A 72,089-nucleotide genomic window follows, 5' to 3' on the forward strand; every position below is an offset into this window, starting at 1 on the left:
AAACCATATTACTTACACAAGCTAATTCAAAAACATCAGTTACCACACATAAGACTCTACATTACATTATGAGGAATATCCTTCTTACAACACGAGTTCAACATAGCATTTATCAATCAATTATGCCAAAGTTCAACTTATTAACAGGCCACATATAATTTCATAAAGACTAACCATATCAAAATGCACAACATAACTCAAAGCAAGCCAAAGAGCAAAATTGACAAGTTTTCAAGTTAATTAGTCATGTTTTATAGTAAATTCACTCTAACAATATCAAAAATGCACATTTTGCAACACTTCACATAAAATCAAGAAACTTCAATTTTTAGTCATTATTTTCATTTTAGGAGGAAAAAATAACCTTATTTATCAAATATATGAGGGTAATAGGACTTCATGGCCGCCTTAGTCTCCCATGTTTCACCCTCAACTAAGAGATTTTTCCATAACACCTTTATGAAAGCTACCTTTTTATTCCTCAATTTCATTACTTGTATATCAAGGATTGGAATGAGAACTTCATTATAAGAGAAGTTATTCTTCACACCAAGACCCTCAATAGGAAGAATAGACCGGGATCATCGATACACTTGTTAAGCATGGAAACATGGAAAACCGAATGAACTAAAGCCAATTCACTAGGCAACCTTACTAACCCTTTGCAACATTTCGTAGGGACCCACATAACGAGGACTCAACTTCCCTTTCTTGCAAAATCTAACCATCCCTTTCATGGGCAAAATTCTTACATACACCTTATCACCCTCTTCAAATTCTAAATCCCTTCTCCTATGTCGGCATAAGACTTTCCCGACTATAGGCTGTTTCCAATCGGTTCCTTATGATATCATATTTCTCCAAAGTCTTATTAATAAAAATTAGAACAAAAAGGGAAGGCTCACCCACTTCAACCCATGCAATAGGATACCTACACTTCATACGATACAAGGCTTCATAAGAAGCCATGGATATGGATGAACGAAAACTATTATTATAAGCAAACTCCATTAAAGGCAAATGCTTATCCAAATTTCTTTTGAAATTAAAAATACAAGAACTAAACATATCCTCAAGGGTTTGAATAGTACGCTCCGCTTGACTATCCTTTTTGGGATAAAAAGTTGTACTTGACTTCATCTTAGTACCCAACCCTTACTGAAATGACCTCCCAAACCTAAATGTGAATTGTGCAGCCCGATCTATTATGATGGATAAAGGAATTTCATGGTGACACAACATCTCATCTATGAAGATCCTTGCATAATCTTCCACCGAGTAAGTAGACTTGACGAGAATAAAATGAGTGGACTTGGTCAACCTATCCATAATCACCCATATAGAGTCATATTACTTTTGTGTCTGAGGTAACCCTACTACAAAATATATATTGATGTCTTCCCACTTCTAAGTAGGGACTAGGATTTTTGGTAGTAAACCACACACATTTTGATGTTCACATTTCACTTATTAGCAATTTGGACACTTAGTGACGAATTCCGTTATGTCCTTCTTCAAAGATTCCCACCAAAATACTTCACTAATGTCACAGTAAATCTTTGTTGAAATCGGATGAATGGGGTAACGAAACCCATGAGCTTCCTCAAGAATCCGACTCATCAAACCATCTATATTGAGAACACATAACCTTCCTTGGTACCTAAACAAACCATTCCCCTCTAAGGAGAATGACTCATTGAGTTTACCAAGAACGGATTCCTTTAACTCCATCAATGCTTGATCAGGGTGTTCATTGGACTTCACATCGACCACCACAGATAACTCAGAGTTATGACGTACCACCACACACTCTATAGGAGAATATTCAATCTGAAACCCTAAACAGCCAACCTATGAACATCCCTTACTAGGTTTCTCTTGGCTTCCTGAATATGGGCCACACTTCCCATGGACAAATGATTCAAAACATCTTTTACGATATTGTGCTTACCGGGATGATAAAGAACATTCATATCATAGTCTTTCAACAACTCTAAACATCTGCTTGTCAAATATTTAACTCCTTTTGATTGAATACGTAGTGAACACTTTTTTGGTCTATATACAGATCCACGTGGACCCCCATATAAGTAATGTCTCCAAATATTTAAAGCAAATACCACTGCCGCTATTCAAAGTCATGAGTCAGATAATTTCTCTCATGCACCTTGAATTGCATAGAGGAATAGCATATAACCTTCCCATATTGCATGAGAACACACCCCAAACCGACTTGGGATGCTTCACAATATACTATAAAACCCTTTGTACACTCTGGTATGGTTAATATTGAAGCAGAAGTAAGTCTATCCTTCAATATTTGGAAGATCTTTTCACATTCCTCCGACCATTCAAATTTATTACTCTTTTGGGTCAAAATAGTCAAGAGAGATTCAATGGACGCAAAACTATCCAAATATCTCTGATAATAACCAGTCAGACCCAAGAAACTTCTAATGTCGGTTGGAGTCAATGGTCTAGGCCAATTCTTGACTGCCTCGGTTTTCCCAAGATCAAACTCAATTCCCTCACTAGAGATGATATTACCATGAAACACCACTGACCTCAACCACAACTCAAATTTGCTATAGTTGGCAAATAATTGATTCTCGCTAAGCACTTGTAATAACATCCTCAAATGGTTCATGTGATTACCCTTATTTTTTGAATATACCAAGACATCGTCAATCAAAACAATAACATATAAATCTAGGTAACTTTTAACACTCTATTCATGAGATCCATAAAACACCGACAGGTCATTAGTGATACCAAAGTACATTACTAATAAATCATAATGACCATATCTAGTCCAAAATGTTGTCTTTTGTATATACTCACATCTCACCCTAAGTTTGTGATACCCCGACCTAAAGTTGATCTAAGAAAAGTAGCTTCACCCTTGTTGTTTATCACACAAGTCGTCAATCCTAGGGAGAGGATATATATTCTTATGGTGACATGAGTTTGCGGTAATCAATACACATTATAAGAAACCCATTTTTCTTCTCAAAAATTAAAATCGGAGAACCCAATGGAGAAATACTAGGTGGAATGAAACCCTTGTCTAGTAAATCCTTGAGTTGAGCCTTCAACTTTTTCAATTCGGCTAGAGTCATCCGAAAAGGAGAAATTGAAATGGGATTTGTATCCGGTAACAAGTGGATACCAAAATCAATTTCTCGCTCGGGAGGAATACCAAGAAGATCATTAGGAAAGACCTCCAAAACTTCCTTCACTACGGGGACAGACTTAATGGGATGATTTTCGAAGTCTAAATCTTGGACTCTTACTATATGGTATAAACAACCTTTAGAGATAATTTTGCATGCTTTCCAACAAGAGATGATATGACCTTTGCGAATAGAGTTTCTCCCTTCCTACTATAAGACGGGATCATTTGGAAAGTTAAACTTCACCACCCTCGTTCTACAATCTATAGAGGCAGAAAAAGCATGAAGCCAATCCATACCCAATATGATACCAAAATCAAACATATCAAGTTCTACTAGTTCAACAGAAGTAACTCTATTGGGAAACATTATAGGACAATTCCTATATATTCATTTTGCAATGACCGACTCACCCACATGGTAGACACCATAAAAGGTTCAATTAGAATGTCGGGTAAGATTTCAAACTCTTAGATATCAAGGGATTAACAAAAGATAATGTAGCACCTAGATCAAATAAAGCATATACATCAATAGAAAAACTTTCGACATACCGGTCACCACGTCGGGAGAAGTCTCTTGCTCATCCCTAGAGTGGAGAGCATAGAAGTGATTCTTTTGTAGAGCCTCATTTGAACCACTAGCTTGAACTTGACCATCACCCTTGTATTGACCCCTAAAATTAGGGCAATCCATAACCTTGTGCCCACTTTAACCACAACCAAAAAAATTATTTGTTCCTTTAAGACAATCACCATAGTGTTTTTTGTCACACTTACCACAAGTTTGCTTCTCGGTTGTGAACTAGTACCCTTTCCCTTTTTAAGCTTACAATTAGACACCATATCATCACGAGCTTTAGGGAACTTGGAAGGAACTTGATGGAAACCCTCTTCTTGAACCTAGGTTTGTCTTGAATCTGAAGCCTACTTTTAGAAGAACCACTATCAAAGGATCTTGCCCTATTGGCATTGGTACTCTTCCTTTTGGCTCTTGTCTCTTCCATTTGTTAGGCATGAACCATGACACGAGAAAAGGTCATATTGTCATGTAATATAACCGAATGACACTCTTCTTGCAAGTCATCTGACAATTCCATCACAAAGTGATTTATTTCATCCCAAAGGTCGGAAACAAAAGAAGGAGCATATTTTCACAAATTAGTGAATTTCAAATAGTATTCAAGAACACTCATACCTATTTCTCAAAGGTTGATGAACTCTACCACCTTGGATTCCGTCTTCTCCCTAGGAAAGAACCTATCAAGAAATGCCTTATTGAACAATTCCCAAGTAACTTCTACACCCCTTAACATTCTATTGTCCCTTCATTGGACGTACCAAGTTTGGGCCACATCCTTGATTTAGTAAGTGGCTAACTCAGCCTTCTCACTAGTAAACAACCAAAGCATAGAGGATCTTGTAGATTTCATCAATTAACTCATAGGGGAATTCTTCAACCTTGGACCTTTATAAAGTAGAAGGATTCATCCTAGTGAAGTCCTTTAAACAAGAGTCCATAGTAACAACTTGTTGGTTTTCACGGGGTACATCCTACCGATTACCTTGGGCCATCGAGTCTTGAGCTTGACTAATGGCGTCTTGATCTTGGGTAGTAATGGCTTGGTTCATTTGGAAGAAATCGGCCCTTATATTCTCTTATCCATCAAAGGAAGAGGATTCATCAGAGCTTGGTCATCATTCACATCTTTTTCAAGAGGAGGAACTTGATCACAACGAGGAGGAACTCCCGCATTAGAAATCTCTTCTTCGAGTCTTCCTGCCTCATTCGTTCGAGTATTCATTGCCTATAATCACAAGGATTAGATGCAAAAGCATTGAGTTAACACTCCAAAGTCACGATATTGGACTTCCAAGAAAGTGAGAGTTTCCTAAACATATTTGTGGTGCGCTTCACAATTATGAATACGAATTTACATAGACATGATTGAGAGAGATATTGACTCAAAGATAATTAAACCTCATGCTCTGAAACAAAGTTTTTCACATTCGGAAAACTCCCTAGATGTAACCGGCATCATCGTCTTCTTTGAGGTCTAAGACTAGCCTCTTTCCTTACATCATTACATTCATGGGTCAAATTTTGCAGAAATTTAGAACTTTTTCATTACTTCTAATTGGAATTTTACAAAGATCTCTAAATATACGTAATATATATATATATATATATATATATTGAGTATACATAGACTATTCGTTAGGAAAACTACTTATTGTTATACTTTTATTAAACACATATATATAAAAGATAACATATTCATAATAATCATCTCATCTCATAACAACATAACAAATGTTTAAGAACATGGGCATAACCCATACATCAAAGTAACAATGCCTCACATGGGCTATACAATATTTCATACTAAATGGAAAAGAAAGAACATAATGGTCTTTAACTCCAAAAATCTCCATTAGCTAGATAGTGGCATCGTCCTTGGAAAGGGAGGACCTACCCTACTTGGATAAATAAGAGATCCAAGCCTTCTTCAATTCATCTTCAATGCACATCAACGACCGGAACCTAAGATGTCGTGGAAAAGGAATAAATGAGGTTAATACACCACTTGTACTAAGTATGAGACCATATGCACACATACTTTAAAAATCATGCTAGAAAACAAACGTTTTATTAAAGGTATGCAATTTAATTTTGAAACACTTATGCATAATCAACAAGACACACCAAATCAATAAGACATATTCATGTAAACATAGGCATGTACATCACTAGACCAACAACATCAAAAGTAGTCAAGTCAACATGCACATCATGTATTTAGACATATAGTCAAAGTAACTATACCATCAAGTCATAACTACAACTAGCATGAATAAGAGTTCATTACAATATAACAAAAGCAAGACAATTACCCATAACACCTATCATGTGAACAAGTGCAATGATCAAGCAAAATCCCATAACCTTACTCAATCAAGTAACACAACAAATATCACGAACTGCATCCCATTTCTCATAACATAGCATTAAGAGTACACAATATTATACTTTTAACATTATAAACCAATTACATATTCATAAGAGTAGTGGACATCACACATCATAATTAACATGTAATATCATCATATACATATCATTTTCATTTATATGCATATACATACATAAGAACATCCTCCTAATACTTCCCTTAATTCTAACTAGTCCAATGTATAGGTAGAGTCAAATACCCCTTCTTAGACTAAGCTAAACCTCTTAGGTCAATTTAGTTAGAGTTCATTCCTTTTGTTCATTCTAACTTTTGAGAAAATTTTGCCCTAACCGACATAGACAACATGAGCTAATATGGAATCCGGTGTCATGGAACTATACACCAAAAGAAGGACTGCTTGCCAAGGTAGTACCAAAACATGAACATAGTGACTACGTGGATCCAGTAGCTAGTATTCCTATGGGTGCAACATAGTTCAACAAATAGGAAATATAGTTGAGACTCTCTTTATGCTACAAGAAATATAGTCTCCAATATCAAGAATAAATTAGTGATCCTACATTTCCTATGTAGGAAGGGACACTCCTAACTCTAGTTCACTCGGTGCTAATCTAGTGTCCCTTTTTGGAATGTCTTTAATCCCTTTATTAATCATCATAGATAATTGTAGGTAATAGGTTCTAAACCTTGTATATTAATCATCATCATAGCTCAATAAGAATTTCATGAGTATTGTCCTTTCATTACAATTCATATAGGTACGGTTAGCACATTAACATTCTCAAATAATGATAAGGCACATTGGTAAATCATTTACCATCCTTATAACATTTACATCTTAAGAAAACACCTCACACATAATAGTTAAGACATTTATGTTATAAATCATACCATCCTATCAATCCTAATTCAATGAATATTTAAATACAACATTATGAATTAATCACAATTAAAATTTTGAAGTAAAGGATAGGGGTTACAAGACTTACCAAGTCTCCTTCATAATCCATCATCAAAGTCTTAATATCAACTGTTACTCAACAAAATTTGGGTTTAACATCATAATAATTCAAAGTCCAATATGATGACAAGACTAGAAGAAATACTACATCACAACTCTTTACTAAATCATATCTTGAGACAAGATACTAAGGTCAATTCACACCATACTTCATAACCTAGATCAACTTCTCAAGAACTAGCATGTTACCACTATATTTCATTCTAATTAATTCATTATTTGTACAAAAACATCATCTAGTAGTAATTGAACCAATAACCACATCAATTAAACCAATATAACATCATTCAAATCAAGATCATAACCGAGGGTTAAGGAGTAACGGTCATCTTCTACAAACTAGACCAAACCATCAAGAAATAACACAATTGAGCTAATTACATGTTAATATATTCACAATATCCAAATTAAATCATAAAAAAATCAATTTATAACATCAATTTCGAGATGACATAAAACACATTCGAAAACTCAATCTTTGAAAATCAATTTGATGGAACCCTTTGAGGAAAGAGGTCTCAAATGTGAAGTAGGTCCCATAAATTTATAATTTATAATGATTTATGGAGTAAATTGACCCTTTCAAGACCATAAATCCTACCCTATCTTGGTCTTCAATGGTGTTCTTCACTATAGAGAGAAAGAAGAAAGAAGGAAGAGAGTTTGGGTTTTGTGAGTTATGAGAGTTTAGTTAGTATTAATTAGGTTAGCACTTCATATAGGGTGTTAAATAATTCAACTAGACCTTCACTAAACCATAATTAACTTACTAAATAAGTCAAATAATTAAATTAAACAAGTCAAAACGTGCAGCAAAACACAAGCCCCATCGACGAGCCCACAATCGACGAATCGTTGGTCAGTCGACGACCAGTCCCCCTTTCCGTGTTGCATATCCGTAGCTAAGTTCTGAGACTATGAAAAATTAACCTTTCAATATTTTTTCTAATTTTTCATATTAATAGGCATCGACGCCCCATCGATTCACCAACGGTGCATCTGTGGCATCCTTTGGTGACACTATCTCTTGACAGTTTTTGCCAACTTTTGCAAGGGTCGTCCTCAAGGGCTCTTGGTTGGTCCTCAGGGAGTAATGCCTAGAAGTTTTGACTATGAATAAACTTAAACACATATTAGACACCCTTCCACCAATTTTCATCATTTTTCAACTTCTCAAAGCTAATTCATTAGGCTAGGGCACACTAATACCTCATTGAACTAGTTTCCGGACGTCATGGATGTTCTTGGACCTTTTGGTTTCTAGACTTCCTAAATGACTTATAATCACTAAAATGGGCCTTAAAATTGTGTCTAGACCTCATTAAACTTATGTTAGTCTCTAATTCACGTCTTGGATTTTCAAAGTGCTACAAATATCATCATAATGAGGTAATAGACAACAACATGCATATATAAAGAGTTCACTTCCTCAACATAACAATTATAGTCAATAACATGAAAATAAAATAAGACCTTCATCATGTAGACAATAGGACCCATACTATGCATATCACTACAAAATGTATGTTAACATCATTGTATCATGCATAACGTACATATATATATATGTATGTGTGTGTGTGTGTATGTATATATGTATATATTTTCCTTCCTAGAATTTCGTCAAAGAGATACTTGTGCAATGCAGGTAAAGGCCCATTCTCTCACCTACACTAATCAACATTCCTTAGGTAGTCCTAGTTAGGGTACATCATCTTATAAACATTGTTCATTTTACATTTGGGAAACTTTGCCTTAACCGACATTAGACCATTTGAGATAACATGGAATCCGGTGTCATAAGACCCAACGCTGAAAAAGGTGTTCTACTTTCCAAGGTTGAACCATACATAATAGCTATCTATGTGGATCCACTAGCTAGGACCTACGGGTACACGTAGTAAAGAAACTAGAAGCTTGTTAGTAAAAACCCTCTTTATGCTAGATAGCATTGTACTTTGCACCTCATGAGAATATTTGGTAAACCTACCCTCCTTTTGGGAAGAGACACCATATTATTGAACCTACCTTTATTTTGGGAAGGGAAACCTCTCATTTGTCAAGTTCACTGAGTGCTAAGTTAACTTTCCCTTTTTGAAAAGCCTTAAAGTTTTTATTAACATTACTACATAAGACATGATTTAGGATATTAACTCCTTATATACATATACATACCTCGTAGGTTAATGATGTGAATTTCCTTTCATCAAAAGCAACATAATGTGAGAACATCCTTCACATAATAATAACATGATCTTACATAGAGTACCATTAAGGAAATCATCCAAGAGACTCTAATTTACTAGATTATCATTAAAATGCTTCATTCTCTCTTTCATGTGTATGTATGTGTACATATATGAGGAAACCTTTCACATAAATACATTTAGACAACACATGTTCATATATATCGTTTCATGCATGATAACATATAAAGGGGCATATGAGAATTATCCTTTAAATAGACACCCTAGCATATTATACCCATACTTATGCATGGAGTGTGTGTGTACATTAGTCAACGTGACCACATAATGACAACATGGAATTGAAGAAGTAACCCTCTAAAGATAACAACACAGGTACAACATCCCTCAAGTCTTAAGTCACCCACATATAGAGTATTAAGGACTATAGACTACACATACTCATATAACATATAAGAAATAAGAACATACTTAACCTTGAACAGAATTCTCCTAGCATACTACAATCACACATTCATATAGAGATTACACAAGTAGGGGTAATTCTACAAGAGTATTCATCATACCTAAATATGTAGACCATACCTAACCATAACAACATCATTCACATATGGAAAATATCATGAATACACATAGATAATGATGTTAGAATCAAAAACTACACATGTAAACTTTATGAACATGTTAATCATCATGTGAATTCTTAATGCATCTAATGCCTTCAAGGACAATATCACAACATATATAGATAGAGAAGAATGTAAACACTGCCACCATAAGTGGACCATACCACACAATGTCAACTCGAATAATATAATAAGTAATTTAGGCCAACTTAAAAATTATCCATGATATTATCACCATTGAACAATTCTTAACAATTCATAGTCAATAAATATAAATAACAATAGCAATAAGCAATACAACACAATCGGATTACAATCTCATCAACATTTATCAATATCACAAGACCCACATTATAGGCTTAAATTGACAGATTAATAAAATCATGGGTTATTCATGAAATTGGATTGAAATTCATCTTAAAACAATTTATTAATCATAAATTAATCATTAGAATGACTTTGAAAAAAATTTGGCAATGAACCCATGGCTATATTGAAAGATATGAATTTGATCATGAAATCACATTGAAAAACTTGAAAGAACTCCTTAGATAAAAGGTTAAATAACAATCAAGGTTTACCGTACCTCAAAAAAAGATAATCTACTAAAATTTGTAGAAGAGACCACTTCGAATCCATCCCCTAGCTTGATCTTGAGGTTGGTCTTCAATAGAGGTTCTAGAGAGAGTTTATTATGAGAGAGAAAGGTTTGATTTGAAGAATAAATTCTAAATTGGGATTTTATGTTTTTAAGTGACTTACAATACCCAAAAATAGGTAAAATAACAGTCCATATATTAATTGGGACATGGGGTAAATTCCCAATTCACCCAAAGTGTTACACGTCCAATTGACGGTGGCAACGAAAAGGACGTCATTTGACTGACGCGCTGTCCTGTTGCTCCATCATTTGTGACTGAGAAACCACATTTTGTAGGCTGGTCATCCATGCCTAAGTGTGGAGCAACACCTTTAATCGACGGGGAGTCGATAAATCTACTGGTCGTCGTTTACATGGGCATTGTTTGACCCTTAACTCAACCATATACATTTTAGGGTCCTCACCTATAATAATTAGATACCCAAAAACATGTAAAACATGCAAAAGTATATTAGCACAACACATGAAGAGTCTCTATATGTCTTGGTTGTTCCTTGACGTTTTGACCTCAAACCTATTCAAACCCACAATACAAGTTGTGACACACTTCATTAATATGTAAATAACTCTTAAAGATAATGTGAGGCTCTAGATCATCCTAGTTAGTTTGAGGGTTGTTACACCAAGCCTCAAGATGGAGGCAAAAACAAAAAGAATGAGAGCAAGAAGAATGGTGAAGGTATTTAAGAAACTACTACAAAAGGAAAAAGTGGACATTCATAGAAAAGTTATCCTTCTTGTAATCATTGTAATAAGAAAGGTCATCCCCATATATATGTTGGAGAAGGTCTGATGCTAGATATAATAAATGCAATCAACTTCGACACGTTGCAGTCATTTTCAAGAGCAATGGTCAGCAACAAGAAGTAGAGGCTCAAATTGTTAATGGTTAGGAGAAAGATCGACTCTTTGCTGCTACATGTTATTCAAGAAGATCATCGATCAAGTATTAGCTGATTGATAGTGGATGCACTAATCACATGACAAATGACATCTCTCTGTTCAAGGTATTGAAGCCCACGACCATTACTAAAGTCAGAATAGATAATGTTGACCATCTTCATGTAAGAGATAAAGGAACCATTGCTATTAAAATTCATTCAGGTAGTAAAATAATTAATGATGTGCTTTATGTACCTGTCATAGACCAAAACTTGCTTAGTGTTGGTGAATTGATAGAAAAAGGTTTCCAATTATATTTTAAAGATAATATTTGCTTGATCAAAAATGCTTCAGATTCAGAAATGTTTAAAGTAAGAATGAGAGGAAAAAGTTTCTGATTAGTCCATTTGAGGAGGAGCATGATGTTTCTTCAGCAAAAAAAATGCTGCAGAAGTATGGCACAAGAGACTCAGACGCTATCACTATGAAGGATGAGTTAAAACGCGTAAAATGTAAATTGTTAACGATTTGGCTTTTTTTAGAAGTACATTCTTCGAATTGTCTTGCGTGTCAATATGAAAAAAAAATAGACTTTCATTTTTAAAGACAAGTTGGAGAGCCTCGAACAAATTGCAAGTAATTTTCTACTAATATAGGAGGACTTCAAAGGACTCTTTCACTAAAAGTTAGTCTTTACTATATCATTTTTGCAGATGATCTAACTCACATGTGCTGTATTTATTTTCTCAAGAATAGGTAAGAGGCTGCTAATTTCTTTTGGAAGTTTAAAGAAAATGTAAAAATGAAGCTAGCAATAAAATTCAGTACATAAGAACAGATAATTGAACGGAATACCCTTCTTACCAGTTTGATATGTTATGAGGAAGAAGGGATTCATGATCAGCTTACTTCTCCCTATAATCAACAACAAAATGGAGTAAGCGAGAGAAGGAACAAATAAATTATTGAGATGACCAGTTGCATGTTTATCGAGAAGAACCTGCCAAAGAAATTTTGGGTAGAGGCAACAAATACATAATTTTTTCTTCAAAATAGGCTTCTCACAAAGGCAATGAAAGATCGAATTCCATTTTAAACTTGGTATATATTTAAATCATCGTCAAATTTTTTGAAGTTTTCGGTTTTCTCTATTTTTGCTATATTCCTCGTATTAAATGAGATAAAATAGATAAAATTTGTCCCACGCTTTTTTATTTGATATAGTTTAGTTTCAAAGGCATATAAGATCTTCCAACCACAAAATGAGAATATAATATTTAGTGGAGATGTGAATTTTATAGATAATAAAGATTGGTGTTAGGAAGACTCTAATGAGTCTGTCCTTAATACTTCTGACAATGTATAAAAGTATCCTACCAAATTTTTTGAAAGAAAATATCACTCTCGCTGCAGGATGAAATGCTGGATCATTTAATCGTCAAAGGTACAAGACAACTCACTAATATATATAATGAGATGCAATGTAGCAGTATGTAAACTTTTTTGGTACAATGAAGCCAATAATGATTTAAAAAATGGATGGCTGCAATGAAAGAAGAATTGTTTGGAACCAAGTTAAATGAAGATTGTTCAGTGAATAAGCATAAAGCAAGACTTGTCGTTAAAAGTTATGCTCAATTTTTTTTGTGGATTATTTGTATACATTTGCACCAATAACTAGGCTTGACACGATCAAGTTACTTCTTGATCTTGTTTAGCAGAATCAGTGGTTAGTCCTCATTCTCTGAGGACAACAATCATGAGATTCATTTTAGTATTTAGTCTTGATTTTCAATTTTTTGTAGACTTATATGGGGCTTTTCCCAGTATTTCTAGTCAGTTAGAGGCTTATTTTGGACATAGTTTTAGCTTAGTGTTGAGTTAATAATTTGATTGTATTGAACTCATCTATTTTTCAAATATTTCATCTATAGTATATGGGTATTCTCCATCTTTTCATTAAAGTATGATTTAGCTTCCGCATCAGTTTATATTCTTTAGTATGTTTGTGATTATGCCAACAAAGTTATCTTGAGATCACTTGTGGTCCTAGGTCTCGTGTCTATGTCTCGGTGTAGCTCGGGGCGTGACACAAATATTATGGTTAAGGAAATTTTTTGGTGATAAACAGATGAATTAGACAAAGGGAACTGAAGTATTTGTGGACAACCAATCTACAATAGCAATTTCTCATAATCCTATATTTCATGGGTAAAGGAAACTCTTCAACATCAAACTTTTTTTCCGTAAGAAAGTGCAAAATAACGGTGACGTGATTCGATTCTATTGCAAAACTGAAGAGCAGCAGGCTGATATCTTCACAAAACCATTATAAGGCTACAAATTTGAACTTCTCAGGCAAAAACTTGGAGTTTGCAGCTCTTAAATCAAGGAAAATTGTTAGACATATGCATAATAACTGCAACAATCCAAATTCTCTGTATTGTCGGGTAGTTAGGGTAGTTATTTACTATTTAGCACTTAATTAATTTCTATGTCACCCTTATCCTTAGTTTTTTAATCTTATATTTAGGAATTGGTTTTCTTGTAAGATCTATAAATATCTATTTTATAATGAAGTAAGTAGCTTTGCTTTAATAATGTGTTTCTTTGTTGGTTTATCAAACTAATGTTGCTACTTGTTCAATAACAAAAGAAAGTCAAATTGTTATGTTTTTCATTCCTTGAAAACTACCAATAATTGATGATGTTGATTCTAAGATAAATGCTCGTTTTATCATTGCAAACGTCAGTAGTCATCATTATTTTAAGGAAGATAATTTTAGCCTCAATGGGTTCGATCATGTTAGGCAGTATTCCCAGTGCTTCTAGAGATTCTGTTGATTCATGTACTACTCTTGATGATATTATTACGATCAAAGTTCAGAATAACATAGTGAATTCTGGAATCATGAAAGTTGCCAACCAAATCACGATATTGTTCATAATGGCTTTCACTTGTCGCAACCAAGGAATTTTTAATATTCAAAGTTGACAGATTATGTTTCTTGATATGAACCTTGAGGTCAATGATCTTTTTGGGGGCATAAGTATTGTTGTGATCCACGACAACTTTATAGGGGCATATGGCCTACACGTGGCAAATATGACTGATCAACTTGGTATTGTTGGGCCGAGTAAAATTCTGGAGAGTTTTATATGGGATCCAATCCCAATTATCTATTATTTAGAAGGTCTAGGAATCATAAAGACCGGCTAGGAAAATTATGTCGAGGCTTTGGCTGAATTTGATATTGTTGAGTATCAAAATCATAAAATTTTATAGATGCATTTACATCTAGTAGATTAACCAAGGGCCTTAACTCTATATCTAACTTCCTTCAGAGTTTGACATTATTTGCCTCTACTTTAGGAAGATTATGAATCATCACGACAAAGGAATGATTGATGCTCCAAATTTGGTATCACTTGAGTATGAAGGATATCTTATTCAGCTGCTTAAATTTACAAAAGAATTAATCAAATTGAAGAATTTCATTCTCAATTTTAGGTACCATTTGGATGCTGAGTGGTTTTGTCGATAAATGGAACTTCTATCAAACTCAACCTCTTGGTCTGAAGTTTTACTTAATAGTTCCAAATGTGATGAGATAAATAAGAAGAATTTGAAACAATACAATAGAGTTGCTACCTCCACGTGGACGTTTTAGAAGTATATATAGAGTTATGGTCAGATTTTCCAACATTTGTGGATTCTTTGTAGTGGAGTTGTCATCCTAGGAGATTTAACATATCATCAACAATAAAAATGATTATATTTTTCATTGATCGATTAATACATCAAGGAATATTTTACGTGGAAACTTCCTTGCTCAAGGATACCACGACCTGTCACACAAGATTTCTAACTCCCTTTACTATTTTCAAGCACCAATTGAATACAGACTCCAATTACACATACAAGGATTTAAATCTTATTCCTATCACCTATAATACCCTTCTAAGAGATTTAGCTAAAGCAATACTGCTACCGTCCACTATATTAGGTAAAACCAACTAATATAGACTTCAATCACACCCTACAGTTAACTCTAAATGACTATACTCATTATTGTATTAAATAATGAAGACACGATCCATTTCTTTATAGATTAGAAACATGTCTTACAAGTTAACCTAAAACATTACAATCTTTAAATAAGCCACAACAAACTCAGTTGATAGTTCTATCAGGTCCCTTGAAGTTCTTGAAGACTTGTATTCTCTAAAGACAAAATCTAACTTTTCAGTTACACTTTGATGTCTTAAATAGGTTGTTTCATATCAATAAGGATATATTATCCTCTAAAAAAACTTATTTCCTCCTATTGGTTGAATGCATTATCCTTTTTTCTTCTTCTCACCAACCATGCTAGAGCCAGTGGCAGCTTTATAGTTTTTCACCATTTTATCCTAGATACATGCTTCAACCATAGAACCGGGTCCCATAATTAATGAATATCATCAAAATATCAGAGTTACAACATTTCCCACCTTTTTGATGATGACAAACAAACACTTCAGTGTAGTATGTTTTTAATCATTCTTGTCCCCCTTCACATCTTCATACATTCCAACTATCACCGTTACTCAACTCTATCTTCCATCCTTGCCTTCCCTATAACCTACAACACATTATATTCCCCCTTTTGATTCATAAAAAAATTAGAGCACTAAACCTCAGAAAGATACCAAGCAAAAACATAAGGAATTCAGGGCCACTAGGCGAGAACAACATAAAAAACTAAGCAATCAATGAAAAAGTTAAACACTAAAATACAGCAAACTATCATTAGATAAATCAAGTATCCACCAAACCTTTTATTAGAGAACTTAAGAAAACACAGACCTTCATCACTAATTATAGAGACACGGAGGAGAGTTAGATGTCACGGACTTTTTGATTCGGACAATACTCCGTGCGACACTTGACGGTTTACTTACGATTCTTGTACGTTCTTTCAAACACAAGTTAGCCTCTCACTCGGATCGCTAAGAAAATAAGAAGGAAGACAGAATTTTGGAAGAAGGAACTTATATTACTTGAAAAATGATTGGATGCTTTACAAGTAAAAATGAACTACTATTTATACTACTCTAATGCCTAAGAGATACTAAATGCTACAAAATACAAGTTCCTAAGACTATGCCTACAAGACAAGCTTCTATGTCTTCCAAAAAGGACTCCTAGATGCTCTTAGTCTGCCCCATGTTCTGCACAAGCCTCTCAAAGGCTTGAAACTCCTGAAAATGCCGCCCCACTAACATTTATAAGAGCTGTAACAGCTGTAACTGCCGTAACAGCTGAAACTGTTGTAACGGCTGTCTCTTCAACTGTTGCTGGACCCCTTGCCTGCTGGCTGGCTTGGGCAGTCTGCACCCTTGCGCCTGCTGCGCCTACTGCTGGCTGCCTAGTTGGGTGGCATTCAGCCTGGATGGATGGTGGGACGTCACAATCTCCCCTACCCAATGATGCGACGACCGCGATGTACTGCTGCAAGAACTCCTGAATTTTGTCTTTGAATTGCCATAAGTCTTCGTACTTCTCCCAAGTGTCTTCTTCCGGAGTTTGTCCCTTCCAATGTACGAGAAACATGGCACTGGCCTGCTGTCCTCGTTTCCGCCTTGGCTTGGTAATCTATGATAGCTTCAATTTCTCGATCATGCGAGGCAGTAATGGTGATAGGGGCCCGTTGTGATTTGTTTCGGCTGGGATCGTCCTTGTCTTCATGATAAGGCTTAAGAACGCTTGCATGAAAGACTGGGTGGATCCTTAAGTGTGGATGTAACTCCAACATGTATGAAATCTTACCCACCTTGGCAACAATTTTGAACGGACCCTCATAATTCCGCACCAAGTTGTGATGATTGCCTCTAAGTGCCTTAAACTGCCTCGGATTAAACTTTACCAAAACCATATCACCTTCTTTGTAGTTGGTGGGATGACGCTTGCGGTCGGCGAACTTCTTCATCCTCCTTGCCGCCTTGCCTAAATAAGATTTGGCAAGGTCAAGTTGCTCTTCCCAACCCTTGGCAAGATTATAAGCGCCCAAACTCTTCCCTTCGAACAAGGTTGGCACTGAGTGCGGATTTTGGGGTTGCTGGCCCGTTGCTAACTCGAACGGTGTGCGCCCTATAGATTCACTCCTCTGCAAATTGTATGAAAATTGCGCCATCTCTAGGAGCTTAGCCCAATCTTTCTGATGTGCACTGACATAGTGCCTAAGATAGCATTCCAACAAGGCATTGACGCGTTCAGTTTGGCCATAAGTTTGGGGGTGGAAACTGGTGGAGAAGTGAAGTTTTGAACCAAGAATTTCAAAGAGTTCACTCCAAAAGTTCCGTGTGAAACGAGGATCCCGATCTCTAATGATGAACCTCGGCAGCCCCCAATACTTCACAAAATTTTTAAAGAACAATTGTGCAGCTTCCTTAGCAGTACAACCGGCTGTGGCAGGCATGAATGTAGCATCTTTGGAAAATCTTTCCACTACGACCATAATAGTGCCAAACCCTTTTGACTTCGGCAAAGAAGTGATGAAATCCATAGATATACTCTCCCATGGACGATCAGCTATGGGTAATGGCTCCAACAGCCCTCCTGTTTGCCTTTGCTCTACCTTGTCTTGCTGGCACACAAGACAAGTCTGCACATACTGCTCAATCTCTTCCCACATACATGGCAAGAAATAGAAAGGCCTCCACTAATGCCCTCGTTCGCTTCTGTCCCGGATGCCCAGCCCACAGAGTAAATAAATTCTCCGACCAGTAGTAAGCAAGAATCCGTCTTTTACCCAAAACCGATTAGATTGGCCTTGAGCAGCCAGCTGCATAATCTTCTTAGCTTCCGGATCGCGTTGCATACAATCTTTGATTGCGCCTTGGAATTCACTAGGGACTGAGGAGATGGCTGCTAAATCAGACTTCCTGCTCAATGCATCGGCTACCACATTGCCCTTTCCTGGTTTGTACTCCAAGTTGTAGTCAAATTCCGCTAAGAAATCCTGCCAACGAGCCTGCTTGTGCGTGATCTTCTTCTGCAAATGAAAATAGCTTGTGGCAAAGTTGTCGATTTTTACTACAAATTTGGAGCCTAGTAGATAGTGCCTCCATGTGCGTAGACAATGCACAATTACTGTCATCTCCTTCTCCTGCACAGTGTACCGTCGTTCCGCTTCATTCAACTTTCGGCTTTCAAAATCTATGGGGTGCTTCTCCTTCATCAAGACTCCCCCAACGGCAAAATCGGAAGCATCCGTATGGATCTGGAAGGTCTTGGTGAAGTTAGGAAGCATCAAGACTGGTTCTTCAGTAACCGCAGACTTAAGACCTTCAAATGCTTACTGGCACTCCTCGCTCCACAGCCAAGGCCTGTTCTTCTTCAGCAGCTCGGTCAGTGGGGCAGCAATAGCGGAGTACCCTCTAATGAACCTGCGATAATAATTAGCAAGTCCAACAAAAGAACGTAGCTCGGTCACTTTCGTAGGCGCTTCCCAATCTTGGATCGCCTTTACCTTTGGCTCATCCATACGAAGCTCACCTTGGCTGATCACATGGCCCAAGAAATATATCTTTGGTTGGGCGAACTCGCACTTCTCTCGCTTGACATAAAGCTGATTCTTCCGCAAGACGTTGAAGACCTTCTTCAAGTACTCCACATGTTCCTGCAAAGTGCTACTATAGACGACTATGTCATCTAAGTACACTACTACGAACTGGTCAAAGTAGGGGTGTAAAATCTCGTTCATCAGCGTGCAAAATGTGGTAGGTGCGTTGGTTAAGCCGAAGGGCATCACCAACCATTCGAATGCTCCATACCTGGTAATGCATGCTGTCTTTGGCTCATCCCCCTCTGCTATGCGCACTTGATAGTAGCCTTTCCGAAGATCCATCTTGGTGAAGTACTTGGCCTCTCCAAGACGATCGAACAAATCTGCGATCAGCGGGATGAGATACTTGTTCCGAATTGTTATCGTGTTGAGCGCCTTGTAGTCAATGCATAGGCGCATCGACCCATCTTTCTTTTTCTAAAATAGCACCGGCGCTCCATAGGGTGCTTGTATGGACGAATGTGACCTGCTTCAAGGAGCTCTTTCAACTGCTTCCTCAGTTCCTCTAACTCAGGCGGAGCCATGAGATAAGGTGCAAGCGCAGGTGGCTTGGCTCCCGCCTCCAACTCGATCATATGGTCTACCTCACGCCTCGGAGATAATGTTTTCGGCAGCTCCTCCGGCATCACATCACTGTTTTCCTTCAAAACAGTTTCTATGATAGGTGTCAATGGCTCCATAGCACCATAGTCTTCACCCGAACTTGCGATGGTGGCTAAGAAGGTTGGTGCTCCTTTCTTCAGGCCCTTCACAATATGCATGGCCGACAGTTGGGCATATTCGTCTTTCTTCGACACCCTAACAAGAGGAACCATACAAGACCCTTCCCCATCTATCACCATGAGTTGTTGAAGGTAGGAATCAATCATCGTGTGACAACACTGAAAGAATTCCTGTCCAAGAATAACATCGGATATGTCCAAAGGAGCTATGGTAAAATTTGTCTTACCTCTCCACCGTCATAAAGTGATGCTGACCCCATGAGCAATTCCACACACGGGAGTTGGTGGGGCATTGACCGTCTTGAGGCGATTGTTGCTTGGAACAATTTTCAGTCCCAATTTCTCGGTCGCGGTCTTGGTCATAATGTTGGCTTCAGCCCGGGAATCTACAATGGCCCGAACTGGTTACCCATTGATGGAGATGTCCACGTATTACGTACTGAAATCCCCTGGGTTGTCCGCCTATTTGGCTATGGCACCACAGATTCCAACCATGCCCAACTGAGTGGTGTCTGCCGTTTTCACCTTATCTTGTGCCTCCTTTTCCTTCCGCTCACGAACGATGGCACTAAGGCTCTTCATCTCTAGGCACCTGGCATAACCGTGTGGTCCGCCGCATATATAGCACCTGTCTCCTTTGCTGGACTGCATCCGCTTCTCCGAGTACTTCTGGCGCTCAAACCATCTACCATCCGGCTTGGGTGTGTCTTTCTTCTTGGGATGTGCCGACTGTTCTCTGCCTCGGCCACGGTCTTCCCCGCCTTTATCATGACTGCCCCTTGCCTCCTTGCCCTTCGCCTTGTCCAAACGATCATGTTTGAAATCTGTCAACGTTTCGGCTTGAGTGATGGCCTCATCGATGGTTTTTATTTGACGCCGCTCTAACTCGGTCCTCGCCCGATTCTGCAGCCCGTCCATGAAGGCGAACAGCATGTCATCTTCCGTGAGTTGGGGAATTTGGAGGGTCAAAATTGTGAACTCCTTCACATATGCCCGATTGCTTCCCGTCAGCTTCAACTCCCGGAGTTTGTGCTTCATCTCATAAACAACATTGTTGGGGAAGAAAGATCTCTTGAATTCCTCAAGGAATTGTTCCCATGTGTTGATGGTGCGTGTGCCCCTCTTGATCTCGGCATCTTTGTGTTTCCACCATAACATGGCTATGTCGGAAAGATACAACACGGCAATGTTGATCTTGTTTGCATCGCTCCTGACCCGATTACACCTGAAATAATTTTCCAAGTGCTATAAGAAATTGCCTACCTCTAGGGCGTCGCAAACACCCTTGAATGATGGTGGCTTGGGAACGTCGACTCTGGACTCCCTTTCCTGGCCAAGTGATGTTGATGCTCCAACCTCTCTCTCTTCTTCGAGAGTTTCTACCTTGTTTTTCAGCGTTTGGATCGTCGTAAGGGCGTCCAAAAATCTGAACTCCAAGGAAGTAATGGTTTCCTTCATCTCTAATTCAGTCCGCTTGCGTAGATCCAACTCTTTCTGGATGGTGTTAACTTCCTCCATGGAATTTTCTTCAAGATCTTTGACATTATTGTGCAACCCATTCAAGCGCTGCCCCAAAATCTCAACAGCTAGCCTTGCCCTCTCGACGCTGGCAATCCATTCATGTCCAACAGTGACATCTATAACATCTTCGCTATCGTCGTCTTCACTTCCATCGACAATATTATGCTGGGAAGATGTTTGTCCATCGCTTGGTGGAGGATCATTTGGTGGCAGTTCGCCTGATGGAAGAGCGCCTGATGGCAGACCACCTGGTGGAAGACCGCCTTGTGGAAGACTGCCTGATGGCAGATCGCCTGGGGGTAGACTGCCTTATGGCAGACCGCTTGGTGGAGGATTAGGCAGACTGGGTTCGTTACCCTTCTTGTTCTTTCCCTTCTTGTTCTTCTTCTGAACGTTGGGGGTGGTGCTAACGCTGCTACCGTCTCCTTTGTTCGTCATTCTCTTACGATGAACCTGCTCTAATACCAATTTTCACGGACTTTTTGATTCGTACAATACTCCGTACGACACTTGACGGTTTACTCATGATTCTTGCACGTTCTTGCAAACTCAAGTTAGCCTCTCACTCGGATCGCTAAGAAAATAAGAAGGAAGACAGAATTTTGGAAGAAGGAACTTCTATTACTTGAAAAATGATTGGATGCTTTACAAGTAAAAATGAACTACTATTTATACTACTCTAATGCCTAAGAGATAGTAAATGCTACACTATACAAGTTCCTAAGACTATGCCTACAAGACAAGCTTCTAAGTCTTCCAAAAAGGACTCCTAGATGCTCCTAGTCTGCCCCATGTTCTGCACAAGCCTCTCAAAGGCTTGAAACTCCTTAAACTGCCGCCCCACTAACATTTGTAACAGCTGTAACGGCTGTAACTGTCGTAACAGCTGAAACTGTTGTAACGGCTGTCTCTTCAACTGTTGCTGGCCCCCTTTCCTGCAGGCTGGCATTGGCGGTCTGCCACCTTGCGCCTGCTGCGCCTACTGCTGGCTGCCTAGTTGGGTGGCGTTCAGCCTGGATGGATGGCGGGACGTCACATAGAGGACTCTAAGATGGAGGGGCCTGAGGGGAAAAGATTGCAAGATCAAAGTCATACATGTATTTGCATCACCATGAGTATGTAAAAAATGCTTGGCAAGAGTCTTCACCTCATCGTTCAATTCGGAAATTGACTCAAGAAACTTTGAAAATAAAAGATGGAACTAATGAGGATAAAAAAATAGGATCTCACCGCCACTTCAAAAACATCTCCAAAGCTAGAAATGATCAAATATCGCGAGGATTACCTAACTAGAATTTTCCTAAAAATGATTAAGAAGTAGTGGCGAGTACAATCCACATGATCCACAAGTACCCTGGAATTAATGAGCTTATGAAAATTAAATGAAGGAACGGTCCACCTGCACAAAGAAAAGTCCAACTTTGGCATCAGTGCTACCAATTTATAATAAACGGCGCGAGTAAAGTAAACACATAAGGTTATAGAACTTCCCATACAACACATAAGTCAAGAAACTCAAATGATTAATACAATGAAATGAGATTATGCAATCATGTGGTGGTGTGGTGCAATTATGGCATCGCACAACGCGTCGTATACACCCTGTCGAGCTAAGGCTTCAAGGCAAGGACCTATAGGGGACTCCAAATTCATATACTAAATCACAACCTCGATATCTCATAAACTTTCCCCCTCAATGTGGTCAAGGAATCTCCACATTATTCTCAATTTCTTAAGAACATAATATGATGAATAAGGACAGATGCATCACAATACATATATAACATAGACGTGATAATAAACTTAACATGTATCAACGTTCTAAATTTCTCAAAACTTAGGTTAATCATGATATATACCCTAATATAAAAATATCAAGAAAAAGATCATTTGAAATAAGTGGATCCCATTTAGAAAGCATTTCATCTACTAAAAGAATTATAATGTTTTCAACTCAGCCCCTCACTCAAGAATTACAAGTCAAACAACATTACAAGCCTCTCTCACAGGCAACTCATGAATCATATACTCTCCAAAAAAATAGAACAACAATTATGTTGTAAGCATAGGCTAAAAAACACAAACAAGCCTCCACACGGGAAAGTACACCATATAATCAAGCCCCGCACACGGGAAACACAATACACTCTCCAACTTATTAAAATCTCAAAAAGACCCATAGGATTTATTCGGGACTCGATAAAAATAAACCATATATTCTACCTCACTAAATTCAACATTTCAGACTCAATAGAATAATTGGATTTCCAAAGTACAAAAAATTTTTAAGACAAAATTACCCTATATAAAAGAAATATGACATTATACATCTATTGTTATTTTGTCCTTTACAACTTAATAAAAATAGAAGCTTCAATAGACAATTTACTCCTAATGAAGTTTGAAGGTGTTGGATCACTTCTACAACTTGGATGCTAAAATATTAATTTAGGAGGAAGATTTTTGCCTATATAATAGTTATTTCTCTAAGGAGGAACCTTTAACAAGTTTGGAGTCAATATGTATATTGGAGTATCAGGGTGTTTGAATTATTTTTCTTATGCCATATTCAATTTGCATCTTCTACTGATCTTCCTTTATTGGAAGTCTTACAATTCTACTGAAACGTATGTATACAGAAAATTGATCATTTCACAAAAAAATGAATGGTACAATTTTCTAAATAAACACCATATAAAACTATTAGACATAAAGTATTTCTAGTTAGCCAACATTACTTATTCTCAACTAGACCTAGGGAGTTTCACGCTCGAGATGAATAATCAATTTAAAATAGATGAGAGCGAGAAAGAAGACTTGAGAGACCTTTCTGGAATCAATCAACAAAAACTTCACTTCACCTGCCTAAAACTTGAGTAACTGTCACAAAAGCTTTCTGATCCAAATTCTTTCACCATTGACCTTTTCATAACAATTTAGGTGGATCATTATAATGTTATTTCAGTGAACCAAGTCGGAACAACCGAGCACATATGGTTATGTGCTAAATGGTAGAGTTCATTGCCACTTAGACTTTCCTACTTTTATTTTTCTTTCAGGAGCCTATTACATTCAGTGACACAATTAACCATCACTGAATCACTTCGATGACACACCTTCTTTATAGAGTACATCTCATTTTTCTGTCAACTTTTTTTACTCAATTACTACAAGTAACTATTAAAAGGAATAGTGATAAGTGTGAAAAATTAAAGATTTGGTGGTTTAAAAATTTGTAAGATTTGCAACCCTCTGGATTTTGCTTATTTACCTATGTTCTTACTGACATAGACATTGTTTTCTCCTTCTATGAATAGGGCATTCTTGATCATTTGTGGAATACACCAATTTAGAGAGAAAATATCATTTTAACAAAAAAGTGAGATACTTCATAGACTATACAAGAAAAATAGTGTGTGAATAAAATTACAGTGTGAGAAATACTATAATAAGGTGGAAATAAAAAGATTCTTATTCTTTTTGAGTGTGTAGTAGTAAATTTAATTATTGTATTCATGACAACACTGTAAAATTCCATACTATAGTGAAACCAATTTATACTCTTGGTCCATAGTCTTTTCCCTATTTAAAAAGGTTTCCACATAAAATTCTTGGTTCATTATTTTCCCATTTTATGTCATTACTTTTACCATATATATTTCTGTGGCTATCCGTCTTTTCCCAAAAAACTAGTATCAGAGTTGACGTTTTATCTGAGTATGCTCGGTAATTGTAGAACAGTATGAACTTCTACATCAGAAGAGATTTATTTTGATTTGTGATAACGATATTTTTTGGGGAAAATGATAGAAGCCACTAGAAAGATTACTTTGAATGTTGTTAATCATGTCATTTGGAAGGGGAAAATGAGAGATTTGCTCTATGCAAAGAATTTTTATAAATCAGTATTTACCATTATAAGACTGATAATAAAACAAATGAAGAGTGGAATCTGTTACGCAAATAGGTTTCTAGATTCATTAGGAAATGGGTTGACAATAATATGTTCAACCATATTTTTAGGGAGACACGTGCTCGAACCCTATAGGAGCATTTTGAAAGTTTGTATGCTCGAAAGATTGGCAACAATAAAATGTTCTTATAAAAGTAGATGTTGAGTTTAAAGTATTATGATGGTTCTCATATGATATACCATTTGAATAATTTCCAAGGGATCATGAACCAATTATCTACTATATCATCGAATTTGATGCAAAAATTCAAGGTTTGCTTCTACTTGGTTCCCTACCTGACTCTTGGGAAACATTTAGAACTTCATTGTCAAATTCTGTTCCGGATGGTGTGTTCTCTATGGATTCCTCAAAGATTAGTGTTGTAACATCTCATAACTCGAAATAGCTAAAAATAAATTGAGAAACTAAAAATAATCACTATCGCAAAGAAAAGGAAAAATTAGAAAACCTTTTAAATTTTAAAAAGTTACTTTTTGTCATTTCCACATGGTCATAAGTTCATGCTCACGATGAGTTAAAGGTATTTCTTGATATGGTTGTAAATCCCATGGAAAAATGCAGCCATGTTTGCGTTTTTTTCATATTGTATGAGGGAGATATGCCTATCCGAAGTTGGGTTTTTGGATTGAGAAAGGTCCCAATTCGGATTTAAGGAAGGGAAAACTAGTCTTTTCACCCATTTATTTCATTTTAGTTTAATCGATTTATTTGGGGTAAAAACAAATTTTAGTTGAGATTAGAAAATTTAGTTTACGCTTAGGGCTTCGAGAAAATAGAAGAGAAGAAAGAAAAAGAAGAAAGGCCAAGGACTCGCTAAGAACGCCAAGAAATTTTATGTGGAATTCATCGGGCGTTATCCCTATCAAGGTACCTGAGATCTTTTGTGTTAGGTTAATTCATTCACACAACAAAATTTGTTTCAATTCACTGTTTTAGAATTGTTTACATGATTAGAAGTGAATTCTTGATGAATATTGTCGAATCCCTTTTTGTTGATTTGTTTGATTGACCATTGATGTTGATTCGTAATATTTGAATTGTTTATCGTGTTAGATCCATAGGGTATTTAATGTATTACTGAAATGTTTGCGAAAAGAACTATGTAGCTTTAGAGGATTTAAGGTCTGAAAATGAAGAGAGAAGTTTGTCAGCTAGACTTGGGTAGCACTAGGCGTGGCATGCCCTATTTGTGCCTCGGGGCCTCGGCGGCGCGCCTACAATTCGCAAAGATGAGACCTCTGACCATTGTGTGTGGTGAGGCGTTCGGTGTTTTCCTCCCAGTATTCATAGTTTAGTCTTTTTAAGTCCTTCTAAGGTATATTAACACCTTCAAGTGATTCTAATTAGTTCAAATGATTTCTAAACACCTAAATTCATTAAAGAACAGATATCATAACCTTGAATCCGTAATTCAATCTCAAGGAAAGTTAGGATCAAAGTAAAAGAAATTAAGAGTCAAATCTAATGTTAAAAAGTAAGTCAAAGCAAAGTTCTTAAAGGTTTTCAAGAGTCTTATTAAAAGTTGTAACTTCCTTTCAAGGCTCCAGTTTCAAGATAAAGTAAAGAGTAAAAAGGTTGAAGTATTTCCTTCAAAAGTTGTATGGGAACTAAGTATTTCCTTAAACTTGATTTAAGACTCAAGTTTTAAACTAAAGCAAAGAGTAAAAAGTTGATTTCATTTCTCTAAAGTTATAAGGGAACTAAGTATTCCCTAGCAAGTTTATAAATGTTTTCATATTTTGATAAGGGGGAACTAAGATTTCCCAAAATAGTTTTGAACAACAAAAGGGAACATTGATTCCTAGGGAGCTTTTTAAAGCTAAATGTTCAGCAATAATCTCAACCCAAAGAAAGAAAGTTGATTTTAAAAGTATGAGCTAAAATATATTTTGGGATTAGTATTGAGCACCGATATGTGGATGACAGTTCACATTAACTCAAATCTCCATGAAAACCATGCAGCCATCATGTGTATTAACGGTTCATACTTTTTAGATGAGCACGTATGATAAGCTAGTGGATCCACTAAGTTAAGTAGTTCTTTGCGACGACAAAGTAAAGCACAGTTCTGGTAGCGTGGGCAATACGTTGTATCACCACCTAAGCTCATAGTGGTGGTTGTCGATTAGAGAATCTCCCACATAAACTATATTACTTTATCTATTAGTAAGGTTGAGTTTGTTATTGTATTTTCATTAATGAACTAAGTGCTTACATTGTTTTTATAAGATTTTATATATTGCATGTGTCTTATTACTTTATATTTTATAAAGTTATTCATGAGTTGAGCAAAGACAAGGTAAGAGTTTCTTCTTACCCTTCACAAACACAAACACACACACACACACACACACATATACACACACACATATATATATAGTCATAATAGTCATCGCATCTCATAACCATCTTGTAAAAGTGTAGAAACTTGGGCATAACCCATAAATAAAACTAAAAATGACTCACATGGTCTATACAATATTTCATACAAAATGGAAAAGAAAGAACATCATAGTTCTAAACTCAAAACAACTCCATTAGATAGATAGTGGCATTGCCCTCGGAAAGTGAGGACCTACCCTACTTGGATAAATATGAGATCCAAGCATTCTTAAAGTTTTCTTCATAGAACTTCAACGACGGAAACCTAAAATGTTTGGAAAAATGAAGAAATGAGGTTAATACAGCACTTGTATTTAGTATGATACCATATGCACATACTTAAAAAATCATGCTAAGAAAAGGGGCATTTTATTGAAGGTATCCAATTTACTTTGAAAACACTTATGCATAATCAACAAGACCATACTAAATCAATTAAACATATTCATGAAGTCATAGGCATGTACATCACAAGACCAACAACATCAAAAGTAATCAAGTAAACATGCACATCATTTATTTAGACATATAGTCAAATTAACTCTACCATCAAGTCATAACCACAACTAGCATTAATAAGAGTTCATTACAACATAACCAAACCTAGACAATTACCCATAACCCCTATCAAGTCAACAACTGCAATGATCAAGCAAAGCCCTATAACCTTGCTCAATCAAGTAACTCAACAAGAATCATGATCAAAGTCACACTTCTCATAACATTTAATTAAGAGTACACAATATCATACTTTTAACATTATAAACAAAATACATGTTCATAAGAGTAATGGACATCACACATCATCATTAACAAATAAGATCATCATATACATATTATTTTCATTTATAAGCATATACATACAGAAGAACATCCTCGTAATACTTCCCTTAAGTCTAACTAGTGCAATGTACAGGTAGAGTCTTATACCCCTACCTAGACTAAGTTAAACCCCTTAGGTAACTTTAGTTAGAGTTCATTCCTATTGTTAATTTTACCTTATGGTAGCATCATGCCCAAAGTGACATAGACCACATGAGCTAATGTTGAATTCGGTGTCATGGAATCCTACACCGAAAGAAGGTAGACTAATTGCCAAGATAATACCAATACATGAACATAGAAACTACGTGGATCCAGTAACAACATAGTTCAAGAACTAAGAGATATTGGGACCCTCTTTATGCTACAAATAGTATAGCTTCCAATCTCAAGAATATATTATAGATCCTAACTTTCCTATATGGGAAGGGACACTCCTCACTTTAGTTCACTCGGTGCTAAGCTAGAGTCCCTTTTTGAAATGTATTAAATGCATATATTAATCATCATAGCTTATTGTAGGTCATACGGTCTAACCCTGGTATATTCATGATCATTATAGATCAATAAGAATTGCATGAGTATTTTCCTTTCATTACAATTCATAAAGGTGAGGTTAGAAAATTAACATTCTCATATCATGATAAGGCACATTATCAAATAATATACCATCTTTATAACATTTACATCTTAAGACAATAGCTCACAAATCATAGTTAAGACATTTCAATTAAATATCATACCATTCTATCAATCCTAATACAAGGCATACTTCAATACAACCTCATGACTTAATCACAATTAACCATAGTTTGAAGTAAAGGATAGGGGTTACAAGACTTACAAAGTATCCTTCATAATCCATCATCAATGTCTTATCATCAACCCTTACACAATGCAATTGGGGCATAACATCATCGTCATTCAATGACCAATATGATAGAATGGCAAGAAGAATCACAGCATCACAATTCATTACTAGTTCATAACTTGAGATAAGATACTTAGGTTAATTCAAAACATACTTCATAACGTACATCAACTTCTCAAGAACTAGAATGTTAGGATATAATTAATCCTAATTAATTGATGATTTTTTGTAATAATTTAACCAAGTATCAAGTCAATTGAACCAATATAACAAAGTTTATATCAAGATCATAACCTAGGGTTAAGGGGTAAGGGTCATCTTCTACAAACTAGACCAAACCATCAAGAAATAACACAATTGAGTTACATGTTAATATATAGAAACCCACTTGAAAACTCAATTTTGGAAATCAATTTGATGGAACCCTTTGAAGAAAGAGGTCTCAAAGGTGAATTAGATCTCATACCTTGTTAATTGATGAATATTTGTATAGGAAATTGAAATTTTGAATCCCTTAAACCCTCCCCAAGCTTGGACTTCAATGGTGTTCTTCACTAGAGAGAGAAAGAAGAGAGAAGGAAGAGAATTTGGGTTTTGTGAGTTATAAGAGTTTAGTTAGTCTGAACTAGATTAGGACTTTATATAGGGTGTTAACTAACTCAATTAGACCTTAATAACCCCTAATTAACTTATTGAATACGTCAACTAATTAAATGAAACAAGTCAAAACGTGCAACAAAAAACATGCCCCATCGATGAGACCACGATCGACAGATCGTTGGTCAGTCGACGACCAATCCCCTCTTCCTTGGTGCACATCCGTAGGTAAGTTCAGAGACTATGAAAATGACCCTTCTAAGATTTCGTCTAAGTCTTCATTGATGGAAGAATGGACTCCCCGTCAATTAACCAACGGCCCATTTGTGGCATCCTTGGTGACATTGTCTCTTGTTAGTTTTTGCGAAGTCTTGCAAGGGTCCTCCTCCAAGGACCTTGGTTGGTCCTTGGGGAGTCGTGCCCAGATGTTTCTATAATGAATAAACTTAAAAATATTTTAGACACTCTTCCACCAATTTTCATCATTTTGTGACTTATAAAAAGCTACTCCAATAGGCTTAGGCACAGTAGTACCTCATTGAACTAGTTTTCAGACGTCATGGACATTTTTGGAGGTTTGGGTATCTAGACTTCCTAAATGATTTACAATCATTAAAATGGACATTATAAAAATTTCTAGACCTTAGGACACTTATGTTAGGCTCTAAAACAAGTCATGGATTTCTGAAGTGTTACTTTATCCCCCCTTAGGAACATTCATCCCCGAATGACACTAAAATTCTTTTGAAGAAACGAACAGACTCAAGACTAGCACCCCAACAAATAAATATACATAATAGCATGAGTTAAAACATAAATCATATCACTTACACAAGCTAATTCAAAAACATCAATTACCACACATAAGACTCTACATTACATTATGAGGAATATCCTTCTTACAACACGAGTTCAACATAGCATTTGTGAGTCAATTATGCCAAAGTTCAACTTATTAACAGGCTACATATAATTTCATAAAGACTAACCATATCAAAATGCACAACATAACTCAAAGCAAGCCAAAGAGCAAAATTGACAAGTTTTCAAGTTAATTAGTCATGTTTTATAGTAAATTCACTCTAACAATATCAAAAATGCACATTTTGCAACACTTCACATAAAATCAAGAAACTTCAATTTTTAGTCATTATTTTCATTTTAGGAGGAACAAATAACCTTATTTATCAAATATATGAGGGTAATAGGACTTCATGGCCGCCTTAGTATCCCATGTTTCACCCTCAACTAAGAGATTTTTCCATAACACCTTTATGAAAACTACCTTTTTATTCCTTAATTTCATTACTTGTATATCAAGGATTGGAATGAGAACTTCATTATAAGAGAAGTTATTCTTCACACCAAGAACCTCAATAGGAAGAATAGACCGGGATCATAGATACACTTATTAAGCATGGAAACATGGAAAACCGAATGAACTAAAGCCAATTCACTAGGCAACCTTACTAACCCTTTGCAACATTTCGTAGGGACCCACATAACGAGGACTCAACTTCCCTTTCTTTCAAAATTTAACCATCCCTTTCATGGGCAAAATTCTTACATACACCTTATCACCCTCTTCAAATTCTAAATCCCTTCTCCTATGTCGGCATAAGACTTTCCCGACTATAGGCTGTTTCCAATCGGTTCCTTATGACATCATATTTCTCCAAAGTCTTATTAATCAAATTTAGAACAAAAAGGGAAGGCTCACCCACTTCAACCCATGCAATAGGATACCTACACTTCATACGATACAAGGTTTCATAAGAAGCCATGGATATGGATGAACGAAAACTATTATTATAAGCAAACTCCACCAAAGGCAAATGCTTATCCCAATTTCTTTTGAAATTAAAAATACAAGAAATAAGCATATCCTCAAGGGTTTGAATATTACGCTCCGCTTGTCTATCCTTTTTGGGATAAAAAGTTGTACTTAACTTCATCTTAGTACCCAACCCTTACTGAAATGACCTCCCAAACCTAAATGTGAATTGTGCAGCCCGATCTATTATGATGGATAAAGGAATTTCATGGTGACACAACATCTCATCTATGAAGATCCTTGCATAATCTTCCACCGAGTAAGTAGACTTGACGAGAATAAAATGAGTGGACTTGGTCAACCTATCCATAATCACCCATATAGAGTCATATTACTTTTGTGTCTGAGGTAACCCTACTACAAAGTATATATTGATGTCTTCCCACTTCTAAGTAGGGACTAGGATTTTTGGTAGTAAACCACACACATTTTGATGTTCGCATTACACTTATTAGCAATTTGGACACTTAGTGACGAATTCCGTTATGTCCTTCTTCAAAGATTCCCACCAAAATACTTCACTAATGTCACAGTACATCTTTGTTGAAATCGGATGAATGGGGTAACGAAAACCATGAGCTTCCTCAAGAATCCCACTCATCAAACCATCTATATTGAGAACACATAACCTTCCTTGGTACCTCAACAAACCATTCCCCTCTAAGGAGAATGACTCATTGAGTTTACCAAGAGCGGATTCCTTTAACTCCATCAATGCTTGATCAGGGTGTTCATTGGACTTCACATCGACTACCACAGATAACTCAGAGTTATGACGTACCACCACACTCCCTATGGGAGAATCTTCAATCTGAAACCCTAAACAGCCAACCTATGAACATCCCTTACTAGGTTTCTCTTGGCTTCCTGAATATGGGCCACACTTCCTATGGACAAATGATTCAAAACATCTTCTACGATATTGTGCTTACCGGGATGATAAAGAACATTCATATCTTAGTCTTTCAACAACTCTAAACATCTGCTTGTCAAATATTTAACTCCTTTTGATTGAATACGTAGTGAACACTTTTTTGGTCTATATACAGATCCACATGGACCCCCATATAAGTAATGTCTCCAAATATTTAAAGCAAATACCACTGCCGCTATTCAAGGTCATGAGTCAGATAATTTCTCTCATGCACCTTGAATTTCATAGAGGAATAGCATATAACCTTCCCATATTGCATGAGAACACACCCCAAACCGACTTGGGATGCTTCACAATATACTATAAAACCCTTTGTACACTCTGGTAGGGTTAATATTAAAGCAGAAGTAAGTCTATCCTTCAATATTTGGAAGATCTTATCACATTCCTCCGACCATTCAAATTTATTACTCTTTTGGGTCAAAATAGTCAAGAGAGATTCAATGGACGCAAAACTATCCAAAAATCTCTGATAATAACCAGTCAAACCCTAGAAACTTCTAATGTCGGTTGGAGTCAATGGTCTAGGCCAATTCTTGACTGCCTCGGTTTTCCCAAGATCAAACTCAATTCCCTCACTAGAGATGATATTACCATGAAACACCACTGACCTCAACCACAACTCAAATTTGCTATAGTTGGCAAATAATGGATTCTCGCTAAGCACTTGTAATAGCATCCTCAAATGGTTCATGTGATTACCCTTATTTTTTGAATATATCAAGACATCGTCAATCAAAACAATAACATATAAATCTAGGTAACTTTTAACACTCTATTCATGAGATCCATAAAACACCGACAGGTCATTAGTGAGACCAAAGTACATTACTAAGAAATCATAGTGACCATATCTAGTCCAAAATGTCGTCTTTTGTATATACTCACATCTCACCCTAAGTTTGTGATACCCCGACCTAAAGTTGATCTAAAAAAATTAGCTTCACCCTTGTTGTTTATCACACAAGTCGTCAATCCTAGGGAGAGGATATATATTCTTATGGTGACATGAGTTTGCGGTAATCAATACACATTATAAGAAACCCATCTTTCTTCTCAAAAATTAAAATCGGAGAACCCAATGGAGAAATACTAGGTGGAATGAAACCCTTGTCTAGTAAATCCTTGAGTTGAGCCTTCAACTTTTTCAATTCGGCTAGAGTCATCCGAAAAGGAGAAATTGAAATGGGATTTGTATCCGGTAGCAAGTGGATACCAAAATCAATTTCTCGCTCGGGAGGAATACCAAGAAGATCATTAGGAAAGACCTCCAAAACTTCCTTCACTACGGGGACAGACTTAATGGTATGATTTTCGGAGTCTAAATCTTGGACTCTTACTATATGGTATAACAACCTTTAGAGATAATTTTGCATGCTTTCCAACAAGATATGATATGACCTTTGCGAATAGAGTTTCTCCCTTCCTACTATAAGACGGGATCATTTGGAAAGTTAAACTTCACCACCCTCGTTCTACAATCTATAGAGGCAAAAAAAGCATGAAGCCAATCCATACCCAATATGATACCAAAATCAAACTTATCAAGTTCTACTAGTTCAACAGAAGTAACTCTATTGGGAAACATTATAGGACAATTTCTATATATTCTTTTTGCAACAACCGACTCACCCACATGGTAGACACCATAAAAGGTTCAATTAGAATATCGGGTAAGATTTCAAACTCTTAGATATAAAGGGATTAACAAAAGATAATGTAGCACCTGGATCAAATAAAGCATATACATCAATAGAAAAACTTTCGACATACCGGTCACCACGTCGGGAGAAGTCTCTTGCTCATCTCTAGAGTGGAGAGCATAAAAGTGATTCTTTTGTAGAGCCTCATTTGAACCACTAGCTTGAACTTGACCATCACCCTTGTATTGACCCCTAAAATTAGGGCAATCCATAACCTTGTGCCCACTTTAACCACAACCAAAAAAATTATTTGTTCCTTTAAGACAATCACCATAGTGTTTTTTGTCACACTTACCACAAGTTTGCTTCTCGGTTGTGAACTAGTACCCTTTCCCTTTTTAAGCTTACTATTAGACACCATATCATCACGAGTTTTAGGGAACTTGGAAGGAACTTGATGGAAACCCTCTTCTTGAACCTAGGTTTGTCTTGAATCTGAAGCGTACTTTTAGAAGAACCACTATCAAAGGATCTTGCCCTATTGGCATTGGTACTCTTCCTTTTGGCTCTTGTCTCTTCCATTTGTTAGGCATGAACCATGACACGAGAAAAGGTCATATTGTCATGTAATATAACCGAATGACACTTTTCTTGCAAGTCATCTGACAATTCCATCACAAAGTGATTTATTTCATCCCAAAGGTCGGAAACAAAAGAAGGAGCATATTTTCACAAATCAGTGAATTTCAAATAGTATTCAAGAACACTCATACCTATTTGGCAAAGGTTGATCAACTCTACCACCTTGGATTCCGTCTTCTCCCTAGGAAAGAACCTATCAAGAAATGCCTTATTGAACAATTCCCAAGTAACTTCTACACCCCTTAACATTCTATTGTCCCTTCATTGGACGTACCAAGTTTGGGCCACATCCTTGATTTAGTAAGTGGCTAACTCAGCCTTCTCACTAGTAAACAACTAAAGCATAGAGGATCTTGTAGATTTCATCAATTAACTCATAGGGGAATTCTTCAACCTTGGACCTTTATAAAGTAGAAGGATTCATCCTAGTGAAGTCCTTTAAACAAGAGTCCATAGTAACAACTTGTTGGTTTTCACGGGGTACATCCTACCGATTACCTTGGGCCATCGGGTCTTGAGCTTGACTAATGGCGTCTTGATCTTGGGTAGTAATGGCTTGGTTCATTTGGAAGAAATCGGCCCTTATATTCTCTTATCCATCAAAGGAAGAGGATTCATTAGAGCTTGGTCATCATTCACATCTTTTTCAAGAGGAGGAACTTGATCACAACGAGGAGGAACTCCCGCATTAGAAATCTCTTCTTCGAGCCTTCCTTCCACATTCCTTCGAGTATTCATTGCCTATAATCACAAGGATTAGATGCAAAAGCATAGAGTTAACACTCCAAAGTCACGATATTGGACTTCCAAGAAAGTGAGAGTTTCCTATACATATTTGTGGTGCGCTTCACAATTATGAATACGAATTTACATAGACATGATTGAGAGAGATATTGACTCAAAGATAATTAAACCTCATGCTCTGAAACAAAGTTTTTCACATTCGGAAAACTCCCTAGATGTAACCGGCATCATCGTCTTCTTTGAGGTCTAAGACTAGCCTCTTTCCTTACATCATTACATTCATGGGTCAAATTTTGCAGAAATTTAGAACTTTTTCATTACTTCTAATTGGAATTTTACAAAGATCTCTAAATATATGTAATATATATATATATATATATTGAGTATACATAGACTATTCGTTAGGAAAACTAATTATTGTTATACTTTTATTGAACACATATATATAAAAGATAACATATTCATAATAATCATCTCATCTCATAACAATATAAAAAATGTTTAAGAACATGGGCATAACCCATACATCAAAGTAACAATGCCTCACATGGGCTATACAATGTTTCATACTAAATGGAAAAGAAAGAACATAATGGTCTTTAACTCCAAAAATCTCAATTAGCTAGATAGTGGCATCGTCCTTGGAAAGGGAGGACCTATCCTACTTGGATAAATAAGAGATCCAAGCCTTCTTCAATTCATCTTCAATGCACATCAACGACCGGAACCTAAGATGTCGTGGAAAAGGAATAAATGAGGTTAATACACCACTTGTACTAAGTATGAGACCATATGCACACATACTTTAAAAATCATGCTAGAAAACAAACGTTTTATTAAAGGTATGCAATTTAATTTGGAAACACTTATGCATAATAAACAAGACATACAAAATCAATAAGACATATTCATGTAAACATAGGCATGTACATCACTAGACCAACAACATCAAAAATAGTCAAGTAAACATGCACATCATGTATTTAGACATATAGTCAAAGTAACTATACCATCAAGTCATAACCACAACTAGCATGAATAAGAGTTCATTACAATATAACCAAAGCAAGACAATTACCCATAACACCTATCATGTGAACAGGTGCAATGATCAAGCAAAATCCCATAACCTTACTCAATCAAGTAACACAACAAATATCACGAACTGCATCCCATTTCTCATAACATAGCATTAAGAGTACACAATATTATACTTTTAACATTATAAACCAAATACATATTCATAAGAGTAGTGGACATCACACATCATAATTAACATGTAATCTCATCATATACATATCATTTTCATTTATATGCATATACATACATAAGAACATCCTCCTAATACTTCCCTTAATTCTAACTAGTCCAATGTATAGGTAGAGTCAAATACCCCTTCTTAGACTAAGCTAAACCTCTTAGGTCAATTTAGTTAGAGTTCATTCCTTTTGTTCATTCTAACTTTTGAGAAAATTTTGCCCTAACCGACATAGACAACATGAGCTAATATGGAATCCGGTGTCATGGAACTCTACACCAAAAGAAGGACTACTTGCCAAGGTAGTACCAAAACATGAATATAGTGACTACGTGGATCCAGTAGCTAGTATTCCTATGGGTGCAACATAGTTCAACAAATAGGAGATATAGTTGAGACTCTCTTTATGCTACAAGAAATATAGTCTCCAATATCAAGAATAAATTAGTGATCCTACATTTCCTATGTAGGAAGGGACACTCCTCACTCTAGTTCACTCGGTGCTAATCTAGTGTCCCTTTTTGGAATGTCTTTAATCCCTTTATTAATCATCATAGATAATTGTAGGTAATAGGTTCTAAACCTTGTATATTGATCATCATCATAGCTCAATAAGAATTTCATGAGTATTGTCCTTTCATTACAATTCATATAGGTACGGTTAGCACATTAACATTCTCAAATAATGATAAGGCACATTGGTAAATCATTTACCATCCTTATAACATTTACATCTTAAGAAAACACCTCACACATAATAGTCAAGACATTTATGTTATAAATCATACCATCCTATCAATCCTAATACAATGCATATTTAAATACAACATTATGACTTAATCACAATTAAAAATTTGAAGTAAAGGATAGGGGTTACAAGACTTACCAAGTCTCCTTCATAATCCATCATCAAAGTCTTAATATCAACTGTTACTCAACAATATTTGGGTTTAACATCATAATAATTCAAAGTCCAATATGATGACAAGACTAGAAGAAATACTACATCACAACTCTTTACTAAATCATATCTTGACACAAGATATTAAGGTCAATTCACACCATACTTCATAACCTAGATCAACTTCTCAAGAACTAGCATGTTACCACAATATTTCATCCTAATTATTTCATTATTTGTACAAAAACATCATCTAGTATTAATTGAACCAATAACCACATCAATTAAACCAATATAACATCATTCAAATCAAGATCATAACCGAGGGTTAAGGAGTAAGGGTCATCTTCTACAAACTAGACCAAACCATCAAGAAATAACACAATTGAGCTAATTACATGTTAATATATTCACAATATACAAATTAAATCATAAAAAAATAAATTTGTAACATCAATTTCGAGATGACATAAAACACATTCGAAAACTCAATCTTTGAAAATCAATTTGATGGAACCCTTTGAGGAAAGAGGTCTCAAATGTGAAGTAGGTCCCATAAATTTATAGTTTATAATGATTTATGGAGTAAATTGACCCTTTCAAGACCTTAAATCCTCCCCTATCTTGGTCTTCAATGGTGTTCTTCACTATAGAGAGAAAGAAGAAAGAAGGAAGAGAGTTTGGGTTTTGTGAGTTATGAGAGTTTAGTTAGTATTAATTAGGTTAGCACTTCATATAGGGTGTTAAATAAATCAACTAGACCTTCACTAAACCATAATTAACTTACTAACTAAGTCAAATAATTAAATTAAACAAGTCAAAACGTGCAGCAAAACACAAGCCCCATCGACGAGCCCACAATCGACGAATCGTTTGTCAGTCGACGACCAGTCCCCCTTTCCATGTTGCATATCCGTAGCTAAGTTTTGAGACTATGAAAAATTAACCTTTCAATATTTTTTCTAATTTTTCATATTAATAGGCATTGACGCCCCATCGATTCACCAACGGTGCATCTGTGGCATCCTTTGGTGACACTATCTCTTGACAGTTTTTGCCAACTTTTGCAAGGGTCGTCCTCAAGGGCTCTTGGTTGGTCCTCAGGGAGTAATGCCTAGAAGTTTTGACTATGAATAAACTTAAACACATATTAGACACCCTTCCACCAATTTTCATCATTTTTCAACTTCTCAAAGCTAATTCATTAGGCTAGGGCACACTAGTACCTCATTGAACTAGTTTCCGGACGTCATGGATGTTCTTGGACCTTTTGGTTTCTAGACTTCCTAAATGACTTATAATCACTAAAATGGGCCTTAAAATTTTGTGTAGACCTCATTAAACTTATGTTAGTCTCTAATTCACGTCTTGGATTTTCAAAGTGCTACAAATATCATCATAATGAGGTAATAGACAACAACATGCATATATAAAGAGTTCACTTCCTCAACATAACAATTATAGTCAATAACATGAAAATCAAAAAAGACCTTCATCATGTAGACAATAGGACCCATACTATGCATATCACTACAAAATGTATGTTAACATCATTGTATCATGCATAACGTACATATATATATATGTGTGTGTGTGTGTGTGTGTGTGTGTGTATGTATGTATATATGTATATATTTTCCTTCCTAGAATTTCCTCAAAGAGATACTTGTGCAATGAAGGTAAAGGCCCATTCTCTCCCCTACACTAATCAACATTCCTTAGGTAGTCCTAGTTAGGGTACATCATCTTATAAACATTGTTCATTTTACATTTGGGAAACTTTGCCTTAACCGACATTAGACCATTTGAGATAACATGGAATCCGGTGTCATAAGACCCCACGCCGAAAAAGGTGTTCTACTTACCAAGGTTGATCCATACATAATAGCTATCTATGTGGATCCACTAGCTAGGACCTACGGGTACACGTAGTTAAGGAACTAGAAGCTTGTTAGTAAAAACCCTCTTTATGCTAGATAGCATTGTACTTTGCACCTCATGAGAATATTTGGTAAACCTACCCTCCTTTTGGGAAGAGACACCATATTATTGAACCTACCTTCATTTTTGGAAGGGAAACCTCTCATTTGTCAAGTTCACTGAGTGCTAAGTTAACTATCCCTTTTTGAAAAGCCTTAAAGTTTTTATTAACATTACTGCCTAAGACATGATTTAGGATATTAACTCCTTATATACATAAACATACCTCGTAGGTTAATGATGTGAATTTCCTTTCATCAAAAGCAACATAATGTGAGAACATCCTTCACATAATAATAACATGATCTTACATAGAGTACCATTAAGGAAATCATCCAAGAGACTCTAATTTACTAGATTATCATTAAAATGCTTCATTCTTTCTTTCATGTGTACATATGTGTACATATATGAGGAAACCTTTCACATAAATACATTTAGACAACACATGTTCATATATATCGTTTCATGCATGATAACATATAAAGGGGCATATGAGAATTATCCTTTAAATAGACACCCTAGCATATTATACCCATACTTATGCATGGAGTGTGTGTGTACATTAGTCAACGTGACCACATAATGACAACATGGAATTGAAGAAGTAACCCTCTAAAGATAACAACACAGGTACAACATCCCTCAAGTCTTAAGTCATCAACATATAGAGTATTAAGGACTATAGACTACACATACTCATATAACATATAAGAAATAAGAACATACTTAACCTTGAACAGAATTCTCCTAGCATACTACGATCACACATTCATATAGAGATTACACGAGTAGGGGTAATTCTACAATAGTATTCATCATACCTAAATATGTAGACCATACCTAACCATAACAACATCATTCACATATGGAAAATATCATGAATACACATAGATAATGATGTTAGAATCAAAAACTACACACGTAAACTTCATGAACATGTTAATCATCATGTGAATTCTTAATGCATCTAATGCCTTCAAGGACAATATCACAACATATAGAGAGAGAGAAGAATGTAAACACTGCCACCATAACTGGACCATACCAGACAATGTCAACTCGAATAATATAATAAGTAATTTAGGCCAACTTAAAAATTATCCATGATATTATCACCATTGAACAATTCTCAACAATTCATAATCAATAAATATAAATAACAACAGCAATAAGAAATACAACACAATCGGATTACAATCTCATCAACATTTATCAAGATCACAAGACCCACATTATAGGCTTAAATTGACAGATTAATAAAATCATCGGTTATTCATGAAATTGGATTGAAATTCATCTTAAAACCATTTATTAATCATAAATTAATCATTAGAATGACTTTGAAAAAAATTTGGCAATGAACCCATGGCTATATTGAAAGATATGAATTTGATCATGAAATCACATTGAAAAACTTGAAAGAACTCCTTAGATAAAAGGTTAAATAACAATCAAGGTTTACCGTACCTCAATAAAAGATAATCCACTAAAATTTGTAGAAGAGACCACTTTGAATCCATCCCTTAGCTTGATCTTGAGGTTGGTCTTCAATAGAGGTTCTAGAGAGAGTTTATTATGAGAGAGAAAGGTTTGATTTGAAGAATAAATTCTAAATTGGGATTTTATGTTTTTAAGTGACTTATAATACCCAAAAATAGGTAAAATAACAGTCCGTATATTAATTGGGACATGGGATAAATTCCCAATTCACCCAAAGTGTTACACGTCCAATTGACGGTGGCAACGAATAGGACGTCATTTGACTGACGCGCCGTCCTGTTGCTCCATCATTTGTGACTGAGAAACCACATTTTGTAGGCTGGTCTTCCATGCCTAAGTGTGGAGCAACACCTTTAATCGACAGGGAGTCGATAAATCTACTGGTCGTCGTTTGCATGGGCGTTGTTTGACCCTTAACTCAACCATATACATTTTAGGGTCCTCACCTATAATAATTAGATACCAAAAAACATGTAAAACATGCAAAAGTATATTAGCACAACACATGAAGAGTCTCTATATGTCTTGGTCGTTCCTTGACGTTTTGACCTCAAACCAATTCAAACCCACAATACAAGTTGTGACGCACTTCATTAATATGTAAATAACTCTTAAAGATAATGTGAGGCTCTAGATCATCCTAGTTAGTTTGAGGGTTGTTACACCAAGCCTGAAGATGGAGGCAAAAACAAAAAGAATGAGAGCAAGAAGAATGGTGAAGGTATTTAAGAAACTACTACAAAAGGAAAAAGTGGACATTCATAGAAAAGTTATCCTTCTTGTAATCATTGTAATAAGAAAGGTCATCCCCATATATATGTTGGAGAAGGTCTGATGCTAGATATAATAATGCAATCAACTTGGACACGTTGCAGTCATTTTCAAGAGCAATGGTCAGCAACAAGAAGTAGAGGCTCAAATTGTTAATGGTTAGGAGGAAGATCAACTCTTTGCTGCTACATGTTATTCAAGAAGATCATCGATCAAGTATTAGCTGATTGATAGTGGATGCACTAATCACATGACAAATGACATGTCTCTGGTCAAGGTATTGAAGCCCACGACCATTACTAAAGTCAGAATAGATAATGTTGACCATCTTCATGTAAGAGATAAAGGAACCATTGCTATTAAAATTCATTCAGGTAGTAAAATAATTAAGGATGTGCTTTATGTACCTGTCATAGATCAAAACTTGCTTAGTGTTGGTGAATTGATAGAAAAAGGTTTCCAATTATATTTTAAAGATAATATTTGCTTGATCAAAAATGCTTCAGATTCAGAAATGTTTAAAGTAAGAATGAGAGGAAAAAGTTTTTGATTAGTCCATTTGAGGAGGAGCATGATGTTTCTTCAGCAAAAAAAATGCTGCAGAAGTATGGCACAAGAGACTCAGACGCTATCACTATGAAGGATGAGTTAAAATGCGTAAAATGTAAATTGTTAACGATTTGCTTTTTTTTAGAAGTACATTCTTCGAATTGTCTTGCGTGTCAATATGGAAAACAAAATAGACTTTCATTTCCAAAGACAACTTGGAGAGCCTCGAACAAATTGCAAGTAATTTTCTACTAATATAGGAGGACTTCAAAGGACTCTTTCACTAAAAGTTAGTCTTTACTATATCATTTTTGCAAATGATCTAACTCACATGTGCTGTATTTATTTTCTCAAGAATAGGTAAGAGGCTGCTAATTTCTTTTGGAAGTTTAAAGAAAATGTAAAAATGAAGCTAGCAATAAAATTCAGTACGTAAGAACAGATAATTGAACGGAATACACTTCTTACCAGTTTGATATGTTATATGAGGAAGAAGGGATTCATGATCATCTTACTTCTCCCTATAATCAACAACAAAATGGAGTAAGCGAGAGAAGGAACAAATAAATTATTGAGATGACCAGTTGCATGTTTATCGAGAAGAATCTGCCAAAGAAATTTTGGGTAGAGGCAACAAATACATAAGTTTTTCTTCAAAATAGGCTTCTCACAAAGGCAGTGAAAGATCGAATTCCATTTTAAACTTGGTATATATTTAAATCATCATCAAATTTTCTGAAGTGTTCGGTTGTCTCTATTTTTGCTATATTCCTCGTATTAAATGAGATAAAATAGATAAAATTTGTCCCACGCTTTTTTATTTGATATAGTTTAGTTTCAAAGGCATATAAGATCTTCCAACCACAAAATGAGAATATAATATTTAGTGGAGATGTGAATTTTATAGATAATAAAGATTGGTGTTGGGAAGACTCTAATGAGTCTGTCCTTAATACTTCTGACAAAGTATAAAAGTATCCTACCAAATTTTTTGAAAGAAAATATCACTCTCGCTGCAGGATGAAATGCTGGATCATTTAATCGTCAAAGGTACTCGACAACTCACTAATATATATAATGAGATGCAACGTAGCAGTATGCAAACTTTTTTGGTACAATGAAGCCAAAAATGATTTAAAAAATGGATGGCTGCAATGAAAGAAGAATTTTTTGGAACCAAGTTAAATGAAGATTGTTCAGTGAATAAGCATAAAGCAAGACTTGTCGTTAAAAGTTATGCTCAATTTTTTTTTTGGATTATTTGTATACATTTGCACCAATAACTAGGCTTGACACGATCAAGTTACTTCTTGATCTTGTTGCACAATTGGGTTGGAAAGTGTATGAGATGGATGTCAAATCAATATTTCTTAATGGCTTTGTTCAGGTTGAAATTTATGTTGAACAACCTGAAGACTTTATGGAGAAAGTAAAGGAGGACAAAGTTTATAGGTTAAGAAAGACACTTTATGGACTTAAACAAGCACCAAGGTCTTGGTATGGTCGAATAGAGTATCATTTAATTGGCTTATATTTAAAAAGACTCTGTCTGAATTTCATTAGGTCCAACAGCAATTAACTCAAACGTCTTTTGGTCTTTTCCTACTTCGTTTAAACCCTAATATACATCATTTTGACCCTAAATCATCAGACTTTAGTTAGTTTAGCCTAGAAACATAACTAAAACTTACCTAAGTCAAATTATTAATCAAAACTTTAGAAAATAAGACGCAAGAAAGGAGAAAAAGGTCAAGAACCTTAGATCAAGAACTCAACAAGGTTCCATCAGTTCCAGCCCCAAAATGTAAATATTTCTCTGTAGATTTCATTACCATGCATGTGAGATTTCACTAGTGTGTTCCTTTGACCCATAGGGTCCCTAGTTTTCAGTCAAATTCTTGATTCCTATATCATGATTATATCTAGAGTTTCTTAAGACCTCAACAGAAATTCATGAATTTATTATTTATATTTTCCTAATCAGATTAACATGTTATTAATCAGATTGTTGCATGAATTTTTGAACCCTAACTATGTATTTCTTTAGTTCTTAAATTACACCTACTAGGTCAGATATTTTAGTTACTTCAAATAAACATGCCTCAGTTATAAATGAATAATTACAAGATCATTTGTTGCATTCTCAGTTTGCATTTTCAGTTTTGATCTATTTAATATTTGTAGAAACTCAGTCATAATCACATAACTACATAATTTATTGGGTGTAATATAATACCGAGTTGGGCTAGGGTTCAATGTACCCAATTAGTCCCAGAACTACTAGCTAAGTAGGTTGTAAGTCCCCTATGTGGGCAATCTGTTTAGTGATCATGCCAGCATGCCTTTATACCTCTGGTAGAGTATATTTGGTCTTTTTGATGGGGCGTATACATCGAACTCCACATTTAGATCATGTGGTTTTATTGTCGGTTATTAGTTGCTCCCACAGTTCAGTCACACTCTATTGCGTTGACCATATTTATCGATCAATTATCATTTAGTCTCAGCATGTTATAAATTCGGTCATTGCGTCAAGTTAGCTCATAATTCGGTATATCATGCTCTAATTATAATATTTGCTTTTGTGATTGTTTAGTTATATTTTATTTTAGCTTTACTCTATCCTACATACTCTGTACCATCAAGTATGACGCATACATGCACTACATCTTCTCATGATGTAGGTTTAGGTTCTTAACATCCATATCACGGTTAGATTGATTTTTTATTTCATGTTTAGCAGAATCAGTGGTGAGTCCTCATTCTCTGAGGACAACAATCATGAGATTCATTTTAGTATTTAGTCTTGATTTTCAAGTTTTTGTAGACTTATATGGGGCTTTTCCCAGTATTTCTAGTCAGTTAGAGGCTTATTTTGGACATAGTTTTAGCTTAGTGTTGAGTTAATAATTTGATTGTATTGAACTCATCTATTTTTCAAATATTTCATCTATAGTATATGGGTATTCCCCATCTTTTCATTAAAGTATGATTTAGCTTCCGCATCAGTTTATATTCTTTAGTATGTTTGTGATTATGCCAACAAAGTTATCTTGAGATCACTTGTGGTCATAGGTCTCGTATCTATGTCTCGGTGTAGCTCGGGGCGTGACACAAATATTATGGTTAAGGAAATTTTTTGATGATCAGCCGATGAATTAGACAAATGGAACTGAAGTATTTGTGGACAACCAATCTACAATAGCAATTTCTCATAATCCTATATTTCATGGGTAATGGAAACTCTTCAACATCAAACTTTTTTTCCCTAAGAAAGTGCAAAATAACGGTGACGTGATTCGATTCTATTGCAAAACTGAAGAGCAGCAGGCTGATATCTTCACAAAACCATTATAAGGCTACAAATTTGAACTTCTCAGGCAAAAACTTGGAGTTTGCAGCTCTTAAATCAAGGAAAATTGTTAGACATATGCATAATAACTGCAACAATCCAAATTCTCTGTATTGTCAGGTAGTTAGGGTAGTTATTTACTATTTAGCACTTAATTAATTTCTATGTCACCCTTATCCTTAGTTTTTTAATCTTATATTTAGGAATTGGTTTTCTTGTAAGATCTATAAATATCTATTTTATAATGAAGTAAGTAGCTTTGCTTTAATAATGTGTTTCTTTGTTGGTTTATCAAACTAATGTTGCTACTTGTTCAATAACAAAAGAAAGTCAAATTGTTATGTTTTTCATTCCTTGAAAACTACCAATAATTGATGATGTTGATTCTAAGATAAATGCTCGTTTTATCATTGCAAACGTCAGTAGTCATCATTATTTTAAGGAGGATAATTTTAGCCTCAATGGGTTCGATCATGTTAGGCAGTATTCCCAGTGCTACTAGAGATTCTCTTGATTCATGTACTACTCTTGATGATATTATTACGATCAAAGTTCAGAATAACATAGTGAATTCTGGAATCATGAAAGTTACCAACCAAATCACGATATTGTTCATAATGGCTTTCACTTGTCGCAACCAAGGAATTTTTAATATTCAAAGTTGACAGATTATGTTTCTTGATATGAACCTTGAGGTCAATGATCTTTTTGGGGGCATAAGTATTGTTGTGATCCACGATAACTTTATAGGGGCATATGGCCTACACGTGGCAAATATGACTGATCAACTTGGTATTGTTGGGCCGAGTAAAATTCTGGAGAGTTTTATATGGGATCCAAGCCCAATTATCTATTATTTAGAAGGTCTAGGAATCATAAAAGACCGGCTAGGAAAATTATGTCGAAGCTTTGGCTTTCAGTTATCTCTCGTCTCATTTCTCTGTTCTACTATCTCATCTTCTTCTAGTTACCTTCTTTTATGTTAATCTATCCGTAATTAGTATGTCATTACTATGCCGTGTTTATTATACTTATAATTTATATTTAGCGATAACAATATATATAAGTTTCTGTGTTTATATTAGAAATGGGGTCTGTTTCATAGAATGACTGAATTATTCATATACATTAATCACTCAACAAAATAACATTAAAGTAAAAGTGACTCCACATACCTTCTTAGAAGTATTAAATACTAAAACAATACATTATCTAAAAAAATTCATATAGATGGGAAAAGTTTGAGGTGCGGAATCTTGAAAAGATTAGGTCCCTTAGCATTAGTTTATGTCATGGGAAATGTTAAAATCCAAGCACCAACTGTTAAATACTTTTCTTATTGTCGTTATTGTTCTTTGGCTGAATTTGATATTGTTGAGTATCAAAATCATAAAATTTTATAGATGCATTTACATCTAGTAGATTAACCAAGGGCCTTAACTCTATATCTAACTTCCTTCAGAGTTTGACATTATTTGCCTCTACTTTAGGAAGATTATGAATCATCACGACAAAGGAATGATTTATGCTCCAAATTTGGTATCACTTGAGTATGAAGGATATCTTATTCCGCTGCTTAAATTTACAAAAGAATTAATCAAATTGAAGAATTTCATTCTCATTTTTAGGTACCATTTGGATGCTGAGTGGTTTTGTCGATAAATGGAATTTCTATCAAACTCAACCTCTTGGTCTGAAGTTTTACTTAATAGTTCCAAATGTGATGAGATAAATAAGAAGAATTTGAAACAATACAATAGAGTTGCTACCTCCACGTGGACGTTTTAGAAGTATATATAGAGTTATGGTCAGATTTTCCAACATTTGTGGATTCTTTGTAGTGGAGTTGTCATCCTAGGAGATTTAACATATCATCAGCAATAAAAATGATTATATTTTTCATTGATCGATTAATACATCAAGGAATATTTTATGTGGAAACTTCCTTGCTCAAGGATACCACGACCTGTCACACAAGATTTCTAACTCCCTTTACTATTTTCAAGCACCAATTGAATACAGACTCCAATTACACATACAAGGATTTAAATCTTAATCCTATCACCTATAATACCCTTCTAAGAGATTTAGCTAAAGAAATACTGCTATCGTCCACTATATTAGGTAAAACCAACTAATATAGACTTCAATCACACCCTACAGTTAACTCTAAATGACTATACTCATTATTGTATTAAATAATGAAGACACGATCCATTTCTTTATAGATTAGAAACATGTCTTACAAGTTAACCTAAAACATTACAATCTTTAAATAAGCCACAACAAACTCAGTTGATAGTTCTATCAGGTCCCTTGAAGTTCTTGAAGACTTGTATTCTCTAAAGACAAAATCTAACTTTTCAGTTACACTTTGATGTCTTGAATAGGTTGTTTCATATCAATAAGGATATATTATCCTCTAAAAAAACTTATGTCCTCCTATTGATTGAATGCGTTATCCTCTTTTCTTCTTCTCACCAACCATGCTAGAGCTAGTGGCAGCTTTATAGTTTTTCACCATTTTATCCTAGATACATGCTTCAACCATAAAACCGGGTCCCATAATTAATGAATATCATCAAAATATCAGAGTTACAACATTTCCCACCTTTTTGATGATGACAAACAAACACTTCAGTGTAGTATGTTTTTAATCATTCTTGTCCCCCTTCACATCTGCATACATTCCAACTATCACCGTTACTCAACTCTATCTTCCATCCTTGCCTTCCCTATAACCTACAACACATTATCTTTCCCCTTTTGATTCATAAAAAAATTAGAGCACTAAACCTCTGAAAGATACCAAGCAAAAACATAAGGAATTCAGGGCCACTAGGCGAGACACAACATAAAAAACTAAGCAATCAGTGAAAAAGTTAAACACTAAAATAGAGCAAACTATCATTAGATAAATCAAGTATCCACCAAACCTTTTATTAGAGAACCTAAGAAAACACAAACCTTCATCACTAATTATAGAGACATGGAGGAGAGTTAGACGTCACAGACATTTTGTTTCGGACAATACTCCGTGCGGCACTTGACGGTTTACTTACGATTCTTGTACGTTCTTTCAAACACAAGTTAGCCTCTCACTCGGATCGCTAAGAAAATAAGAAGGAAGACAGAATTTTGGAAGAAGGAACTTATATTACTTGAAAAATTATTGGATGTTTTACAAGTAAAAATGAACTACTATTTATACTACTCTAATGCCTAAGAGATAGTAAATGCTACACAATACAAGTTCCTAAGACTATGCCTACAAGGCAAGCTTCTAAGTCTTCCAAAAAGGACTCCTAGATGCTCTTAGTCTGCCCCATGTTCTGCACAAGCCTCTCAAAGGCTTGAAACTCCTGAAACTACCGCCCCACTAACATTTATAACAGCTTTAACTGCCGTAACAACTGAAACTGTTGTAACGGCTGTCTCTTCAACTGCTGCTGGCCCCTTTGCCTGCTGGCTTGCTTGGGCAGTCTGCCCCCTTGCGCCTGCTGCGCCTACTGCTGGCTGCCTAGTTGGGTGGCGTTCAGCCTGGATGGATGGTGGGACGTCACAACCTCCCCTACCCAATGATGCGACGACCGCGACGTACTGCTGCAAGAACTCCTGAATTTTGTCTTTGAACTGCCACAAGTCTTCGTACTTCTCCCAAGTGGCTTCTTCCAGAGTTTGTCCCTTCCAATGTACGAGAAACATGGCACTGGCCTGCTGTCCTCGTTTCCGCCTTGGCTTGGTAATCTATGATAGCTTCAATTTCTCGATCATGCGAGGCAGTAAAGGTGATAGGGGCCCGTTGTGATTTGTTTCGGCTGGGATCATCCTTGTCTTCATGATAAGGCTTAAGAACGCTTGCATGAAAGACTGGGTGGATCCTTAAGTGTGGATGTAACTCCAACAGGTATGAAATCTTACCCACCTTGGCAACAATTTTGAACGGACCCTCATATTTCCGCACCAAGTTGTGATGCTTACCTCTAAGTGCCTTAAACTGCCTCGGATTAAACTTTACCAAAACCATATCACCTTCTTTGTAGTTGGTGGGATGACGCTTGCGGTCGGCGAACTTCTTCATCCTCCTTTCCGCCTTGCCTAAATAAGATTTGGCAAGGTCAAGTTGCTCTTCCCAACCCTTGGCAAGATTATAAGCGCCTAAACTCTTCCCTTCGAACAAGGTTGGCACTGAGTGCGGATTTTGGGGTTGCTGGCCCGTTGCTAACTCGAACGGTGTGCGCCCTGTAGATTCACTCCTCTGCAAATTGTATGAAAATTGCGCCATCTCTAGAAGCTTAGCCCAATCTTTCTGATGTGCACTGACATAGTGCCTAAGATAGCATTCCAACAAGGCATTGACGCGTTCAATTTGGCCATCAGTTTGGGGGTGGAAACTGGTGGAGAAGTGAAGTTTTGAACCAAGAATTTCAAAGAGTTCACTCCAAAAGTTCCCTGTGAAACAAGGATCCCGATCGCTAATGATGAACCTCGGCAGCCCCCAATACTTCACAAAATTTTTAAAGAACAATTGTGCAACTTCCTTAGCAGTACAACCGGCCTTGGAAGGCATGAATGTAGCATCTTTGGAAAATCTATCCACTACGACCATAATAGTGCCAAACCCGTTTGACTTCGGCAAAAAAGTGATGAAATCCATAGATATACTCTCCCATGGACGATCAGCTATGGGTAATGGCTCCAACAGCCCTCCTGGTTGCCTTTGCTCTACCTTGTCTTGCTGGCACACAAGACAAGTCTACACATACTGCTCAATCTCTTCCCACATACATGGCAAGAAATAGAAAGGCCTCCACTAATGCCGTCGTTCTCTTCTGTCCCGGATGCCCAGCCCACAGAGTGTAGTGGCTCTCTTTGATAATACGCCGCCTGATGAATCCGAACTTTGGTACATAAATTCTCCGACTAGTGGTAAGCAAGAATCCGTCTTTTACCCAAAACAGATTAGATTGGCCTTGAGCAGCCAGCTGCATAATCTTCTTAGCTTCTGGATCGCGTTGCATACCATCTTTGATTGCGCCTTGGAATTCACTAGGGACTGAGGAGATGGCCGCTAAATCAGACTTCCTGCTCAATGCATCGGCTACCACATTGCCCTTTCCTTGTTTGTACTCCAAGTTGTAGTCAAATTCCGCTAAGAAATCCTGCCATCGAGCCTGCCTTGGCGTGATCTTCTTCTGCGAATGAAAATAGCTTGTGGCAAAGTTGTCAGTTTTTACTACAAATATGGAGCCTAGTAGATAGTGCCTCCATGTGCGTAGACAATGCACAATTGCTGTCATCTCCTTCTCCTGCACAGTGTACCGTCGTTCCGCTTCATTCAACTTCCGGATTTCAAAAGCTATGGGGTGCTTCTCCTTTATCAAGACTCCCCCAACGGCAAAATCGGAAGCATCTGTATGGATCTCGAAGGTCTTGGTGAAGTCAGGAAGCATCAAGACTGGTTCTTCAGTAACTGCAGACTTAAGACCTTCAAATGCTTACTGGCACTCCTCGCTCCACAGCCAAGGCCTGTTCTTCTTCAGTAGCTCGGTCAGTGGGGCAGCAATAGCGGAGTACCCTCTAATGAACCTGCGATAATAATTAGCAAGTCCAAGAAAAGAAGGTAGCTCGGTCACTTTCGTAGGCGCTTCCCAATCTTGGATCGCCTTTACCTTTGGCTCATCCATACGAAGCTCACCTTGGCTGATCACATGGCCCAAGAAATATATCTTTGGTTGGGCGAACTCGCACTTCTCTCGCTTGACATAAATTTGATTCTTCCGCAAGACGTTGAAGACCTTCTTCAAGTACTCCATATGTTCCTGCAAAGTGCTACTATAGACGACTATGTCATCTAAGTACACTACTACGAACTGGTCCAAGAAGGGGTGTAAAATCTCGTTCATCAGCGTGCAAAATGTGGCAGGTGCGTTGGTTAAGACGAAGGGCATCACCAACCATTTGAATGCTCCATACCTGGTAACGCATGCTGTCTTTGGCTCATCCCCCTCTGCTATGCGCACTTGATAGTAGCCTTTCCGGAGATCCATCTTGGTGAAGTACTTGGCCTCTCCAAGACGATCGAACAAATCTGCGATCAGCGGATTGGATACTTGTTCCGAATTGTTATCTTGTAGAGCGCCCTGTAGTCAATGCATAGGCGCATCGACCCATCTTTCTTTTTCTGAAATAGCACCGGCGCTCCATAGGGTGCTTGGATGGACGAATGTGACCTGCTTCAAGGAGCTCTTTCAACTGCTTCCTCAGTTCCTCTAACTCAGGCGGAGCCATGAGATAAGGTGCAAGCGCAGGTGGCTTGGCTCCGCCTCCAACTCGATCATATGGTCTACCTCACACCTCGGAGATAATGTTTTCGGCAGCTCCTCCGGCATCACATCACTGTTTTCCTGCAAAACAGTTTCTATGATAGGTGTCAATGGCTCCATAGCACCATAGTCTTCACCCGAACTTGCGATGGTGGCTAAGAAGGTTGGTGCTCCTTTCTTTAGGCCCTTCACAATATGCATGGCCGACAGTTGGGCATATCCGTCTTTCTTCGACACCCTAACAAGAGGCACCATACAAGACCCTTCCCCCTCTATCACCATGAGTTGTTGAAGGTAGGTATCAATCATCGTGTCACAACACTGAAAGAATTCCTGTCCAAGAATAACATCGGATATGTCCAAAGGAGCTACGGTAAAATTTGTCTTACCTCTCCACCGTCCTAAAGTGATGCTGACCCCATGAGCAATTCCACACACGGGAGTTGGTGGGGCATTGACCGTCTTGAGGCGATTGTTGCTTGGAACAATTTTCAATCCCAATTTCTCGGCCGCGGTCTTGGTGATAATGTTGGATTCAGCCCGGGAATCTACCATGGCCCGAACTGGTTACCCATTGATGGAGATGTCCACGTATTGCGTACTGAAATCCCCTGGGTTGTCCGCCTGTTTGGCTATGGCACCACAGATTCCAACCATGCCCAACTGAGTGGTGTCTGCCGTTTTTGCCTTATCTTGTGCCTCCTTTTCCTTCCGCTCACGGACGATGGCACTAAGGCTCTTCATCTCTAGGCACCTGGCATAACCGTGTGGTCCGCCGCATATATAGCACCCGTCTCCTTTGCTGGACTGCATCCGCTTCTCCGAGTACTTCTGGCGCTCAAATCGTCTACCATCCGGCTTGGGCGTGTCTTGCTTCTTAGGATGTGCCGACTGTTCTCTGCCTCGGCCACGGTCTCCCCCGCCTTTATCTTGACTGCCCCTTGCCTCCTTGCCCTTCGCCTTGTCCAAACTATCATGTTTGAAATCTGTCAAGGTTTCGGCTTGAGTGATGGCCTCATCGATGGTTTTTACTTGACGCCGCTCTAACTCGGTCCTCGCCCGATTCTGCAGCCCGTCCATGAAGGCGAACAGCATGTCATCTTCCGTGAGTTTGGGAATTTGGAGGGTCAAAATTGTGAACTCCTTCACATATGCCCGACTGCTTCCCGTCAGCTTCAACTCCCGGAGTTTGTGCTTCATCTCATAAACAACATTGTTGGGGAAGAAAGCTCTCTTGAATTCCTCAAGGAATTGTTCCCATGTGTTGATGGTGCGTGTGCCCCTCTTGATCTCGGCATCTTTGTGTTTCCATCATAACATCGATATGTCGGAAAGATACAACACGGCAATGTTGATCTTGTTTGCATCGCTCCTGACCCGATTACACCTGAAATAATTTTCCAAGTGCTATAAAAAATTGCCTACCTCTAGGGCGTCGCAAACACCCTTGAATGTTGGTGGCTTGGGAACGTCGACTCTGGACTCCCTTTCCTGGCCAAGTGATGTTGATGCTCCAACCTCTCTCTCTTCTTCGAGAGCTTCTAACTTGTTTTTCAGCGTTTGGATCGTCGTAAGGGTGTCCAAAAATCTGAACTCCAAGGAAGTAACGGTTTCCTTCATCTCTAGTTCAGTCCGCTTGCGTAGATCCAACTCTTTCCGAATGGTGTTAACTTCCTCCATGGAATTTTCTTCAAGATCTTTGACATCATTGTGCAACCCATTCAAGCGCTGCCCCAAAATCTCAACAGCTAGCCTTGCCCTCTCGACGCTGGCAATCCATTCATGCCCAACAGTGACATCTATAACATCTTCACTATCGTCGTCTTCACTTCCATCGACAATATTATGCTGGGAAGATGTTTGTCCATCGCTTAGTGGAGGATCATTTGGTGGTAGTTCGCCTGATGGAAGAGAGCCGGATGGCAGACCGCCTGGTGGAAGACTGCCTGATGGCAGACCGCCTTGTGGAAGACTGCCTGATGGCAGACCGCCTGGGGGTAGACTGCCTGATGGCAGACCGCTTGGTGGAGGATTAGGCAGACTGGGTTCGTTACCCTTCTTGTTCTTTCCCTTCTTGTTCTTCTTCTGAACGTTGGGGGTGGTGCTAACGCTGCTACCGTCTCCTTCGTTCGTCATTCTCTTATGATGAACCTGCTCTGATACCAATTTTCACGGACTTTTTGATTCATACAATACTCCGTACGACACTTGACGGTTTACTCATGATTCTTGCACGTTCTTGCAAACTCAAGTTAGCCTCTCACTCGGATCGCTAAGAAAATAAGAAGGAAGACAGAATTTTTGAAGAAGGAACTTCTATTACTTGAAAAATGATTGGATGCTTTACAAGTAAAAATGAACTACTATTTATACTACTCTAATGCCTAAGAGATAGTAAATGCTACACTATACAAGTTCCTAAGACTATGCCTACAAGACAAGCTTCTAAGTCTTCCAAAAAGGACTCCTAGATGCTCCTAGTCTGTCCCATGTTCTGCACAAGCCTTTCAAAGGCTTGAAACTCCTGAAACTGCCGCCCCACTAACATTTGTAACAGCTGTAACGGCTGTAACTGTCGTAACAGCTGAAACTGTTGTAACGGCTGTCTCTTCAACTGTTGCTGGCCCCCTTGCCTGCTGGCTGGCTTGGGCGGTCTGCCCCCTTGCGCCTGCTGCGCCTACTGCTGGCTGCCTAGTTGGGTGGCGTTCAGCCTGGATGGATGGCGGGACGTCACATAGAGGACTCTAAGATGGAGGGGCCTGAGGGGAAAAGATTGCAAGATCAAAGTCATACATGTATTTGCATCACCATGAGTATGTAAAAAATGCTTGGCAAGAGTCTTCACCTCATCGTCCAATTCGGAAATTGACTCAAGAAAATTTGAAAATAAAAGATGGAAATAATGAGGATAAAAAAAATAGGATCTCACCGCCACTTCAAAAACATCTCCAAAGCTAGAAATGATCAAATATCGCGAGGATTACCCTAACTAGAATTTGCCTAAAAATGATTAAGAAGTAGTGGCGAGTACAATCCACATGATCCACAAGTACCCTGGAATTAATGAGCTTATGAAAAATAAATGAAGGAACGGTCCACCTGCACATAGAAAAGTCCAACTTTGGCATCAGTGCTACCAATTTATAATAAACGGCGCGAGTAAAGTAAACACATAAGGTTATAGAACTTCCCATACAACACATAAGTCAAGAAACTCAAATGATTAATACAATGAAATGAGATTATGCAATGATGTGGTGGTGTGGTGCAATTATGGCATCGCACAACTTGTCGTATACACCCTGTCGAGCTAAGGCTTCAAGGCAAGGACCTATAGGGGACTCCAAATTCATATACTAAATCACAACCTCGATATCTCATAAACTTTCCCCCTCAATGTGGTCAAGGAATCTCCACATTATTCTCAATTTCTTAAGAACATAATATGATGAATAAGGACAGATGCATCACAATACATATATAACATGGACGTGATAATAAACTTAACATGTATCAACGTTCTAAATTTCTCAAAACTCAGGTTAATCATGATATATACCCTAATATAAAAATATCAAGAAAAAGATCATTTGAAATAAGTGGATCCCATTTAGAAAGCATTTCATCTACTCAAAGAATTATAATGTTTTCAACTCAGCCCCTCACTCAAGAATTACAAGTCAAACAGCATTACAAGCCTCTCTCACAGGCAACTCATGAATCATATACTCTTCAAAAAAATAGAACAACAATTATGTTGTAAGCATAGGCTAAAAAACACAAACAAGCCTCCACACGGGAAAGTACACCATATAATCAAGCCCCGCACACGGGAAACACAATACACTCTCCAACTTATTAAAATCTCAAAAAGACCCATAGGATTTATTCGGGACTCGATAAAAATAAACCATATATTCTACCTCACTAAACTCAACATTTCAGACTCAATAGAATAATTGGATTTCCAAAGTACAAAAAATTTTTAAGACAAAATTACCCTATCCAAAAGAAATATGACATTATACATCTATTGTTATTTTGTCCTTTACAACTTAATAAAAATAGAAGCTTCAATAGACAATTTACTCCTAATGATGTTTGAAGCTGTTGGATCACTTCTACAACTTGGATGCTAAAATATTAATTTAGGAGGAAGATTTTTGCCTATATAATAGTTATTTCTCTAAGGAGGAACCTTTAACAAGTTTGGAATCAATATGTATATTGGAGTATCAGGGTGGTTGAATTATTTTTCTTATGCCATATTCAATTTGCATCTTCTGTTGATCTTCCTTTATTGGAAGTCTTACAATTCTACTGAAACGTATGTATACAGAAAATTGATCATTTCACAAAAAAATGAATGGTACAATTTTCTAAATAAACACCATATAAAACTATTAGACGTACAGTATTTCTAGTTAGCCAACATTACTTATTCTCAACTAGACCTAGGGAGTTTCACGCTCGAGACAAATAATCTATTTAAAATAGATGAGAGCGAGAAAGAAGACTTGAGAGACCTTTCTGGAATCAATCAACAAAAACTTCACTTCACCTGCCTAAAACTTGAGTAACTGTCACAAAAGCTTTCTGATCCAAATTCTTTCACCATTGACCTTTTCATAACAATTTAGGTGGATCATTATAATGTTATTTCAGTGAACCAAGTCGGAACAACCGAGCACGTATGGTTATGTGCTAACTGGTAGAGTTCATTGCCACTTAGACTTTCCTACTTTTATTTTTCTTTCAGGAGCCTATTACATTCAGTGACACAATTAACCATCACTGAATCACTTCGATGACACACCTTCTTTATAGAGTACATCTCATTTTTTTGTCAACTTTTGTTACTCAATTACTACAAGTAACTATTAAAAGGAATAGTGATAAGTGTGAAAAATTAAAGATTTGGTGGTTTAAAAATTTGTAAGATTTGCAACCCTCTGGATTTTGCTTATTTACCTATGTTCTTACAGACATAGACATTGTTTTCTCCTTCTATGAATACGGCATTCTTGATCATTTGTGGAATACACCAATTTAGAGAGAAAATATCATTTTAACAGAAAAGTGAGATACTTCATAGACTATACAAGAAAAATAGTGTGTGAATAAAATTACAGTGTGAGAAATACTATAATAAGGTGGAAATAAAAAGATTCTTATTCTTTTTGAGTGTGTAGTAGTAAATTTAATTATTGTATTCATGACTACACTGTAAAATTCCATACTATAGTGAAACCAATTTATACTCTTGGTCCATAGTCTTTTCCCTATTTAAAAAGGTTTCCACATAAAATTCTTGGTTCATTATTTTCCCATTTTATGTCATTACTTTTACCATATATATTTCTGTGGCTATCCGTATTTTCCCAAAAAACTAGTATCAGAGTTGACGTTTTATCTGAGTATGCTCGGTAATTGTAGAACAGTATGAACTTCCACATCAGAAGAGATTTATTTTGATTCGTGATAACGATATTTTTGGGGAAAATGATAGAAGCCACTAGAATGATTACTTTGAATGTTGTTAATCATGTCATTTGGAAGGGGAAAATGAGAGATTTGCTCTATGCAAAGAATTTTTATAAATCAGTATTTACCATTATAAGACTGATAATAAAACAAATGAAGAGTGGAATCTGTTACGCAAATAGGTTTATAGATTCATTAGGAAATGGGTTGACAATAATATGTTCAACCATATTTTTAGGGAGACACGTGCTCGAACCCTATAGGAGCATTTTGAATGTTTGTATGCTCGAAAGATTGGCAACAATAAAATGTTCTTATTAAAGTAGATGTTGAGTTTAAAGTATTATGATGGTTCTCCTATGATATACCATTTGAATAATTTCCAAGGGATCATGAACCAATTATCTACTATATCATTGAATTTGATGCAAAAATTCAAGGTTTGCTTCTACTTGGTTCCCTACCTGACTCTTGGGAAACATTTAGAACTTCATTGTCAAATTCTGTTCCGGATGGTGTGTTCTTTATGGATTCCTCAAAGATTAGTGTTGTAACATCTCATAACTCGAAATAGCTAAAAATAAATTGAGAAACTAAAAATAATCACTATCGGAAAGAAAAGGAAAAATTAGAAAAACTTTTAAATTTTAAAAAGTGACTTTTTGTCATTTCCACATGGTCATAAGTTCATGCTCACGATGAGTTAAAGGTATTTCTTGATATGGTAGTAAATCCCATTGAAAAATGCATCCATGTTTGCGTATTTTTCATATTGTATGAGGGAGATATGCCTATCCGAAGTTGGGTTTTTGGATTGAGAAAGGTCCCAATTCGGATTTAAGGAAGGGAAAACTAGTCTTTTCACCCATTTATTTCATTTTAGTTTAATGGATTTATTTGGGGTAAAAACAAGTTTTAGTTTAGATTAGAAAATTTAGTTTACGCTTAGGGCTTCGAGAAAATAGAAGAGAAGAAAGAAAAAGAAGAAAGACCAAGGACTCGCTAAGAACGCCAAGAAATTTTATGTGGAATTCATCGGGCGTTATCCCTATCAAGGTATCTGAGATCTTTTGTGTTAGGTTAATTCATTCACACAACAAAATTTGTTTCAATTCAGTGTTTTAGAATTGTTTACATGATTAGAAGTGAATTCTTGATGAATATTGTCGAATCCCTTTTTGTTGATTTGTTTGATTGACCATTGATGTTGATTCGTAATATTTGAATTGTTTATCGTGTTAGATCCACAGGGTATTTAATGTATTACTGAAATGTTTGCGAAAAGAACTATGTAGCTTTAGAGGATTTAAGGTCTGAAAATGAAGAGAGAAGTTTGTCAGCTAGACTTGGGTAGCACTAGGCGTGGCACGCCCTATTTGTGCCTGGGGGCCTCGGCGGCGCGCCTACAATTCGCAAAGATGAGACCTCTTACCATTGTGTGTGGTGAGGCGTTCGGTGTTTTCCTCCCAGTATTCATAGTTTAGTCTTTTTAAGTCCTTCTAAGGTATATTAACACCTTCAAGTGATTCTAATTAGTTCAAATGATTTCTAAACACCTAAATTCATTAAAGAATAGATATCATAACCTTGAATCCGTAATTCAATCTCAAGGAAAGTTAGGATCAAAGTAAAAGAAATTAAGAGTCAAATCTAATGTTAAAAAGTAAGTCAAAGCAAAGTTCTTAAAGGTTTTCAAGAGTCTTATTAAAAGTTGTAACTTCCTTTCAAGGCTCCAGTTTCAAGATAAAGTAAAGAGTAAAAAGGTTGAAGTATTTCCTTCAAAAGTTATATGGGAACTAAGTATTTCCTTAAACTTGATTTAAGACTCAAGTTTTAAACTAAAGCAAAGAGTAAAAAGTTGATTTCATTTCTCTAAAGTTATAAGGGAACTAAGTATTCCCTAGCAAGTTTATAAATGTTTTCATAGTTTGATAAGAGGGAACTAAGATTTCCCAAAATAGTTTTGAACAACAAAAGGGAACATTGATTCCTAGGGAGCTTTTTAAATCTAAATGTTCAGCAATAATCTCAACCCACAGAAAGAAAGTTGATTTTAAAAGTATGAGCTAAAATATATTTTGGGATTAGTATTGAGCACCGATGTGTGGATGACAGTTCACATTAACTCAAATCTCCATGAAAACCATGCAGCCATCATGTGTATTAACGGTTCATACTTTTTAGATGAGCACGTATGATAAGCTAGTGGATCCACTAAGTTAAGTAGTTCTTTGCGACGACAAAGTAAAGCACAGTTCTGGTAGCGTGGGCAAAACGTTGTATCACCACTTAAGCTCATAGTGGTGGTTGTCGATTAGAGAATCTCCCACATAAACTATATTACTTTATCTATTAGTAAGGTTGAGTTTGTTATTGTATTTTCATTAATGAACTAAGTGCTTACATTGTTTTTATAAGATTTTATATATTGCATGTGTCTTATTACTTTATATTTTATAAAGTTATTCATGAGTTGAGCAAAGCCAAGGTAAGAGTTTCTTCTTACCCTTTTCAAGATTAAGTTTTTTTTAAAATTCTAATATGAATACTCGTACATTCTATGTATTAATTTCAGTTGGCCTGCATCATATCATGATATAGATTCAAATAGTAAGGATCGGCATCATCTAGTGCCTCGCTGGTCCAGCTAAGCACTCGAAGTTAGCGGTGATCTTTCTTCCATTCTAGAGTACACATTTACATGTTTCTTTAAGTTTTTTCTTTCTATAGAATGTTGTGGGTTATTTCCCAACATTCATATTAGTATTGTAGAGGCTTTATATAAATATAGAGAGACATACAATTTAGGTTTCAAGTCTCTCTTTATTTGCATTTCAGATATTCTATTGTGAGACTTAAGTGCCATTTTGGCCAAGGTATCGATTTTAAGTTAATTATTTGCGAATGATTTTTATGCTAAGTTAAGTCTTCCGCTGAGATATGTAAGTCAAGCCATGGGTCTGCTCAAGGCCAGCAATGGTCATTGGGTGTCGTCCATTTCTAAGGTGTAGGCTCGGGATGTGACAAACTTAGTATATTATCATATAGTTCAAGAGTCCTAGGGTGTCTATGAAGGTGTGTATGTAGAGTCCTAGTTATTGGTGAGCGCATCACATCTATAATTAGGAGGCTGCAACATTTAGGAATTTCTCACTTCTTTCATATTATTTTTCGTCTGTTAGAGTTTATCTCTACAAAATTTCTCTCTAATCCATGATTGTGCATGTTTCAGGTCATCATTCCTCCACAAAGAGCAGCGAAAGGACTTCTAACTAGAAGGAATGTTCAGGAGCCAAAGCTACCTAATGCACCAAACGTGCAACCTCAAGGAGAAGTCACGAATGCTAAATTATGTGAGGCTATCTGAATGTTAATACAAGCGGCAACTAACCAGGTCGGACAACCATAAGAAACTTGACAAGAAGAGGTTTAAACCTCGAGGATTTGTGAATTACTGAGAATGCATCCTCCTAGTTTCATTGGTTTGAGAACTATGAAGGATTTGGAAAATTTATGGAAGAGTTAAAGAATATTTTTGATGTGATGTATATTGTTGATGCTAAAAGAGTTAAGCTAGTTGCATACCAACTGAAGAATGTGTCTAGGACTTAGTTCAATAGTGGAAGGAGGGCAGACATGAGGATACACCATGCCCGAGTTTGGTTTGCTTTGAAGAGGCTTTCTTGAGGCATTTTTTTCCCCGAGAATTGAAAGAGGCTAAGGTATGGGAGTTTCTTAAACTTAAATAGGACTCCTTGAGTGTACATGAGTATGAGTTGAATTTCATCCAACTGTCCCGATATGCTTCCAAGATGGTTAAGGACATGAGGAGCAGAATGAGTTTGTTTGTCGCTGACTTGGGTCGTGCATCAAGCAAAGAGGTTAGAGCTTCATTGATGATCCACAACATGGGCATATTGCAATTGATGAATTATGTGCAACAGGTCAAAGAGGACAAGATGAGGGACAAAGAAGTGTACATAAACAAGAAATCTAAGACTTACAATGCATATAAACAACAGAAAGGTGGTTCAAATCAGCCATAGTTTAAGAAACAAAAGGGGTCTGCACCATCAACTTCTAGTTCTCCTGCACCCAAAAAAAAGGTGCGCACCATGGCCAAAATTCACAAAACTTCTGAGCTAGACCAGTACAATCTCAAGTAAGTGTGGCGCAGGGAGGTAGTTGGGTTACTGCATGTGCTAGGTGTGGTAGAACCAACCCAAGTACATTTCTTGATGGATAGACAGGCTGTGTCAAGTGTTGTGAAGAGGGTCACTTAGAGTGCCCTAAGAACAGGCAGGGTAGTGGGAATCCAGGAAACAAAACTCAATCTTCATCACTTGCTCCACCAGACAGGGCTGCACCTAGAGGAGCCACTTCCAGTACTAGTGGAGGGGCAAACCGCCTATATGCAATTACTAGTCGCCAAGAGTATGAGAACTCTCCAGATGTTGTCACTCGTATGAATGAAGTCTTTAATTTTGTTGTTTATACATTTATAAACTAAGGAGAAAGTTTATCTTTTGTAACTCTTTATATTGCAAACAAGTTTGAGATTCTTTCTGAGAAACATTGTGAACCTTTATCTGTTTCTACGCTTGTTGGATAGTCTATTCTAGCGGAAAGAGTCTATCGCAATTGTCCTAATTCTATCAATAAGAAGAACACCATGGATGACCTCGTCGAGTTATACATGGTATATTTTGATGTCATTGTAGGTATGGACTGGCTTCATTCATGTAATGCATCTATAGACTGTAAAACTGAAGTTGTTAAGTTTCATATTCCTAGGGGTCGTTCAGTTTCATAACTTAAGGCGAGAAAGTTAGTTTCAACTAGATGTATCTGTCACTTAGTCCGAGTTAATGACTGATGTGTTGAGGTACCTTCCCTTCAGTCAGTTCCTATAGTAAATGAATTTCCATAAGTCTTTTCTCATGATCTACACGGAGTCCCTCCTAAAAGAGAAATAAAATTCAGCATAGACATCATTCCAGATTCTCTTCCGATCTCTATTCTACCATATAGAATGACATCATGAGAGTTAAAAGATTTGAAAGAACAGATCAAGGATTTTTTAGGTAAAGGTTTCATCCAACCAAGTTTCACACGTTGTGGTATCCAGACAATGGAAAGTTCATGAGAAGAATTATGCAATCCATGACTTAGAGTTTGCTATTGTGGTATTTGCCTTAAAGATATTGTGTCACTACTTTGTGGTGTTCATGTTGATATATTCATTTATCACAAGAGCATACGATATGTGTTTGCCTAGAAAGTGCTCAATCTCAGATACAGGGGGTTGTTAGAACTACTCAAGGATTATAACATAAGAATTCTTTACCAGCCAAGTAAGACAAATGTGGTTGTTGATGCTTTAAGTAGGTTACCTATTTGAAGCATTGCCCATGTTGAGGAAGGTAAAAGGGAATTAGCCTAAGATGTGCACTGACTTGCACGCCTAGGAGTTAAACTTATGGATTCCACAGAAGTAGGAATAGTGGTGATTAATGGGGATGAATCATTAATTGTGTCAGGGGTGAAAAAAAAAAGCAAGACCAATACCCCATTTTGCTTGATTTGAAGGTGAACGTTTATAAGAAAAGAGTATTGGATTTAGAACAAGGGGGAGATGATGTTGTTACATTTCATAACGTGAAATAACTTAGAATAAACTAAGAAACAATGAATAATCATTTTTGAAATAAATAGGGAAATCTGAAAAATTTCGTAAGTGTAACAGTTAGTTTTTGTTCATTTCAAACGGTCATAACTCCCAGCTCAGGAGGATTTAGGCTTATTTATTTATATGGTTGGAAAAACTTTGGAAAGATATTTCCAATGAAACCAAGTTGGGGAATTTTTGACGTTGTATGATGGATATATGCTTTTCAGAAGTTGGGTTGTTAGATTGAGCAAAGTCCAATCCAGATTTTAGCAAGGATAAAGTCGTTTTTTAACCCTAGTATTTCCTAATTCGTTTTAAGGGTAAAACAAATTCCCAATTTATTTTTAGAAAAGTTGAGAACACTTAGGACTTGGGGAGAAAAGAGAAGAGAAGAGGAATATCAAGAATTCTTTATGGTTTCACTTGTGGAATTCGTCGAGGGTCATCCCTATCGGGGTATGCGAGATATTTTTGTTGGGTGCGTTCACCCACACACCAATATGTTTAATTTAGAAGGTTTATATTGATCGAATGATAAATCTTAAAGTTCTTGATGAATAATTTTTGAAATCTTGTTCGGAGAATAGTAGTGTGCCCTTAGTGTTTTGTGATTCGTATTTCCAGGTTGTTTTACGAGTCTAAACTATTGGGTATTGAGGATATTAGTGATCTTAATGTTTGGTGGAAGATCCATGGAATTTTGGGAGGTTTAGAGTTGAAAATCAAAGAAGAAAAGTTTAAAAACCCGTCAGATAGGCCTTGGGGTGCCGCGCCTACCGGAGGCCCTCGGGAACGACTCTAACAATCAAGATCTGTCGTGCCGCACCAGCCATAGCACCTGATGACAGTGTCTATTCGTCTTACTTTGGCGCCCCGCGCCTCTTTAAGCGCCATGGTCATATGGAGTTCTTATTTCTCTCCCTTGTTTGGACTAGTTCTTAAGTGATTTACCTATCATTCCTAGATAATACAATTCAATGAAATTTAAGATTGAAGTCAAGGAAGTTAAGAGTCAAGTCTAAAAGTTAAGAAGCAAGTGAAACTGAGTTCTTAAAGTTTCCAAGAGTTTTTAACAAAACTTTTTAACTTTATTTTGAACACTAATCTCAAATAACAGAACCAATATGTTTTAAAAACATAAGAACCAATATCTATTTAGGGAGTAGAATTGAGCACCGATGTGGGGATGGGAATTCATATAAACTTAAGTCTCCATGTAAATCATGTAGCCATCATGGGTAGAAGAGGGTCATACTTCTTCAATGAACCCTTATTATTGTATACTACTGTATCAATAAGGCAGTTTAGGTCCTATACTCTGGAAAGGTTAGGATGGCCGGGAAGCGTGGAACGTGTAATGTTGTCTTAAGTGATGGTTGTTGTTTAGAAAAGCTCCACAGAAGTATTGTATATTTATATACATCAGTTATTTGTATTCTTTGTATTTTTATATACATCAGTTATTTCTATTCTTGCATATATCTCAGAGATTATTCGTATATTTGTATACATTAAGAGTTTACAACGTTTCAGTCAGTCTTATCTATATTGTGTTTACTTTTAAACTGCATATATTGAATAAGAGTTAGTAAATTCTGATTTAAACAGAGCAAGGTAAGTGTTCTTTATTACTCCTTTTCAAGCTTAATTGTCGTTTAGCATTCCAACTCAAATACTCATACATTCAATTTACTAATGCTAGTTGGCCTGCATCGTATTATGATGCAGACACAGGTAACGAGGATCGACATCTAGAACACCGTTGATCTAGTTGAGCATCCATGAGTCTGTTGGTGAGCCTCCTTGCATTCTGAAGGACATCTCTTATTTCTTTCTATTTAGTTCAATAGAATGTTGTGGGGTTTGTCCCAACATTCATAATAGTCAATTTAGAGGCTTCATAAACATTTAGTTGTTCAGTAACCTTTACATTTTCATTCTTATGATAAATGTTAAAAAAAATTGTGTTGCCCTTTTGGCTAAGCTTAATGTTTAAACTTTTAAAATATTCCAAACAGTATTGCTAATCAATTCAATTAAATCCTTTTATCCTTATAAGTGTGATTGTTGTCTCCCATTGAGTTAAGTAAGTCGGGACAAGGGTTCGCTTGAGGTCATTAATGTTCATCGAGTTCCAGTCACGCCCAAGGTGTAGTCTCGGGGCGTGAAGGTGTGCTGAAGTATCAAGGAGTAGATTGTGTGTACCTAGGGTGGATAGAATCCAAGATAGGATTATAGATGAGGCTTATAACTCTAGATACTCCATTCATCCAGGTTCCTCAAAGATTTATCATGACTTGAGAGAGTTATATTGGTTGAAAGGCATGAAGAAGGGCATTGCCGAGTTTGTTGCCAAATTCCCAAGTTGCCAACAAGTGAAAGTAGAAAACAAAAGGCCTGGAGGTTTTGCTCATAATATCGAACTTCCGGAATGGAATTGGGAAACGGTTCATATGGACTTAATCACAGGCTTGCCAAAGTCTCACAATCATCATGATTCAATTCGAGTGATTGTCGATAGAATGACAAAATCATCTCACTTTTTTCCAATAAAGACCACTCTTTCGGTGGAATATTAGGCAAAGTAGTACATTCAAGAAACTATAAAAATTCATGGAGTCTTAGTTTCAATCATTTCAGATAGAGGTGCACAATTTACTGCTCAATTCTATAAGTCTTTGCAGAAAGGTTTTGGTTCAAAAGTGAACTTAAGTACTACTTTTCATCCTTAGATGAATGGACAAACAGAACGTACTATCCAAACCTTAGAATACATGTTTAGAGATTGTGTAATCGATTTCAATGTGAATTGGTACGATCACCAACCTCTCATTGAGTTTGCTTATAACAACAGCTACCATTCCAGCATCGAAATGGCTCCACATGAAAGTCTTTATGGGAGAAGATGCAGATCTCCTATTAGGTTGTTCGAAGTCAGTGAAGAATGGTTGATAGGATCAGATAAAGTTCACAAACCCATGAAGGATGTGAAGGTGATTCAAGAGAGATTGAAGATGACACAGAGTCGTCAGAACTTCTAGACATATATAAGGAGAAGGCCATTGGAGTTTGAAGTGGATGACTGGGTATATTTTAAAGTCTCACCCATGAAGGGTGATGTGATGTTTGGTAATAAGGGAAAATTTAGTCCCTGGTATATTAACCCTTATAGAACATCTAAGAGAATTGGTAGTGTAGCTTATGAATTGGAGCTACTACAAGAGTTAGATACGGTTCATCCGGTATTTCATATATTTATGTTGAAGAAGTACATGAGTTGTCCTTCTTTGATTGTACCAACTGAAAATATTGGGATTAAGAATAGCTTATCCTATGAAATATTCCAGTTCTTATTTTAGATCGCCATGTTCAAAAGTTGAGAAGAAAGGAGGTTGTGTCAGTCACTATCCTTTGGAGGGACTAATTTGTTGATGAAGCAACTTGGGAAGCCAAAGAGTATATGAAGAAGAGATATCCATATCTCGTCGAATCCAAAGAGAATGCAAATCCAGGTACTAACTCTCTTTTTAGTACTTTATAAACTATGAGTAAGCATGATTATTAATTGCTTTTGGATTTTGAGTGTTAAACTTGATGTTACCATTCTTAGCATAGTGAAATAAATCTAATTCGAGGACGAATATTCCCAGAGCAGGGGGACATTGCAATATATCATAACTCGTTAAAGCCAAGAATAAGCTAAGAAACAAAAATAGATCATTTTAGGGAAAAAATATGAAAAATATTGAAAATATCTTAAGTTTAAAAGGGTGATTTTTCGTCATTTTCAAACATCCATAACTTATAGATCAATATGAGTTAGAATCAGTTATTTATATGGTGGAAAGACCTTGGAAATATCTTTCCAAAGGCTCTAAGTTTGCACGATTTTTATATTATATGAAGAAGATATGCCTTTTAGAAGTTGGGCTATTGAAGTGAGGAAAATCAAATTTCGGATTTGGAATGTAAATGTACACATCCTTGTCAGAACGATGGTTTTATAGCAAAAGATACAACAACATCCTCGGCACAAACCAGGCTCGCTACAACAAATATCACAAATCATGTTCGGTAAAGGATTTTTTGTTGTTAAACTGTTATAGATTTTGTTACCAGCCTTACAAGTAATGGATCTTATAGGAGAATGACACAGTAAATATTGTAATCATGTTCCTGAAGATGTATCCTATTTTTCATATGTGAGTCAAAATCAATATCTAAATAAAGAGAAAACAAATTCGGCATTAGGTCAATAAAAAGATGTCGTAAAAATTTTCTAATTGATGCAAAAAACTAAATAATATCTACATACTATATACCAAAGAGCCGTGTCAAAGCTAACCTTTTTAGATTGGCGACTGTTTCGAAGGAATCATCAAACTAAATGAGGTAAATAATTGGTTTATATCCATGCCAGGATACTGGGACTCGAGATACTTCTCAACGAAAATTATACTTCAAATACTACTTTTATTTCCACCTTTTGGAACTTTAAAATTCTTCGGTAGACACAAATATCTATCTATAAAGGTGCCTAAACTTGTAACATTTTTCCCTACCCACCAGCCCCACTTATCACCAACATTTTGCCAATCTACAAGAGCATATGGTAAGCCTCGCCAGAGTCATACTTGGAAACTGGATAAAGTTGAAGCCCGATTTCATTGATTCTAGAAGCACTCCCTTTATATAGAATACGTGCATGACTCTCCCCAATCTCCTCATTGGCTGACATTTATCTGATAATCTCTAACTCTGTTGATACTTATGAAACTATGAAAACAAAGAAATATAAAGAAACGTCAGAAGTCCACATTAGAAAGAAATCCATTTTTGGCTATAATGAGAAAAACGAAAAGTTAGGAACATTTTCTAGGAATACAAGATCTCTAATTTTCTGCCTGAACAAATTATGCTTCAGATGAGATAAATGAAAAATTCTTTGATCATGAATTACAAAAACACACTTCTCCCATGGAAAAAAGAAACACAAAAAAATATCAAAGTTGATCAGTAAAATGTTTGTGTATAATGCAACATGCTTGTCATAAATACCTAAAGTTCGAAGCCACCTTTGGTGTGAAATTATAAGTAAGATACATAGAACAATAATTTTGAAAACCTTGGTAAGAAAGAACAAAATTTTAAAAAATATATTTTCAAGATTAGAGTCTTTAAACCTGTAAAGAGAATAGAATATGAAACACATTAAAAATAATAACCAAAATATATTCTCAATGTAGAAAATTTAGTCCAATGAATGTATAGTATTTTCGTAATAAAGTTAGCCTCCTCAAGTACCAGAGATTAACGGAATATATCTTCTCATAGTAGAATAATCTTACACCGGTGTATCGCTATTTAATCACAGTATCAGCAAACCACTCAACAATAGTAAAGTACATTTTGAATAATAAATTTAGTAGAAAAGAAAGAAGTTCATAAATTTGATATTGAAAAATAAGAGGAACTCCTCTATTTATGGACAGTAGATGGTAGTGCGAATGTTTGCTTATTGTGCATTATCAGAAAGGTTACAATCTAGTATGAATGCTCCTTTAACGACTTACTCTAGAAGAAAATATAGGCGAGTAGAACCTGGAGATAATCTATTACTCTATCTGTCTCATTTTTCTTTGTATTAAGTAGGATCATATCATATATTATTATAAGTGGAAGCTTCTAACCTCAAAGTTGAATTATCATTTTACCCTTCACTTAAATATTTTTTCTATTTCTTAAAATGTAAAAATATTTTTAATAAATAATTAGGAAATAAACTTTAAAGTAATAAAGATATAATGAAAGATAAATAGTCATTCAAACTAATAACAGATAGTATTAAATAAATAGTATAAAATAATATTAGTATTTACTGTGTACTAATCCTAGTCCTATTAGGATTAGTACTCCTTCCTATATCTCCTATATATATATCTCATGTATTCCCTTAACACTTCAATACAATCAATATTCCTTCATGGTATCAAGAGCTAGAAAACCTAGATTTTCTTTTCTCTAGGTTTTTTTTCTCTCTTCAGGGCACCGATCCTTCCCTCTTTTCTTTTGGGCGGCGGCAGCCATGATAACCGAGGTGGATCCTCTCGATTCACTTCCTTCTGGCGTTAAACTCCTTCTCAGGCATCTTCATGCCCTGATTCCCAAAAAATTATCAGACATAAATTACCCTACATGGAAAATCACCGTTCTTACAGCCCTTGAGGACAATTATCTTCTCAAATACGTCGATGGAAGCACAGAACCCCGCCGGCAGTCATCACCGCCACGAACAAATCAAAAAAAACCAATCCGGCCCATGCCGCCTGGAAAGTTATGGATGGCCAGATCCGATCATGTTTGATTGCGGTCATCTCTCCCACGGTTCAGAAACACGTCCGATCCTACACAACTGCTTCAGCCCTATGGACGGCCCTCACAACACGCTATGCATCAATTTCCCACTCTCATATTTTTCAATTGCGTGATCGTCTCCACACAATTACCAAAGGCACGAAAATTATGGTGGAGTATTTAGACGAGGTCTCCACCATCATCACAGCTCTCGACGCCGTCAACGAAATCATTCCCAAAAAAGATCTCGTCATGTGCATCGTTCGGGGGATCCCATCAGCTTAATCCTCCATTAAACAGGCGGTTCGCATCAGTCCAACGCCCGTTGACCTGGCTACTCTCTTCTCGTGGCTAAAAAGTGAAGAAATCAAAGTGGATCTGGAGAGCAAACTTCTTCTCCAAGAAGCCGCTGTTATGGAGTCGGCCACCGCCCTCACCGCAAGCCAGAACTATCACAGGGGGCGTGGTGGCGTCCGACAGGGGAGCCGCGGCAGCTATGGCAAAAACAGCGGAGGTCGCGGGCGCGGCGGTCGGCAGGGCAGTCGTCCGCCGTACTACGGTCAGCAGCACGGAAGCAACAACAGCCTGCACTCCTTCGGCTGCGGCGGACAGTCATCTTCCAGTGGCGGGCAGGGCACTTACGAGCGGGATCGTCCAACTTGTCAAATCTGTCAGAAAACAGGACACACCACTGTTTGTTGCTGGTTTCGGTATGAGGAGAGCCGAAATAGTGAAAACCGTGCCAATTATGCATCTCAAGCCGGCCCTTCCTCTGAATGGCTGTTGGATTCTGGGGCCAACATGCACATTACTTCTGATCTATCCAAGCTTAACGCTCCAAATCCATATCATGGCTCCAATGGTATTACTGTTGGCAACGGTGAGTCCCTTAATATTTCTCACACTGGAATGGGTACCATTAAAACCCCCACCGCTATCTTTCACCTAGGTAACCTTACCCACGTCCCTTCTATTAAAACTAATCTCCTTTTAGTTCAACAATTCACAAAAGACAATAATTGCTCACTCTTGTTCACCTCTAATGATGTTTAGATCCTAGACAATACTACCAAGAGGGTGATTTTTCAGGGCCCCTGTGAGCATGGTCTGTACGTTCTTCCTGGCACAAGTTCGTCTGCCCACCCAGTTTCAGAAAGCGTTCATGTGGCTCTAGTGGCTCTTTCGCTGATGGCCACAGTCTGTTGTGGCACAGCCGTCTGGGTCACCCGTCTACTCAAATAATAAATTCTTTAATGTCTCAATTAGGTTTTTCTTCCATTCATGTAAACAATTGTGACTCCTGTTCAAATCTCATAAATTACATTTTACTTTATCTGAGAAGCGTACAACTGCACCTTTTCAACTTATTCATTCTGACATATGGGGTCCTACTGTTGTTCCTTCATTTGCTGGTTTTCGTTATTATATTTGTTTTGTGGACGATTTTACAAAATACACTTGGTTGTACCCACTAAAACACAAATCACAGGCATACACCACCTTTGTCACTTTTGAAAAAATGTTCAAAACACAATTCAATTCTCATGTTAAACTTTTTAGAAGTGATAATGGAAAGGAATATGTAAATAACATCTTTGGCCAGTTTCTGCAATCCCTGGGAATTATACATCAAACCTCCTGTCCATACACTCCCGAACAGAATGGGGTGGCTGAGCGTAAGCATCGCCATATCATTGAAATGGTGGTTACTCTTCTATATCAATCTCATATCCCTGTCTCCTTTTGGGTAGAAGCTCTAGCCACCGCAAACTACCTCCTTCACAGAATGCCCAGTCACACCCTCTCCAAGAAATCACCCTATCAACTCCTTTACCAAGAATTTCCCAATTATACCAACCTCCGCGTCTTTGGGTGTCTTGCCTACCCTTGGCTACGCCCTCATATTACTCACAAATTACAACCCCGATGCTGTCCTTGTATTTTTTTGGGCTATCATCCTACCTCCAAGGGTTATCGCTGTATTGACCCAAAAACTCATAAAGTCTACATATCTCGTCATGTCAAATTTGGCGAAAATGAGTTTCCCTACGAGTCTATTTCCTCCTCCACAAATACATCATTCATTGGCGCCCTTCCCCTTTT

The 72,089-nt window shown here is 36.7% G+C and overlaps 1 protein-coding gene and 2 long non-coding RNA genes across 3 annotated transcripts; all 3 read right to left on the reverse strand.

The window, feature by feature from the left end:
- Positions 1–5,449: 5,449 nt before the first annotated feature.
- LOC138338315 (uncharacterized) lies at positions 5,450–10,705 on the reverse strand. The gene is made up of 2 exons (XR_011211760.1): positions 10,585–10,705; positions 5,450–5,717 (listed from the first exon to the last, which is right to left on the reverse strand). It is a non-coding gene; the product is annotated as an uncharacterized lncRNA (long non-coding RNA).
- An 8,176-nt stretch (positions 10,706–18,881) lies between these two features.
- LOC101263639 (uncharacterized) lies at positions 18,882–21,031 on the reverse strand. The gene is made up of 4 exons (XM_069289554.1): positions 20,353–21,031; positions 20,129–20,259; positions 19,618–20,044; positions 18,882–19,474 (listed from the first exon to the last, which is right to left on the reverse strand). The coding sequence occupies exons 1-4, from the start codon at positions 21,029–21,031 to the stop codon at positions 18,882–18,884; spliced, it is 1,830 nt and encodes a 609-aa protein (XP_069145655.1).
- Positions 21,032–36,297: 15,266 nt separating this feature from the next.
- Positions 36,298–41,576, reverse strand: LOC138338308 (uncharacterized). Its single transcript, XR_011211749.1, has 2 exons — positions 41,447–41,576; positions 36,298–36,565 (listed from the first exon to the last, which is right to left on the reverse strand). It is a non-coding gene; the product is annotated as an uncharacterized lncRNA (long non-coding RNA).
- Between the last annotated feature and the right edge of the window lie 30,513 nt (positions 41,577–72,089).

This window comes from Solanum lycopersicum, chromosome 9 (assembly GCF_036512215.1).
Source record: "Solanum lycopersicum chromosome 9, SLM_r2.1".
Taxonomy (NCBI): domain Eukaryota; kingdom Viridiplantae; phylum Streptophyta; class Magnoliopsida; order Solanales; family Solanaceae; genus Solanum; species Solanum lycopersicum.

What these genes read in the sequence shown, in the direction of transcription:
- LOC101263639 (XM_069289554.1), bottom strand. Translation starts at nt 21,031, where the DNA reads ATGTTATGGTGGAAACACAAAGATGCCGAGATCAAGAGGGGCACACGC. An exon ending in TGTGTGGAATTGCTCATGGG is followed by an intron (nt 20,045 to 20,128) that starts GTCAGCATCACT and finishes ATTCTTGGACAG; the next exon opens with GAATTCTTTCAGTGTTGTCA. An exon ending in GAAAGAGCTCCTTGAAGCAG is followed by an intron (nt 19,475 to 19,617) that starts GTCACATTCGTC and finishes CGCTGATCGCAG; the next exon opens with ATTTGTTCGATCGTCTTGGA.